This window comes from Zea mays, chromosome 8 (assembly GCF_902167145.1).
Source record: "Zea mays cultivar B73 chromosome 8, Zm-B73-REFERENCE-NAM-5.0, whole genome shotgun sequence".
NCBI classification, from domain to species: domain Eukaryota; kingdom Viridiplantae; phylum Streptophyta; class Magnoliopsida; order Poales; family Poaceae; genus Zea; species Zea mays.
Genome location: NC_050103.1, coordinates 145053834 through 145117740, shown reverse-complemented (window position 1 = coordinate 145117740; position 63907 = coordinate 145053834). Strand labels below are relative to the sequence as shown.

The window sequence follows — 63907 nt, the reverse complement described above, 5'->3', positions numbered from 1 at the left end:
TTGTCGGTAAATTCCCGAGAGCAGCCAGTTCGCCCGAGTCAGCCTGGCGCACCGGACACTGTCCGGTGCACCACCAGACAGTCCGGTGCCCCAGACCGAAACAGCCTCTTGGCTGTACACCACCAACTCTTCTATTTTCTTCTTCTTTCTGTTTCTGATACTTAGACAAGTATATTAGTACACAAAACCAATGTACTAAGACTTAGAAACATACCTTTGCTCTTGATTTGCACTTTGTCCATTCATGGGCATAAATTCACTTTTAAGCACTTGTGTTGGCACTCAATCACCAAAATACTTAGAAATGGCCCAAGGGCACATTTCCCTTTCAAGTAGCGTGGCCAGGCTTCGCCATGTTACTCGGTTTTCTCCGTTAGTTATTTCCGTTGCATTAAAATTTATGATTATTATTTCTGAAACTCCGATAATGTAATTACTAATGATACTTATTAAATTTGTGGTATTATGTTTTATTATATTTCTCTGTGCCTCACCTTCGTGTGAGCTAGTGGTATTCGATCCTGGTAAGTGGCTTTATCAGACTAGATCCAAGGGACTGACGGATTATTCCTGTTTAAGTGTGTTGCTGCCCTCAATGGTGCGACTTGGGCACTTAAGCTGGAATAATTCGGGCGGTTCCGCCACAAGTCATGCTCATTAATTTTAGCATTAAGTTGAGCTACGTGATCATTTTGTTTCTTAATTAAAGCTAGGTGATCATGAATAGCATCAACATTAATATCTCTACATCTAGTGCAAATGGAAACATGCTCAACGGTAGATGTAGAGGGTTTGCAAGATTTTAGTTCAACAATCTTAGCATGTAAAATGTCATTTTCACTTCTAAGATTAGAAATGTTAACGTTGCAATCATCTAAGTCTTTAGCCTCAGCAATTAATTTTTCATTCTCATTTCTAAGGCTAGCAAGAGAGACATTTAATTCTTCAATCTTAGCAAGCAAGCTAACATTATCATCTCTAAGATTGGGAATTGAAACATCACACACATTTGAATCAACCTTAGCAATTATTTTAGCATTTTCATTTCTAAGGTTGGCAATAATATCATGGCAAGTTCTTAGCTCACTAGATAGTTTTTCACATTTCTCTACTTCTAGAGCGTAAGCATTTTTAACCTTAACATGCTTCTTGTTTTCCTTAATTAGGAAGTCCTCTTGAGAGTCCAAGAGTTCATCCTTCTCATGAATAGCACTAATTAATTCATTTAATTTTTCTTTTTGTTGCATGTTTAGGTTGGCAAAAAAGGTGCGTAAATTATCCTTCTCATCACTAGAATTATCTTCATCACTAGAGGATGCATATTTAGTGGAGGATCTTGATTTTACCTTTTTCCTTTTGCCATCCTTTGCCATGAGGCACTTGTGGCCGACGTTTGGGAAGATGAGTCCTTTGGTGACGGCGATGTTGGTGGCGTCCTCGTCGGAGGAGGAATCGGTGGAGCTTTCGTCGGAGTTCCACTCGCGGCACACATGGGCATCATCGCCCTTCTTCTTGTAGTACCTCTTCTTTTCCCTCCTCTTTCCCTTCTTGTCGTCGCCCCTGTCACTGTCACTTGATAATGGACATTTTGCATTAAAATGACCGGGCTTACCACACTTGTAGCACACTTTCTTGGAGCGGGATTTGTAGTCCTTTCTCCTTCTTTGCTTGAGGATTTGGCGGAAGCTCTTGATGAGCGCCATCTCCTTATTGTCGAGCTTGGAGGCGTCGATGGGTAGTCTACTTGATGTACTCTTGCTTCTTCTCCTCCGTCGCTTTGAATGCGACCGGTTGTGCCTCGGGCGTGGAGGAGTCGCCTTGCTCGATGATTTTCTTTGAGCCTTTGATCATTAGCTCAAAGCTCACGAATTTACCTATAACTTCCTCGGGAGACATTAACTTATATCTAGGATCACCACGAATTAATTGTACTTGCGTAGGATTAAGAAATACTAGTGATCTTAGAATAACCTTGACCATTTCATGGTCATCCCATTTGGAGCTCCCGAGGTTGCGCACTTGATTGACCAAGGTCTTTAGCCGGTTGTACATGGCTTGAGGGTCCTCGCCTTGGTTGAGTCGGAACCGACCGAGCTCCCCCTCGATCGTCTCCCGCTTGGTGATTTTGGTCACCTCATCTCCTTCGTGCGCGGTCTTGAGTACGTCCCAAACCTCCTTGGCGCTCTTCAACCCTTGCACCTTATTATACTCCTCTCGACTTAGAGAGGTGAGGAGTATAGTGGTGGCTTGTGAGTTGAAGTGCTCGATTTGGGCCACCTCGTCCTCATCGTAATCTTCACCCCCTACGGATGGTACCTGTACACCAAACTCAATAACATCTCATATACTTTTGTGGAGTGAGGTTAGGTGATATCTCATCATATCACTCCACCTAGAATAATCTTCACCGTCAAACATCGGTGGTTTGCCTAATGGGACGGAGAGTAATGGAGTATGTTTAGGAATGCGAGGATAGCGTAGGGGAATCTTACTATACTTCTTGCGCTCTTGGCGCTTAGAAGTGACGGACGCGGCGTCGGATCCGGATGTAGAGGGCGAAGAAGAGTCGGTCTCGTACTAGACCACTTTCTTCATTTTCTTCTTCTTCTTCTTGCCACTCTTGTGCAATCGAATGCGTGAAGGGGATCCATCCTTCTTGATGTTGGCGGACTCCCTTGATGGAGCCTTCCTGTGGCTTGTAGCGGTCTTCTCACCGCCGATCACCATCTTCTTGGCGTGATCTCCCAACATCACTTCGAGCGGTTAAGCTCTAATGAAGCACCGGGCTCTGATACCAATTGAAAGTCGCCTAGAGGGGGGGGGGGTGAATAGGGCGAATCTGAAATTTATAAACTTAAGCACAACTTCAAGCCGGGTTAGCGTTAGAAATATGAACGAGTCCAAGAGAGAGGGTAAAAAACAAATCGCAAGCAAATAAAGAGTGAGACACAAGGATTTGTTTTACCGAGGTTCGGTTCTTGCAAACCTACTCCCCGTTGAGGTGGTCACAAAGACCGGGTCTCTTTCAACCCTTTCCCTCTCTCAAACGGTCACTTAGACCGAGTGAGCTTCTCTTCTCAATCAAACGAGACACAAAGTCCCCGCAAGGACCACCACACAATTGGTGTCTCTTGCCTCGGTTACAATTGAGTTGATCACAAGAAAGAATGAGAAAAAGAAGCGATCCAAGCGCAAGAGCTCAAATGAACACAAGTCACTCTCTCACTAGTCACTATTTGATTGGGAATGATCTATGGACTTGGGAGATGATTTGATCTCTTTGGTGTGTCTTGTATTGAATGCTATATCTCTTGTAAGGTGTGGGAAGTCAGAAAACTTGGATGCTATGAATGGTGGGTGGTTGGGGTATTTATAGCCCCAACCACCAAACTAGCCGTTTGGTGAAGGCTGCTGTCGCATGGCGCACCGGACAGTCCGGTGCGCCACCGGACACTATCCGGTGCGCCTGCCACGTCACCAAACCGTTGGATTCCGACCGTTGGAGCTTCTGTCTTCTGGGCCACCGGACAGTCCGGTGGTGCACCGGACAGGTCCTGTAGACTGTCCGGTGTGCCTTCTGGCGCGAGCCTGACTTCTGCGCGCACTGTAGCGCATTGAATGCAGTTGCAGGTGACCGTTGGCGCTGAAGTAGCCATTGCTCCGCTGGCACACCGGACAGTCCGGTGAATTATAGCGGAGTGCCTCCCAGAATTCCCGAAGGTGAGTAGTTCGGAGTTGGAGTCCCTGGTGCACCGGACACTGTCCGGTGGTGCACCGGACAGTCCGGTGCGCCAGACCAGGGCACACTTCGGCTGACCTTTGCTCTCTTTATTTGAATCCTTTCTCGGTCCTTTTATTGGTTTGTTGTGAACCTTTGACACCTGTAGAACTCATAATCTAGAGCAAACTAGTTAGTCCAATTATTTGTGTTAGGCATTTCAACCACCAAAATCAATTTGGGAAAAGGTGTAAGCCTATTTCCCTTTCAGTCGTCCCAGGGGCGGATCAATTGTGGGGCTCTTCTTCTCTCCTTCTCTTCTCGACTCTCTTGCTTTCTCACCTGGCGACGAGGTGGTGTGTGGTGGCCCAGTTTATATGGTCTAGGCCTCGGACCCGGCCAGGCTGGCAGCAGGGGCTTGGTTTGCTACGACATGTGCGGTATTGCGATTCTCACGGGTTGTTACGCGGAGACGAAGGCCCTGGGATGTGGGACCCACTGGCAGTGTTAGGGCTGAGGCTGGTAAGCCTGATGCGTGGGGCCCACAGAGCAGCGACGAACGCAAGCGCGACGGGGCTGGAGCAAACGCGCGCAAGAGTTCTCGCGGAGGGAAAACTGGCCGGGATTAGTGGAATTTGGCCCACGTAAGAGTTTTCCTTTTTCTTTTTTGGCTCATTTTTTATTTAAATTCCTGTTTTCTATTTTGTTTGCAAATTTTGAATCCAAATTTGTCTCTAGTTTTGAATTTGAATTATAAGTAAATGTGCAATCTAAAACTAGAATGATGTTAGATATTATTTTACCCATTTATTGATACCAACGCAAACCACCCACGTTATTTATTTTTTGGTAGACAATATTTTGAATGTGTAGTATATTCAAAAGTTCACCTCCATTTGCTTTGATAGAAAAAACGTTTTCTATTGACTAACCTTAATAAGATGTGACTTAACTAATTCCTTTAGGGAATATATATAATTTATCTAAGGGTAATTTCGTTCCAATAAATGTTTCAAGTATGCAATGCACATACAACAATTGTATTTGAAGGGAATATAGTGTATTCAAACATTCAATATTTTATCACTTATTTAAAGGGAAATAACTTTTATTAAAAACCTTTATCAATAGGTCTTTTAACTTAACTCCTTTAAAGAATATGTTCCAACCTATAATTCATCAAGTTATACAAGTATTGTTTTATTAAACCTTTTATTCCAAAATATTATTTATTTTAGAGGATATAACTTCAAGGGTAAGAAACTTCTTCTCTAGAGGATTTACTTAAAACCTCTGGAGAGTTTTACTAAATTCCCAAGACAAGATTTTGAGTTGTTACAAGAGGTGCACTAGAGAAGCAAGGAAAGCCTACGGGACTACATCTAGAGGTTTTCCCAAAAGAGGAACGAACTCCCCGATGCCACTGACGTAGATATAGTGAGTGCCTTCACCTACGACACCACTAATGAAGCGCTCGTCCATGATCTTGGCCGGGGAAGACCAAGAATAGCGGCGAACCTACTTGACATAGCGACCAAGTTCGCTGACGGATATGATGACGTGGGAGCCATTTTCCGCATAGGAAAGGGCCCACGGGACGCTGGCGAGCCTAGCGGAGAAATGAGGGAACGTCGTGAGCACCCTAACAAGTGTCGAAGGAACCACCATCCTCGGCGCGGTGAAGAAATCGTCACAGCAAATCGACCAACTAGGTCGTTGGCCAAGAACGGTGGCGACCATTTCCAGAAGCTGATGGACTCGTCGTGTCAAAATCATGGCTTCCCCATCCAACACAAGCTCTAGGAGTGCGAGCTCCTGAAGCGCTTTATCTCCATACCTCTCACAAAAAAGGCAAGGCCAGAGGAGCCGACAAAGCTAGCAAAGCAAGAAGTCCCCACCAAAGATTTCCCCGAGTCAATAGGGTGCCTCATGATCTTCGGCGGGGCCGAGCCTACGACGACAAGCATCGCATAAAGGCTGCTCATCGAGAAGTCCACGCAGCGGAGCCGACAATCCCATGATACCTTTGGTGGTTGGAATTTCCAATCGTCTTCGACCGTCGCGACCACCCCGACAACATCCCACATCTTGAGGTCTACCCTCTCGTCGTCGAGTCAGTCATAGGTTCTAAGCGCGTCACCAAGGTGCTCATGGACGGGGGAACTGACCTCAACATCATGTACATTGAGAACTTTGACGAACTAGGGATCGCACGCTCGACGCTATGACCTAGCATAGCGCCATTCCATGGCGTCATACTTAGCCACCAGGCCTACCCCTAGGGCGGATCACTCTCCCCATCACGTTCGGCGACCACACCAATTTCCACACCGAACACCTACAGTTCGAGGTGGTGGATTTCCTAGGATCCTACAATGCCATACTCGAGAGGCCTTGCCGCGCCAAGTTCATGGCCATGCCAAACTACACATATCTAAAGTTAAATATGTCCAGACCACGCGGGATCATCACGACCTCCGAGTCCATCAAAACGTGCGTACACTTACGAGCGAGCGAATTGCGAACTCGCCTCCATGATGGTCAATCTCTAGGAGCATGTCTCCAAGGACCATGCCGCACAAGGCGGACGCATCATCTAACGCCATGGTCATCACAAAATTCGTGGGATCGAAGCATAGCTACGTGAGAGAAAGGCGAGGGAAGGCCCGTGTGGGAATTCTTAGCAGATAGGCTTTGTAAGGAAAGGCGGTTCCAATCAATTGGATGTCGCAAACCCTATATCTATTGAGAAAAAATCAATGAAGATCAAGAGGTTCCCATCAATCACTTTGACCTCATAAGACCCTGCCAAACAGAAGACGATTTTTTCGACCTAAAGTACCAATGGCCAAGACCGCTTTCAATCAAAGTATCACGAATAAGTCACCCAGGCGGCTAGGCCTCCGCGCCCTGCGGGAAGCAAGTAAAGATCTCTACACCTACCGAAAATCACGCCAGTCAACACAAAAGGAACCACCGCCACAAAGATCTATGAACTCCACAAGCACCACTAAGGCTAGGATTCGAAGGGCAAAAGGTTCAAAGTGAAGACAACACGCCACACAAAGATCTTGTCCAAGAACGTTATTACAAAACGAAGTAAACGCAAGAAGCGGCCTAGGCGCTGGGGGCAGGTCACTAGCAGACGACGCTAGACTCCAGGGCCTACCAGCAGGGTCTTCACGTCCACCGTTTCGGCGAGCACTCTGGCATGGGTGAACTTGATCGTCAATTGCGTCCAGCTCCTCATCGCTTCGATCGACAAAGAAAGCTTCGACGATCACAACGGTGTCAATCTCATCAAAGTGAGAGACCATTTGCCCTAGAGCCAGGCCGCTACCATGGAACACACTCTCGGCAATGACACGCTCCTCATGCCTGGGAAGCGACCACATCCGGTCGACCAAAGGCACCTCGATTGAAGGCAGTGGAGAAAGGTGGGAGCACACCTGGCAGACGACTAGGCAGAACCCCTGAAGCTCGGCGCTTCGCTCGGAAAGCATGATGGCCGCCTCGGCCGATGCAACAATGGCACCATTGTGAGCAAGCGAAACCTCTCGCACCCGGGCCTCAGCCACTGCCTTCATCTCCTTAGCTGTCCTCTTTGCGTCATCTGCCTGAGAGAGCATCTTCCGGAGCTATGAGGAGGAAGAAAGGAAAAAACAATCAAAGACATAGGGTACAGAAGTGCGAAAGGGGACCTACCCTCAGTGGCGCCGTGCTCTCACAAAAGCTCCGCATTTGTCCTCTCCAGGTGGGTGTTGGCCTCACCAAGGGAAGACTCGACCTCACCGACCTGAAGACTCACCTCACGAAGGACCGCCAGAAGTTGTGTCTCATCTCCCCAGAGGTGATCGGCTTCTGTCCGAGCACCCTCGCCCTTAGAGCGAAGTTGGGCCTCCTCGCTCTCAAGACGCTCGGCCCTAGAGCGAAGCTCGACTAGCTTGCGCTGCTTCGCCACCAAATGGGTGGCCACCACATGGAGCTGCTCCACCTCCCACTGAACGGATAGAAACTCCTCCGCCCTGGCCCTTGATCGCGCAAAGAGACATTACGAAATGGTAACCCGGTGATCATCTTAGGTGACGATAAAATGGCAAGAAACAAGGAGTAACCGATAAGCGACAATTACCTGCCCAAAGGGGATGAAATTCTGTGTCATCGACGCCCGAGCAATCGAGACCATGTCCCGAAAGCTATCGAGCCTCTCCTCATAGTGCCAAGGCTGAGGTCGCCCTGGTACGATGTTGACTTGCCTCACTTCCATCCTCCACGTCCGCCCCGACATCTAGGGGGAGGAGAAGGGTGTCCCTCCGGTGGTGGAGGGACCACGACCCTTGTTGAAGAAAAAGAGGCCACAACCAACGACGTCGCCGCCTCAGGTTGAGTGATCACCACCGTGGCACCCAGGGACGGCAGCGATGGAAGCAGGACCAAAACACCCCTCCCCTCTGGTGAAGCTCCGATGAGGGGAAACACACCGGCGGTCGAAACCCCCCTCAAAGAGACTGCGCAGGAAGTCATCATAATAAGGCAGACACTAGGGGACGGCGTCGCCAGCATCCCTTGGACGGGCAGGGAGGTTGGAACGGGCAACCCGGTTAACTCATTGGTGGACGCTCCATCCACCACAGAAAGATCAGAGGTTGAAAGAGTCGGAGGCCCTCCCCTCATCGCGACCACGTCCTTATGGAGTTGCACGACACATACACACTAACCAAAGCAAGGAAGTTAGGAATGCCGAAACCTTGTCATTCTTGAACATGATGCTCTTAACATTCATCATTTCATTAGTGTGAAAAGTATGTTAAAATTTTGGAATCCACTGAATTACTTGCATTCAAGAAGTGTGTTGTATTGTGCACTAACATTTTTTCGAATAATTTATGTGCCGTTGTAACACATGCACATTTTATCCGGATCGTATGAAATGTGTCAATTGTGCAACAGTTACCATGATAGATGATACTACAGGAGTACTATCTATTTTACGTTTTTTGCTTTGTATCTTGTGATTTTTGGTACTTATTAGAAACGTGATCTTAGTACAATCAGATTGGTGCGTTTTGAATTTACAGTAGTTATGGACTTATGGAGGGGGTTCCTAATATTTTGTATTATTTATTTATTATTGATATATGTACACTACAATGTTCTTAATATGAAATTTCATACTTGAACTGGATGTTCGTCGAACTACAGTGGCTTACAAATCTTAGGATGTTCATACTTGAACTAGATGTTAATTGAACTACATTGGCTTACAAATCTTAGGATGCAAATCTAATAAACAATAACATAGGGCCCGTTTGTTTTCCTTCATTTTGAGGAATTAGAATCTAACTAATGTAGTAGGTTATTTATTTAGAATGTGACATTACATAACTTTCCAAAGTGTATATATAAGACTATCTCAAATTTATGGAGTAAGAGATAGAAATTGATTCTATATATTTACATGCTACTTTTCTAATATACAATTTATAATGTACTCTTCTACTTGCTTCTTTATAACACAAATGTAGTGTATAACTATCTCTCTCTCATATGATTTAGGATAATATACAAATATAATACATAGACAAATATATTAACTTAATTATTTTTGTCTAAATTATAATTATTAGAATGTATTTTAATTCCAACGAAACAAACATGACGTCTTAATGGACTTTCCCACAATTAGAAAGCTTTATAAATAATTTATAGTTTAAAACATGTTTAAATAACTATCTTATTGTGACTAAAGTTTAATCAATTTTAATCTCTAAATTACCAAACATGGTAACTAATGGAGATTTCTCATATATAAATTCTAGTGACTAAAGTTTATTGACTAAAATTTAGTAGTATGACTAAAGTAACCAAACACCTTCTTAAACACGATGACATACAAATCCATCTCCAAATCCATCTCTTGTGAGTTCTGAACCAAAACTACAAAATGAATTGACGATATTACCCTCGACCCTCGAGGTCTCGAGTCTTGACCAACCCATACGCACCCACCCTCCGCCGCCGTTTTTCTCTCCCCATCTCGCCCGCCGTTTTCGTCCTTATCGATCTCCTCGCACCTCGTGGCGGCACCTCTCCCCTTCGATCCACCAAGGTGAGCTTCCGATTCTCCACCATAAACTCTGACCTCTTCCCGCCAGATCCGTAGTCTCCCCACCCCGTGCGTCCAGATCTGGTTCCTTTCGATTTGACTCGGTTTTCCCTTCCTGTTCGGGGTGCCGTAGGGTTTAGGATCGGCGGCGATGGCGGCGAGGCTGGCACAGCTGCGCGCTCAGGCGGTGCAGGCGGCGGAGTTCGCCTCGAAGCACGGCGGCTCCTACTACAAGGAGCTCATGGAGAAGAACAAGCAGTACGTCGTGCAGCCCCCCACCATCGAGAAATGCCAGGAGCTCTCCAAGCAGCTCTTCTACACCCGCCTCGCAAGGTGAAACCAACTGTGGCTTTTGTTGTTGTGTCTCGTTGCGATTAGTCAATTGGGTTCTCTTGCCTGAAGTGCTGCACGATCTGTTCGTTCGTGCGTTTAACGGGGCTTTTTTCGGGCTTGTTCAGGTCGCTTGTTAGACGGGTATAGTGTTGTGCAGTTTTTTTTCCTAATTAACTGTATGTATGTATGATATGACTTGGTTATGGCCAGTATCAGCGATGAGGATAGCCAAGCTGACTGCCTGATTCTGTGAGCGGATTAAGATTGTTAGGAAGATAATGTGGTTATTTTCCCGTGGTGTAACTGAGCATTTGTAGGTAGCACAGCATATCTACGCTTTTCACTTTTGAGGGCAGTCTTCGTGGCTTTACTGTTTATGACTTAATATGTGTGTTTATCATGTGGTTTGTTGTGATAGCAAATGTGACAAATCTCCCATCTATTTTTAATGTTTTTGTTCATTATATCATGATGCTATACCTTTATGCAATGGAATGTTCTATCTCCTCTTTCAATGTTATACTTGCCAGTTCCTGAATTTAAGTTTGGTTTGGTGGATTAAACACAATTTTGAAGTTTCATAGCGAAATAAACTTATACTTCAATGCTTGCACTGAGATCCATCTTATGTGGAGACAGATAGGTGCATAGAACACAATGCATGGCTGTTAGGGAAAACCATGAAGGTTTGATCAATTAGCACCCTGGTGTAGAGTCCCTTGCGGTGTTGATGTGTCATGACACTACTGCAAGAAGAATTTGCTGTATGGTTCTAGAAATGAATCTTTGTAATATCACCGTGGCCAAAAACTATGCATGCATGGAAGAGTAGGTTTAGCTTTGCATATAAACACTGATAACTGCATTGGTTATTGGGAAATGTGATTGCTTCTTGTTTATTTTGGATGTCAGTTGATTGACAGCGGAAAATGCTGTGCACATGTATATATCTGGTTTATAAAAGTTTATGCATAACATCTTTAGCATCAAGTGTTGTCAATTTTTTCTTTGATCAGAGTGTGTAAGATTTGCTGGGTGCAGCATGCAGGTGTATCCGTATCTGGATTTTGTCTTCCTCTTTACTCCCTTATATCTAAGTAATTTGCATATGTGATAGGATGACTGAATGCACTTGACCCGGTATTGATCTTGTATTTCCTTTGTATTTGCTAGTTAGCTGCGCTTGGAATTTAACAATGCTAAAAAACATTTTAGTACAGTGTCAAGCACAGTGTTTGAGGGCCTGTAGTTTGTCTTCAAATGTTTCAAGTCAATGTGGTACTTCGAAGTAGCACAATGATGGAAATGTTTATTAACATAAGGCGAAAATATTTCCTCTCAGGGCCCTGGTGCTAACTAATACTCCCTATGTTTCCAAATTGTAAGTCATTTTGGCTTTTCTAGGTTCATAGTTTTTACTATGTATCTAGTCATTGTGTATATCTAGAAGCACAGCAAAAACTATGGACCTAAAGAAAAGACAAAATGACTTGGAACGGAGGGGAGTAGCTTGGATGTATATTGAAGTTGATGATAATAAATAGAAATGTCAACAAAATTTGAAATCTCAAGGAGCTGCAATTTGAACATCATTTGTCTAAATACAAATGACTTGTTGAAACTTGATAATGGCATTAGGAACAACAATTAGTCCGTCATTATTTGCCCCTGCTCTTGGTAGACGCAATATGTAACTTGTGCAATTAGGGAGTTACTTTTCATGGTTTTAACCATTGCTGTGTTTGTTCAGCCTACCAGGTCGGTATGAGTCATTCTGGAAGGAGCTTGATGGTGTCAAGCAGGTATGGAAGAACAGGAAGGACCTCAAGGTTGAGGACCTTGGGATTGCGACTTTATTTGGAGTTGAGCTTTATGCATGGTTCTGCGTAGGCGAGATTGTTGGCAGAGGTTTCACCTTAACCGGCTATAAGGTCTAGTTGATTTCCAGTGATTTAAGACCTGCTTTATAAATCGACACTTTAGCTGATGCTTGTCGAAACGACGATGATACCTGCCTTCCTTCACAATTTTGTTTCTTGTAAGAGTCTACCTAGTGCTGAATGCCAGCAAAGACGGGCACATGGTTGCAACATTGCCTCAATAATTTGCCCGCGCAATTCTTGATTTTGATGCATGTAATTCTTTGTCAGTTGCATGTGCTGCAGTCCCTGCGTGCAGACTCATTTCGTGTCTTTCGTTCTGCCCACAAAATAAATTCTTTCTGCGTTACATATGATCGTTTTGGATGAACTGAACAACCAATTGCTGAGTGTGTGAACGGATGAAACATTATGCTCCATTTTGATGTCGATATTGGAGGGGGCATGAAATTGAATTGGGTTCAATACCAAATCAGTCATGGTATTAAAATGAAATAATTTTAATTCTATTGTTTCGATATCGCTGAATTAGAGTTTGAAATTTGCGGTTTAATTCTATGCAATACAGCTCACCTCTCGGTATTGGAAGAGGGAGTTTCTAGTTATAATTTAAATTCAATAAATTGAGTCTTTGATTCTAAATCTTAATTCTATCTATAACTAAACAACAGAATTTAGGAAACCTAATTCTAATTATCAATTCTTTGCTTTAATATCGACATCCAAACGGTCTATTAGATTAATCGATTCTGTCAAATTAGGCAACTTGTCTTTGTAATTTTATCCTTTATCGATTACTGGCGGTGCAGTAAGATATCGTTGAAATTAGATTAATCGATTCTGTCGAATTAGGCAACTTGTCTTTGTAATTTTATCCTTTATCGATTACTGGCGGTGCAGTAAGATATCGTTGAAATAATTCTGTCTTTAGAGTCCGTTCGTTTTCTCTCCGATCCATATGGATTAGAGGGAATTGGATGAGTTTCAATCCATATCAAGTCAAAATCTTTACTTATTTTTTTTCTAATCTCATCTAATTCATATGATATAAGAATAACTAACAAAGTCTTAGGCAGCCTTCAGAGTATTAGTTTTGAACAAGTATATTGGATTATTCCAGGTTGTTTTACAATGAACAAGGAACCTGTGTTCATCTTTATTCTGAAATAGTGAGTACATACGTTACCCCATCTACTTGAGAGGGGAGTTAATGAGCTATGCGGGGACAAGAACATGGCTAAAAGAACGTTGCTCCGTGCTAGCAAGCGAAACTCTAGAAAGCTTCAGTTGTAGAGCAGGACGATGAGGGTGGTGAAGCTGCTGCTGGCGAGCACGAGCATCCACGCCCTACTGCTCCTTGTGTGCTCCTCCGCGTCGGGTTCCTCCCTGCCCTTGCCGGCGAAGAGGCAGAACACGCGGTCGCACGCCAGTTTGAAGAGCGCCAGGCACGCGAAGAAGAGGCTGATGGACAGCACCGCCAGCTCCTTGTTCTGCAGCGTCTCCTGCACGCCCCGCATCTCCTCGACGCTCCACCTGCGCGCCCAACAACGAGAATTCAATCAGTGCCAAACACTGGCGATCGGATGAGCCGCCGCGCCGCGCCGCGCCGCGGGGAAATGGCACTTGCCTCATCTCCTGGTTCTCCTTGATCAGATCGTCCAGCTTGCCGGAGACGGTCGACTTCCAGGCCTTGAGGTCGTCCAGGTCCTTGGCCTGAACAAATTTCGCAGTCAAATAGCAGACTCATTGCATCCAGAGCCCGTTCTGCGGTGCGGCATGCATGCATACCACGCTGTCCTTCCCGTCGACGAGGTCGTGCACGTCGGCCTTCATCTTCTCCAGCGCCACGGCCGTCTGCGAGAGCCCGTTCTGCAGGTCCGGCAGCTTGGCGCCGTACCGCTGGTTGAGCTCCCTCGTGTACTCCTCCAGCGTCGACAGGCTCAGCTCCAGCGACCGCATCTTCTGCATCAGGATCTTTAGCACGCCGTCGCTGTGGATCCGCCCCGTGGGCGATGCCAACGCCGCTACCTGCGGCGGCAGCTTCGCGTCGCCGCTCCTGGAGCTGTTGCTCTTGCCGTCGCCGGCGGTGCTGTCATTCCTCCCAGCGCCGCCGTTCCCATCCTGCTGAGCGGTGGTGTCGTTGCAGTCGGCGTCCCGGTTGGCGAAGTCGATGGGCGCGCGGTCCCTGGAGGCGTCGGCCTCGGCGCCGGCGCCGGCGCCAGCGCCAGCGATGAAGTCCTGTAGCATCCGCTCGACGGCGTCGACGCCGTAGACCTCGAGGTAACTGAGGATGCAGTAGAAGCCGGATCCGTAGTGGCTGACGAGGCGCAGGCGGAGGTACCGCGTCCACCTGGGCTCCGGCAGCACGAAGCGCTGCGCGTGCTTGGCGTTCTCGGCGGTGAAACGCCCCAGCAGCTCCCACGCCTCCGTCGGGTAGCTCGTGCTGCCGTACACCTCGAACTCCCTGAAGTTGGACGAGTAGTGCTCCAGGTTCGCCAGCGCGACGGTGTCGACGAGCGTCTCCTCCGAGAGCTCGACCACGACGAACTTGTCGGCGGCGGAGCACGGGTTGCGCAGGTACTTGTCCTTGTCGCCGCCGAGGATGTTGGCGGCGCCCTTGGCCTCCTTGTTGTGCGCGAGCACCTTGGCGCCCTTGGCCGCCGCGGCGTAGTTGTACTCGGCGCCGTTGGGCTCGAGGCGGTGCGCGACGCCGCCATCCGTGGGCGGGCCGGTGTCGTTCTCCGCCTTGCCCTGCATCATGCGGCTGCGGAACTCGTCGAGGCCCACGAACGCCGCCTCGGGCGACGACGCGTTGCCGCCGGTGGTGGCATTGTACTGCGGCGACGCGAGCGCGGACGACGAGGGCGCTTCTTGGGGCGGCTGTGAGTGCGAGTAGGAGGACTGACACGAGTCGTTATGGTAGGGGAGCACGTAGGCCTCCAACGGCCTCACCTTGCAGTAGCTGTCGCGCATGCCGTGCTCCTCGTAGAACTCTGCATGCATGCGGTCATCATCCACCACGATCGATCCATTCATGAGATGTAAATCAACATGGACATCCACGCTAGCGTCCGGAGATGAACGGAAATGAACCTGACGAAGGGTCGTCGTCGGCCTGGCTGTGGAGGAACTGGGATCGCAGGAGGAAGAGGAGGCACCAAACCGAGAAGACGACGGGGACAGACACCTCGCGGAGGCCGCCGTCCATGGACACGGCATCGGTGGCGGCAGCGCCGGCCTCCGACCCCTTGCCGCCGCCGTGATGGTCCACCGGCCCAGCGCCTCTTCCGCCGCCGCCTCCTTCTCTCCTCTTCCTGCTCATGCATGCACCGCCTGCCTATTTCCGGCGCGTTGGGAGGAGGACGCCGGCCGTGCGCCAGACGCACGCGCACACCGGCGTGCGGTGATCGGTCCCGCGTGAAATCCCAGCCAAAATGAGCAAACCCACACGAATGGAATGGCCCGGTTGGTGATCGAGATGCGACAGAGTCTATCTCGCGCGCGCAGCGGTGGGAGACGAGACGGATAACAGGGGCGAGCCGGGTCGAGACGAGGGAGGAGGAAGCAAGTGACAGAGCGCCAAGTTCGGCGGAGGACATGTCGAGATGCGCATGTGCGCCGAGCCGAGCGCGCGCCGCGCCACGCAACGCCCCCGCGCTAGAGATGGCAACGGTATATAGCAGTATCCATACGGGTAACCGTCAAAAAAAATTCTATATAACAGGTTATTTAAATAAGTTTGCGGGTATAGATACATGCGTGGATAATTTTATCCGTCGGGTTAACTGTACTAGCTAGAAATGTCTAAAATACTTAGATACCAATCACTCAAAATATTAAACAACACAAAAAAGTTTAACTTAAAATACAACAAACTATATGATTACATAACTTGATAACAAACCATAATTGAAGAAGTATTTTCTTTTAGCTAAGACGACTTTAATTATATGGTAAATAGTGATATGATGCGGTTATATTTCATCCATGGAGTACACGGGTATGGGCAATACCCCACCCACACGTTTCTGTCTACTTGTTGGGTAGAGATTCTCGCCTGTTAGCATACCCGTGGGTAAATAAAACAATCCATGGACATCTTTATATCAAATAAAACCCGTCAAATATTCAGGTTTCAGGTACCTATTGCCATCTCTACCCCACGCTGGTGGGGCGGAGTGGAGTGGGAGGTGGCGGGTCTAGCCGAGGCCGCGAGATGGCGGGAGTGGTGCGAGTGCGATGGCTCATGCTTCTTTTTTTCTCTCGAATGCGCAGGAGAACTATGCATCATTATATTAAGAAGAAAGATAATAGTAGAAAATAGACTAGAACAACATAGACACAAAGCCAACTTAATCAGACCAAAAACAAAAATACACGAATAAATCCATAACTCCTAAAGAAACACAACCCACAAAGACCTAGAGACGAATGGGATCCCTAGCCCCATCACGACTCCACATCTTCATTTCTTGATCAGCCTTACAAATTGCCTCTTCAATGTTGGAAGAATTTTTTTTATCAAACACAACTATTTCTGGTTTCTAGAGAGTCCAGGCTCCAAGAATAATTAGAGTGTTTAGACCTCGCCTAGCAACCCACTGTTCTGACGAGCCGCCAGACTCCACCAAACCACAAAGCTCTATGGCCTGTTTGGTTCACTGCCTAACTTGCCACACTTTGCCTAACTTTTCTGCCTAAGGTTAGTTCTTTAATTCGAACGCCTAACCTTAGGCAAAGTGTGGCGCAGTTAGCCACGAACCAAACAGGCCCCTAGTCTTCGGGGTGTGGAGCAAGAAACTGAAGACTCATTTGACTTAGTAGGCGGTACCAAGACTCTCTAGTCTCTAGCAAACACACAATTTGCCAAAAGATGATCAATAGATTCCTGATGTTGATCACACAAAGGACAATGCTTTGGATGGTCAAGCCATCTCCTACTTAACTTATCTGTAGTCCAACATTTGTGATGTGCAACTAGGGCTGGAAAAAAAGCTCGAGCTCGACGAGCTGGTTGGGGCTCGTAGCAGCTCGGCTCGGACCGGCTCGACGCTCAGAACGAGCACGAGCCGAGTCTGTTTTTGTGGCTCGTGAAAAGAGCGAGCCAGCTCGGCTCGCTGGCTCGACCCAACAACAATTTGTTACATAAAATTATAGTTAGCATATAATATTAGTACCGAGTTGACAATTAATTTAGGGTTTTTTAATTTGGTGCCTTAGTTTTGGTGGTGTGCTCATCTATACCCTTAGTCGTGTTTTTTGCTCAGCTATACCCTTCCAGTGCTATAGAACAGAAGGACATAGCTGGAAGGGTATAGCTGAGCAAAAAACACGACTAAGGGTATAGATGAGTACACCACCAAAACTAAGGGCACCAAATTAAAAAACTCATTAATTTATGTTATTTGAGATTACTATACAAAACTAATCTATTATCTATATTATATTAGTGATATACTATTTTACTATTTTAAAATATGTTATTTAATTTTTTTTAAAGATTTTATATTATAATTTAGAGAGAAGATCTACATTTATGGGTAGGCTCGTTGGCTCGGCGAGCCGACTCGCGAGCCAGGAGCGAGCCGAGCCGAGCCTCTCTTGCAAGCTCGCCAGATGGGCGAGCCGAGCTCGGCTCGGCTCGTTTCCACCCCTATAAATACAAGTTTTTCTTGTGCACTGTGCAACCAACCACAAGAAAAACCTGTATTTACCAGGAGCCCATAATTTCCATATTATGTCAGCTGGCTCAAACTAAATCAAACCAATAAAAAAGGACTCATACACCAGCTTGGTCGAGTACTTCCCATCCGCAGCAAGTCTGAACACTTGTCTGTCCTCAACGCCTACTTGTAGCTCATCTTCTTGCAGCAAATCCCACAATACAAGATAATCCATCAACACACCAACCGAGAGGCAACCAATGATATCAGAAATCCATAACCCTCCATTAAGCGCCTCCTGGACTGTTCGAGAGTAGATAGCCATCCTATTCACAATATCTAATAACCTAAGAGCTAACTGTTCAACACTTTTTTTCATGGAGCCAGTTATTTTTCCAAAATAAAGTGGACTCCCCATTCCCAACCTTCCTGTAAAAGAAGGTAGAGAAGTAGATCTTGACCTTTTTAGGTAACCTGCACAGGAATAATGGCCCATGGCCAGCCAAGTTCAGATTTTTCCATCTAGAGATAGCTCATGCTTCCGCTATGCGCGCCGAGCCGCTGGTCTGAGATACACCGGATGAACCGAATTTTTTGTTTTTTAGCCCCTTTGGAGACAAAAAATTACGTTTGGACCCCCAGAAATTTAATTTGCACGTTTGGACCCGAAGCTCGGCGCCATAGGTTGTGGCGCCGAGGTAACACAGCTCGGCGCCACAGCCTATGGCGCCGAGCTCGGTGACGTGGCAGTCGTCGTGGCACCTAGCTCGGCGCCACAGATCTTGGCGCCGAGCTAGGAAATACCCGCGAACTCCCATTCTCTCTGCGCGTTTCTTCTCAGTTCGCTTCACTTCTCCGACCGCAAAATACCACCGCCGCCGTTCACTTCTCCGACCGCACCGCCCGTTCCCGGCTCGCCGCCGTCCCGGCTCGCCGCCGGCCGCCCGCCCCGCTCCCTGCCTGCCCGGAGATCCCCGCCCCGCCAACGGATTTTGCCGCCGCCGCCCCGGCTCGCGAGCTCGGCCGCCCGGAGTTCGCCGCCGCCGCCGCCCGTAGTTCGCCCCCGCCGTCCGGAGCTCAAGCCGCCGCCCGGAGCTCCGCCAACGGTCGGACACCGCGCGCTACGGTTGGCCACCGCCAGGTATTTTTTTTTTAATTTCTTAGTAAATTTCTTAGATTAATTTCTTAGTTTAGTAAATTCTTAGTGATTATATAGTTTAGTGTATTCTTAGTAAATTTCTTAGATTAATTTCTTAGTTTATTAATTTCTTAGTTTAGTAAATTTCTTCGTTTAGTGTTTAGTAAATTCTTAGTGATTATATAGTTAGGATTTTGTTTAGCGCATTGATATTACATGTTTTCTGTGTTGGCAACCATCGTGTTGTCGTTTATTCGCAGGTTCTATAAACATCACTTTACAGGGGAGGTGCTGCCAAATTTTTTACTGACAATAGGTTTTTTTGTACGTAGGTGTTCGTCCGACTTGACCTTCTCCACCGTTAGCTGGACTCGTACGCGTTCTCATGTATACAATGTTTTCGTACATTATTTATAGATTATGTAATTTCGTTTGATGTGTTCATTTAATATTTACTATATTTGCAGAGTTCTCAGTGTAGAGAGCTTAGTCTACAAAAATATGTCCACAAAAATATCCAACACCAAGCTCCGAAGGAACTAATCCATACTTAGCTTCAATACCACATTTGCAGAGTACTGGATCAAATTTGACCTCTTCTGCCGCCCACCCCATGTATCTCTTTTCCTTTACCTCTGGCTCTGGCCAATGGGACAAAGGACCATACAACCACTCTCTGAAACGACACTTACGCCACCCGTATGGCTGCAGGAGAAAAAATTAGTAATTTATTGTAAATAAAAACTAGTTCATACATTTAGCGTATCAATGGGCTCACATAATCAATGTTCGGACAACAGAACTGCTTGTCATAGTCTTCGTCGATGACAGCACGGTCTCCACAATCGCATCGAGGCGGTGAGTCCATCCGTCTTTCTGTTGCTACCTCCTTCTCCGCATCCGTCATTGGTGGAGGATTCGGGGGAGGAGGTACCCAACGCTTAAAACGCTCATGACTGGTCTTTCCACTCAACCAATTAACGAAAAGAAGATATCGAGGGTCAAATTTATTAGGACCATCGATCCACTGGAAAAAGAAACACCTCTGATGTCCCTAAAATAATGGAAAGATGCACTATTACATATCTACAAAATAATGAATGCGAACAAAATTAAGTGACAAGTCATAAGCTACGTACGTCCAAAGTGCCACAAAGGTAGTAGCAGCGAGCAGCCGTGTCTGGATGTTGTGATTGATGTACCCAAGCCAGTCTGCCACAGTCACAGTTAGGCACGGGGAGTTCAGGAGGAACATGAGCATCCTTACTAGATACGCCCGGATATAACTCCCGAGGACGACCTCTCTTCTGCCACAACGCCTCTCGGTACATGTCTTTCATCTAATAAACGATTATAATTATCACTTGTACCTATTATGCTTTATAATAAGTTTACCCAAACTAATAATCGAAATGATAATATAATAGGTGTATACAAATTATTAAACTAACAACCCAATATACAAAACGAATCAGTTGGAAATCATACCTTGGTCTACGAAGTGAACCAACTCAAATCTTTGAATCCAGCAATTTTTGACGAAGTTTGGAAATGTGATGAAATGAGCTGCTCTCGGCCAGCCGCGCGGGCGTTTTTATATGCATTCGTAGCTCGGCGCCAAGATCTGTGGCGCCGAGCTACGAGGCCGCGCCGCCACCACGTCAGAGCCAGGTCAGCCCTAGATGCAACTAGCCGTTGCTGCCACGTCATAGCTCGACGCCATAGGCTGTGGCGCCGAGCTATGTTAGCTCGGCGCCACAGGCTATGGCGCCGAGCTAAGGGTCCAAAACTGAGTTTAAAATTTTTTTAGGTCTAAACGTGATTTTACTTCTATTTAAGGGCTAAAATATAAAAAATTCGGCCGGATGAACTAGACAAGAGCCGCCAAGGCCCACCCACGACACCTGGGGAATGCGGCTAGCACGTAGCGGGGTGATTCAGCGGAACACTCAGAGGTCCATTTCTTCGTCTAATGTTACAGTAATAACTAGGTGAGTGTCTGTGCGTTGCAACGGAAATATATAATATCACGATAATTTATATATAAAATATGTGCTATATTGTTATGAGAAGATGTTTCATAATCTATTTGTGATCCTGACCATACATAAAATTTGTTATTTTAATTTAGCTGTTTTACAACTACATTGCAACCATCAGTACTATACAGACTTCAATATATACCACGATTTATATGGCCTCATCGTGGGAGAGCACGTCCCACACCTGCTGGAAGAAGTTTCCTCGTATATCGTCAGTCATCAGGTACGCATCACCATACACGCTTGCTTAAACACAAAGACAAGTGTGTGTGTGTTTGCAAAGAGAATTAAAGGCAGATCGGCACAAAAGCTACCCCGACGGTGACGAGGATGACGAACTGGTCATTGCTGCCGGTACTCCTCTGTGTCACCTCCGGCACCGAGATGACATCATAATCCTTGATATAGTAGTAGTCAAACGCGCGCGACATGGCGAGTCTCGATGACTCTTGGCTGGGTTGCCAAATGAAGTGCACCCTTGGCTCATCAGCGAGATAGTACACATGTCAATTGCACCACTGGATGCGCTACCCCTCTGCATACATCATGTTCGAGGACACTCACATAACGTTAGCAACAATCGTCGTCCCACTGCACAAGAATTCATAGCCGGTCAGTAGCGACTTACGTGACAGGTTGGGCTTCAGGTGGACGATGAGCTGGACGACGTGATGACGACGTCGTCGGATGCGGTGCCCAGAAAACCAGGGAGTCGCCGACGTTGGCGACGACCATGAGGCCCCCCTGCTTAACGATGGGCAGCGGGGTGCAGTCGCTCTGAACCACGTCTAAGCGACGGCTGCGCCGGAGCTTGTCATCCACAGCGGCACATGTGGCTACGTAGGACTGCTTCAGAGGTTGAACTGGCAGTTGTCAAGCTTCTTCTCGTCGTTAATGAGCTACGCCAACGCGAGCGCCTCCTGGTAGTGGTGTTTGTTCGGGGTTTTCATGTAAGAAACATGGATTCATCTTTGGTGTTGGTTTATGAAAATGACTCACAAGTTAGGTGCATGAAAAAATATTACAGAGAATAATTGTCACACATGCAAAAAAATGAATTTAAGTTGAAAACATTATTCGAACAAAAGAAAGTGCATGCAAGGCTCTTCTTTAAATACTACTCCCTCCATCCAAAAATATAATTCAATAATCTCAGTGATACTTATATGCTACTGCACATTGTGCAAGGGTAGCAGATGAGCTTGGAGAGGGATGTAGTAGATATTTTTCTTGTCATAGATATAGACATAAACACACATGTGGTGTAGCAGTAGCTACTGCTCGCATTTACCTAGGGTCGTGGGTTCGAATCCACCCGCGGTCATGTGTGTTTTTTAATTTGAGCTAGACGTGGGTTGTGCGGGAAGAATGGGAGGGGGAATGAGAATGGCAGAACAGGGAATGACAGACTACCCTTACAGCCTTAATAAGTAGTAGAGATGTAAATATGGATCAAATATGATATAGAATTTTATATAGAAAACTTTTGTGAGAGAAAAATCACACGCACCATCGGCAATCTTCACTGTATAAAGAGACTTCACAAAATGTAAGGAATATAATAATTTGTTTGTTTATATACAACTTAAAAGATGTATATATACCAGACGAACAATAGCCCAATATAATAACAAATCTCTGCAAGACTCATGTTGGAATTTATATCACATTCCAACAAACATCAACTTGAGACGAATTTCATATTATAGCAAATGAGGTATCATCAATTAAATCATTTCAATAGTAAATAATCACTATTAGGACTTAAACTGCAATATCAACTAATTCTGAGCATAGCTCACACTTAGCTTTAGAAACATGCATTATCAATATACAAGTAGAATTGTCATGGTACTTGTCCTACATATCTTAACATCACCTTCAGTAGTCATACCTCAAATCAAGTGATATCTCACGTTAATGTGCTCCGTTCTTTCGTGCATTTGGTTTTTAGTCGGACAAATAACATTTTTGAAAGTCGTCTATAGAGGGTGCTGGTCACTCGTTTTTGGTTCCTGAGAGGGTACCAAAAAACAAGGCAACACAAGTAAGTATATTTCAAGTTTCTTCCATTTATTTGACTTTGTTTAGAAAGTCGGCAAAAGGAAGAAGCTCGAGGTAAAATCTTTCAACCATCAATATGTCAAACAATGAAACAATTGAAAGCATTTACTTATTTCTTTACTCTACATAGTCTGATACAAGTGAGAATTCGAAGGTATCTTTGGAGGCGGAGCTGACCAGCGCTTTTGAGCCCAAAAGGTCCCCCTATGCATGATACTGTTCCTCTATTTATAGTCATGGGGTATAACTTCGTATGAAATTATAAACATGCCCATGAATATTACATACATGATTTACAAGTCCCACAAGGGCAACATTGTCTTTTCTCTTTTCATGATGAACAAGCCTTCTGAGCCTCCTTCTCCCTTGCCTCGTATGTCGATGCCTTCGAAGCTGAAGCCACCTCCTTTAGCACGTGTCGTCACAGCGTCTACACGTAGACGAAGATTCGTAGCTTCTCCTTCTGATTTGTAAGCTACTTTTGACGAACGATAGCTTCAATTCGCTGGTCCTTCACATTGTACCTAAAACACACATTTTCAGTTTGATAATAAGGGGTTTTGAGAATCTTCGACAATAAAAGGTCCCCAACAAGGGTGAATAGGCAAAAACCTGAAACCTTAGTCAAATAACAAAACTTGATCCGAGAATTATCAATTTAAGTGCTACAATAAGAATAATAAGGCCGTGATAAAATCCAAGCTTGATACTTACTTATGTTGCTAATGAACTTAAGTGCCAAATTGATGTTAGCAGTAATATAGAATGTAAATGAAGAGCAAAGCAAGTATAAACTTAGAAGAGAAAATGCAAATCCAAATCTAGAAGTGAAAGCGCACGAGGCATAACGATTTGTTTACTGGAATTTGGTTTAACAAAGAAACCTGCGTCTTCATCGAGGAGTTTATAAAGATCCGAGTCTCTTTCAATGCTTTCCTTGCTCAAGTAATTATCAAGATCGAACTTGAGTTTTCTCTTTGCTCAAACAATAAGTAACAAAAATTATAATGGAATGACTGAAACTGTAATTGATGCCCGAATGAGTGAACGACTTAGACTATAGTGAAACGACTAAAATTGTAATATTAATGGACTGTATGGCTAGAACTATAATGAAATGACAAAAATCGTGTTAAATAACATAAATGGACCCACCTAATAAAATAAAGGGACATAAAAATGTCGTCCAAAAGAATCAACGGACGAACCCAATAACCGTGGCCACGGCTGGTTCCACAGGCTAGTTGGTTTGTTGTCTGGTTAGTTAATTAGTTCGGTTGGACCGTACATCCAGGTGACGATCTGATAGAGAATCTCTCTTTGTACACACACGTGTACTTGATGGTTGTCAGGGAACATGGTAGCACGACATTACAACTTTTGCGGACAGGGACAAAGGAGAGATGGTAGCCCTGACTTAGGCCCCGTTTAGTTAAGGGTGATTAAAGTTTAGTGACTAAATTTTAGTCACTTTTAGTCCCTAAAGAAACAAACATGGTGACTAAAATAGAGTGACTAAACTTTAGTTCTTTAGTCACCAAGGGGTGACTAAAAGGGACTAAAGTAGTATTTTTACCTTATTTACCCTCTCAACTTTCTTCTTATAGCAAACATCCATTAATTAATAGGGGTAAAACAGTTATTATTCACAGTAATTAATGCTCTTTAGTCCGGTTTAGTCACTAGAACCAAACATTGTATTTTAGCGACTAAAATTTAGTCACTAAAATTTAGTCTAGTGACTAGAGGAACCAAACAGGGCCTTAGATATGCAGTGTCATTTTTGTTCCCACCGTATAAAAACCTCTCATAAGTAGCGTATCACGTTCTTTGATCCCGTTCCTCGTCTCTATCCACTCGAGAACTTTGTGACTATAATATGACCTATAACCATATGTCACACATTCAAGAGTTTTTTTTAAAAGCTACGATTTTTATATTACACAAAAACTAGATATCATAATGCAAGTTTAGGGACTTGACGAGCATTTTATGAGTATATGGTCCTAGATATCACTAGAAACAAGTCAGGACTGTAGATACATTTTACTCGTGAACTAAGACCGAGCCGTGTTAGCTTCAATCCCATAGATTTGCGAAATGGTGCTTAGCTTTGCACCCAAAAAAAAACTCTTGTACTGAACGGATAACTACATTTGCTTCCAACTGGGAATAGGGGCGGAAACTAGGCGTCGGCTCGCAGTGGCTCGGTCAACTAACGAGCCAAATTTGGCTCGACTCACGCGCTAGCTCGTCGAGCCAATAAGCTTGGTCATTAGTGTGAACTTATCCTCTAAATTATAATATAAAATCTCAACACTAATTTAATCAACATATATTTGATATAATGTAGAAAATATATTATTTTTTACTATAATCCTAAAATTATAAGCTAATCATATATTTGATACTAACATTATATACCAATTAGAATTTTATGTAATATACTATTATTGGACCAAGCCACGAGTCAGCTTGTGAGCCACAATGAACCGATTTGTCTTGCTCTTTTCTGGAGCCACAAAACAGGCTCGGCTCAACCTCGTTTTGAGTGTTGAGACGCTCCGAGTCAAACCGAGCCGCTACGAGCCGGTTTGTCGAGCTAGAACTTTTTTTCCAATCTATTTAGAACCTTGCTTACTTTCATGTTGACTCCCTTGTGATGCCCAATTGTCAATAGACTCATTATGTATGTTTGTGAGTCTGTGCTGTTGTGAAATTTTTACCATGAGCTCCGTCGAAGCAGAATGTGGTAGTGGAAAATTTAGCCAAAGGATGAAAGGATCCACCTAGCGTGTTTCGGTGATAGGGCTTCTCAGTTCATCATCCCTGTGACCATCTCAGCCTAAAATCCAAATGCCCGCGGTGTTCCGGGTCTTCAAAAAAAAATCGGCGACTTTCTGACTTCTCAGCGAGCACATACATATCTTTCTTCACTGTGCAGGTACAATCTTCAATACAAGCAATGGAAATTAACCGAGTAGAATCAAACGTCAGGCTCAAGAAATTACATAAACCAGAATCATATCAACGATACACAGAATCTGGGGTTACCAATACGATATTTTCCAGTTCCAACTATGCCCAGTATGCAGTACATCACAACTGAGAAACTAGCCAGTGACAGCATTTGGAGGTAGTCAACTCAAGAGCAGCTATGCAGAACCTATATTTTCAATAGCGAAATGTCAAGCAGCGCTTTCCATAAACTATATACCTCTCCTGATTCACTCAGAACTGTACTCACATTTACAGTCAACACAAGACGAGACAAGATTCTAGGGAATGCCTAGCAAGTATACCCTGAATGACAAAGAACAACTGATTGGCTCAGGAGAACAATAGAATTGGTCATGGAATATGTCATCGCCTTGAGCTTCACAAATCGAAGGGGTCAGTAACAGAAAGATCGGATGCTCTCTCAAAGTACCAGGCGCTGTCACCCTCACGGGCAACTGCCAACAGAGTAGGGAAATCGCTGGCTCGTTTCACCGTGGTCAGAGACTTCAACTTAGCAAGCATCTCATCCACTGAGGCTTGATCTCCATTGGCCAATACAACCACAAGCTTCAGCAGCGATTCTGCCCTCTCTAGGACGAACTTGAGGAACGCGAGCTCACAACGCTCTCCTCTGAATTTGTCAAACACCACCTTGGTGATGCGTGTCTCTAGGCAGCTGATGGAGCCAACCTCCTCCCAGAACTTCAAATTGAACTTGCCATTTTGCTCATCAGTTTCATGTGACTGCAAAATCACCGTGGGTATATATGTCACTCCACTAATAACAGACTAACAGTCATGCTAGAAGGTTTTCAGAGAGAGATTGAAATTAGTACAGGCTACAAGGACATGGGGTGAATGGGATCTCACCAGAACATGCAATGTCTCCACATTGGGAAAGCATCTCAGGAAGGTGGGCAGCATCTTGACTTCCTTGCGGATTCTGAACTGCATCTTCAAGGCCAAGATCTTGACACTTGGAACCATGTTAGATGGGGTCATCTTTGTTCCACTCTACACCACAATTGACAACCATTACTGCCATGGATTAAAATTGAAGGAAACATTTGGACCGATAACACATATAGATATAGATAGAGCTATGCTACGCAATGGAGGATGAAATAAAGGAGAAAGAGATACATCAATTATGGTGCCGCCAATCTCGAGCTGGTGGATGCTTGGCTCCAGGTAGCCGAGCACCTTGAGTTCGGTGGCGGAGCCAATCCTGATCCTGCTGCGGAAATGGACGGAGCCGATCATCCATTGGCGCGACTGCCACAGGATTAGGCGCTGGAGGCGCGGGGCGACGACCAAGTCGAGCTCATTGGCCAGGGACTCCCAGAAGACAAGGCACCGGAGGCTGCAGCTGCGGATCCGGACAGGGTCTGTGAAGTAGATGCTGGTGATGCTGGCGAACTTCTCGAGCACGGGGCTGCAGGCGAGCAGGTGGTCGATGTCCCTGGCGTGGATGACGGTAGCGCAGAGTCCAATCTCCTGGAGGCAGGGGAACACGGTGGCGCGGCCTCGCGGGAGGGTGGCGGTGTCCGGGAAGCACCAGAAACCGAGGTAGAGGGTGCGGAGGGAGGCGAGGTGGAGGACGTCGATGGGGAGGCCCACGGAGGTGGGTAATGGGCGGTTGACGAGGACGAGATCCTCGACTCCCCCCGCAGCGAGGACCCGGAGCCAGTACTGGAGCGCGCCGTTGTGCGAGGCCAGCGCCATGTAGCAGCAGGTGAGGCGCACAAAGCGGATGGGCCCCCTGTGGGAGGAGAGGACGTGGGACACGGTGTCTGTGACGGCTAACCAGTTGGGCGTAGAGCAGCCGCCGTCGTCGTGGAAGACGAGGAGGTCGGAGTCGTCGAGGACGAGTGGAGTGGAGGCCCAGACGCGGCGCCAGCGCCTGGAGAGCGCGGTAGTGCGCGCTGCGTCCTTGGCGGGGAGACGCGCCACGATGTTAGAGAGCACCGCGTCTGAGAGGCGGCTGATGCGGTCCCCGCCGCCGCCGCCGCCGCTGGGACTCTGGTAGGGACGGGAGGAACCGGTGGTGCGGAAGGGCGGATCAGGGAGGCAGGTGAGGACGACGCGTATCGTGTCCTCCACGACAGCCGCCGTACCCATAACCGCGACGCGGCGGCGACGCTCCTAGCCCGCGCCAGTGGAAGAAGACGGTTTCCTGGTGAGCTCAGCGCTGGCGTGGGCGGCGGACCGGTGTGTTCGGCTGGCGTTTTCTACTTTTCTGAGCGAAATCAAATGAGGAACTCCGGCCGCCGGGGTTCAGTTCCTCAATTTCACGTGGCAATGGACCCTATTGAGAGCACATACTCCTGCAAAAATACAACTTAAAATATAAATTTGGTTTAAAGTTATTAGTTAGCGCAAAACCAAACCAAATTCGAGAGGAGAAAAGTTCTCTTCAATTGTTTGTTCTTACAAATATAAATTAGACTAAGAGCGATATTACAAGTGAATTTAGAGAACTTAGAAATTAATAAAATCGCAAGACAGTAAATGCACAAGAGATACATACAATTTTATCTCGTGGTTCGGCCAGACCTGAAATACTTGTCTACATCTATATTGTGGTGTCCTCTTGAACAATGGTTACTATCAACCACTCTCAAGTGATCCAGGGATCGAACTTGAGTGGCACGGTCTTCCTTAATCTCCACAAATTAGAGTCTCTTGCAGCCGTACACAAAATTAAAGTTACAACTTTAGCATAAGAGATGAGAGAGATAGTTCACACACAAGAGCCAAACCAGCCACACAACACAAGAACAGAATCACAAAATCGCAAACATAAGTGTTACAAGAAACGACTCAAAAACAGCGTTCGGATCTTACTTAAACAACTGAAATGTGTTGTGGCAGAATGCCAGAGTGTAGTATAGCTCTTGGAGTGCTTGGGGTTGAAGAGGTTTGCCATGGGGATACTTTTATAGCCCCCAAAGGCCATATAGTCGTTGCCCCTTCCTTCAAACATGCCGAAATCCAGGCTTATGTGGGAGCATCGGACAGGTCCGGTGTGCCACCGAACAGGGTACACATGCCCCGAGTTCTGGATTTGATTAGCCGGTTTACGTAGCTAGTGGGCACTAGTCCAGTGCACCTCTAGACTGGGTGTCATGTTAGCTAGCCGTTGGCCAACACGCGCGCCCGCAAAGTAGCTATTGGAGGACGATCCGGCCACCACCAGATCGACACTGTAAACGGTCCGATGAATTTTATAATAAAATTATCGAGACCTTGAAGTTCGACTGTACTACGGTCGGTGCACTAGGCCGCCCAACAGCTAAGTCCAGGGCTCTGCGGACCTGGTCCGGTGAGGCCCAAAACAACCCAAGTAAGGCTCTTTTGAGTCTATTTTCTACAAATGCTTTTGGTTGTTAATGAGAGCTTTTCTACGACTTAGAAAAACACGATTACTACATAATCCAATTGACTAAGTGTGGGAAACTCACATTTTTCATTGATCTTCAATAGAGTTCCTGAATTGGCTCAAATCATCATTATCATTTCTAAGATTGGGAATTGAAACATTACAAACAATAGAATCAACCTTAGCTAATAAATTAGAATTCTCGTTTCTAAGGTTATCTATAGTCTCATGGCAAGTGCTTAGCTCACTAGACAATTTTTCACATTTTTCTACTTCTAGAGCATAATCATTTTTAACCTTAACATGTTTCTTATTTTCTTTAATAAGGAAGTCCTCTTGAGAATCCAAAAGGTCATCCTTTTCATGAATAGCACTAATCAATTCATTTAATTTTTCTTTTTGTTCCATGTTAAGGTTGGCAAAAAGGGTACGCAAATTATCTTCCTCATCACTAGCATTATCATCACTAGAGGACTCATATCTAGTGGAGGATTTAGATTTAACCTTCTTCCTTTTGCCGTCCTTTGCCATGAGGCACTTGTGGCCGACGTTTGGGAAGAGGAGTCCCTTGGTGACGGCGATGTTGGCGGCGTCCTCGTCATCGGAGGAGTCGGTGGAGCTCTCGTCGGAGTCCCACTCGCGGCACACGTGGGCATCGCCGCCCCTCTTCTTGTGGTACCTCTTCTTTTCTCTTCTCTTGCCCTTCTTGTCGTTATCCCTGTCACTGTCACTTGATAATGGACATTTAGCAATAAAGTGACCGGGCTTACCACACTTGTAGCAAACCTTCTTGGAGCGGGGCTTGTAGTCTTTCCCCCTCCTTTGTTTGAGGATTTGGCAGAAGCTCTTGATGACGAGCGTCATTTCCTCATTGTCGAGTTTGGAGGCGTCGATTGGTTGTCTACTTGGTGTAGACTCCTCCTTCTTTTCCTCCGTTGCCTTGAATGCGACGGGTTGAGCTTCGGATGTGGAGGGATCATCAAACTCGTTGATCTTCCTCGAGCCTTCGATCATGCACTCAAAACTTACAAAATTCCCGATTACTTCCTCGGGGGTCATTAGTGTATATCTTGGGTTGCCACGAATTAATTGAACTTGAGTAGGGTTAAGGAAAATAAGAGATCTTAGAATAACCTTAACCACCTCGTGGTCATCCCACTTTTTGCTCCCGAGGTTGCGCACTTGATTCACCAAGGTCTTGAGCCGGTTGTACATGTTTTGTGGCTCCTCCCCTTTGCGAAGCCGGAACCGACCGAGCTCCCCCTCGATCGTCTTCCGCTTGGTGATCTTTGTGAGCTCATCTCCTTCATGTGCGGTTTTGAGTACATCCCAAACCTCCTTGGCGCTCTTCAACCCTTGCACTTTGTTATACTCCTCTCTACTTAGAGAGGCGAGGAGTATTGTTGTTGCTTGAGAGTTGAAGTGCTCGATTTGGGCCACCTCATCCTCATCATAGTCTTCATCCCCTACGGATGGTACCTGTGCACCAAACTCAACAACATCCCATATGCTTTTGTGGAGTGAGGTTAGATGAAATCGCATTAAATCACTCCACCTAGCGTAATCTTCACCATCAAATGTTGGTGGTTTGCCTAATGGGACGGAAAGTAAAGGTGTATGTTTAGAAATGCGAGGGTAGCGTAGGGGAATCTTACTATACTTCTTGCGCTCTTGGCGCTTAGAAGTGACGGATGCCGCGTCGGAGCCGGAGGTGGATGTTGATGAAGAGTCGGTCTCGTAGTAGACCACTTTCCTCATCTTCTTTTTCTTGTCCCCACTCCGACGAGGCTTGTGAGAAGAGGATTTCTCTTTGTGTGAAGAAGATTTCTTCTCCTTTCCTTTGGAGGAGTCCTTCTTCTTCTCCTTCCTTTTGGAGGAGTCTTTCTTCTCCTTTCTCTTGGTGCGGGACTCTTCCGATGAAGCGCTCTCGTGGCTTGTAGTGGGTGTTGGGGCGAAGGCAAAGACGCCACCCTTCGCTCGAGCCCTTCGCCGCAGTCGCTGGTCTGACAGAGACAAAACGGGCAGGGACACCCTTCGCTCCATTCGGCACTTTGACGAAGGCCCGCGGCGACGTCTTCCCGCGGCGCGGCCTCGTTCAGTCCTGAGGCCCACGTGTAATCTGGCCCATTGTAACGGGCCCCGCGTGGCCGCCTCTGTATTACGGGCCTGACTTGTAAAAGCGTACTTGTAATTACAGCTTGTAACCCCGCTTTATGGGAATATTCTGGGGATAAACTAGGTGTCTGAGGGCACATGCGTCCTTAACACAAGGCGTTGGGCACTCAGATACCTATAAATACCCCCGCACAGTGCCCGTGAGAGGCTAGATTAACAGAGCTATTGCCCCCGAGCACGTAACCCTGTTGTCACCACTATTCACCCTTGTTGGCCTTCTTGCTGCTGAGAGCAAGTTCCAACATTTGGCGCCCACCGTTCGTGCTACGACCAAACCACCCGCGATGGCACCCAAGAGAGCTAACCCGAAAGCTGACGAGGCTGCGAAGGCAGCACTGCTTGCCGCAAGGAAGGGCAAGGCCCTCGCCCTCACCCAATCCACCCACCAAGAGCTCACCGAAGACAATATTCCCCGCACCTGCGAAGACGACACCCTCCGCACCTGCGGGCCCGAAGGACAGTCGCAGCCGCCCCCAGGCTTCGCCCCACTGGAGGGCGCGGATCTCACCGAGGACGGCGAGGTCCTCGGCGTCTCAACAGAAGAACAGCTACAGCTGCGCGCCCTGCGCCTCAAGAACCGCAACCTTCAGAGGCAGAAAGAGATACTGGAGGCCAAGCGCCAGCGTGTGTCCGCACTAGCCAAGGTGCGGCAAATGATACGCGACGAAGAGCAGAAGGCCCAAGACCTCGAGCGCGAGATCGCGCTGATGCAGCGCGAAGGCCACCTTGGTCCACAGCAAGAGCCACCCCTCCAGCAGCGCGCACAACCGGAGGACACGCGCGAAGGCCACCTCGGCCTGCAGCATGGCCCACCCCCGCAACACCGGGCGCAGCCGGAGAACCCGCGTTTCCCCCAGCATGACTACGCCTTCCAGCACAGCGCGCCATTCCAAGGGGTCAACTACCTCGACGAGCGAAGTCCCCTGGCGCCACACCTGCAAGTGACACCTTGGCCAGCTAACTTCCGGGCAGGGGCATATCCCAAGTACAACGGCAGCACCGACCCCGCACAGTACATAATGAGTTATCAAGTCGCCGTCGCATCCGCCGGAGGGGACGACGCCACAATGGCGAAGTCTTTCATCATCGCTCTAGAGGGCCCAGCACTCACCTGGTTCACCAGATTGCCTCCGCTATCCATTGATTCGTGGAGAAGTCTCAGGGACAAGTTCCTTCTCAACTTCCAAGGGTACCGTCCAGACACCGACGCTTTGGCCGAGCTCTCGCTTTGCAAACAGCTGGAAAAGGAGACTCTGCGGGAGTATTACCGCAAATTTCTAACGCTCAAATCACAACTGCCCTCCGTCGATGATCAGATTGCTATCCACTACGCCATCAGTGGCCTTCGGGCTGGCGTCCTCTACAGCCACTGTATCAGAGATCCACCCAGGAACCTCCAGGAGCTATATCAGCTCTTTGAAAAATATGCCAAATCCGAAGAGCTCCACCAGCGCAAGGTTGAGTCACAGCGGAAGCCCAAAGATGCCCCGCAGTCCAGCCGCACGTGGACGAGGACTCCGCAGCCAGACTCCGGTCGAGATGGCCGCAGTCAACAGCAAGTGCACAACATCGCCAACCAGCAGCCTGCTGCTGACCCCCCTCGTCGCCAGGAATATCCCCCCAGGGCCGCGGAAATGGAGCTCGTGGCAGGGGCCGAGGGCGGGCGCAGCCGCCGCGCCGGTTCTACTGCCTTTTCCACGGCGAAGACTGCGCCCACCAAACCAAAGACTGCCCCGAGACGAAGGCCACCAGAGACAGAATGGCGCGGGCGCAGCTAGCCGACAATCCCAGGATTGTCGCGCATAATTACCAGCCACCCCCTCCACCATATATCCACGCTCCCGCTCCGCATCCACCGCACCACGCTTACCAACACCATCAGGAAGTACAAATCGTACCTCCTCCACCCCCACCACCACACCAGCAACACCAAAACATCCCCCATGCCCCAAAGCAGGAAGACTTCACCGATCAGCCGTATCGCGGAGTCATTCACATGATAACAGGGGGGTCCAGCACTGACTTCGACACCAAGCGGCAGAAGCGGGACCACTACCGCAGCATCAACCATGTCGCGGTCACTGGCCCAGTCGTGCAGACGAAGTGGTCCCACATACCGCTAACCTTCGATGCTCGAGACGTCGATCTGCGCAGCGCCCCCACATTGACGCTATGGTCATCAATTGCAGCGTGGCAGGCTGGGACTTACACAAAGTCCTAGTCGACAACGGCAGTCAGGCGGACATCATCTTCCTGCACGCCTTCGACCGCATGGGTATAAGCCACAGCTTGCTGAAGCCTTCGGACAACCCTTTGTATGGTTTCGGCGGCAAGGGCACCTTTCCAGTTGGCAAGATAGAGTTGCCCCTCTCCTTCGGTGTAGCACCCAATGCCCGAAGTGAGCAAGTAACCTTCGACATTGTCGACATGGTATATCCATACAACGCCATCATGGGCCGGGGCTCCATCAATAAATTCGAAGCTGCCATCCACGGGTTGTACCTATGTATGAAGATACCAGGCCCGCTAGGCGCCATCACAATCTACGACAACCAGCAGACGGCGCGCAACATAGAGCGGGACTTCGTGCCCGGTCAGAGGAACGTACACTGTCTCACGACCCAGCGCGAGGTCCCTGCGCCGGCCAGCCCAACCGACAAGCAGCACGACAAGGCACAGTTGCAGTGCCAAGACGGGACCAAGACTGTCCCCCTCGATCAGGCCACGCCCAAGCAGACAGTCACTATCAGCGAAGACCTCACCTCACTTGAAGAAGAGAGACTTCTCTGCTGCCTGGCCAAGAATAAAGATGTTTTCGCCTGGTCCGCCCTCGATCTGGTCGGAGTCAGCCGAACCATAATTGAGCACAGCCTGGGAATTGACCCTTCGGTGCGACCCAAAAAGCAGAGGCTTCGCAAAATGTCAGACGAAAAGACAGAGGCCGCCAAGGCGGAGGTGCACCGCCTCCTGGAGGCTAAATTCATCGAGCCAGTGGCTTACCCCACGTGGCTCTCCAATGTTGTGATGGTGCAGAAAAAAACGGGAAATGGCGCATGTGCATAGACTTCACCAGTCTCAATAAGGCCTGCCCAAAGGACAATTTCCCGTTGCCGCGGATCGACAAAATAGTCGATAGCGCGACCGGATGCGAGGTCATGTCCCTCCTCGACTGCTTCTCCGGCTATCACCAGATATACATGAAGGAGGAAGACAAGGCTAGCACCAGCTTCATAACACCCTTCGGCACTTATTGCTTTGTCAGAATGCCGGAGGGTCTCAAGAATGCCGGGTCCACCTTCTCCAGACTCACCAAAACAGTACTCGAAGGGCAGGTCGGCAGAAATATATTTACATATGTGGACGACATCGTCGTCGCCAGCAAGAATAAGGAGGACCATCTCGCCGACCTGGCAGAGACATTCGCGAACATGCGAGATGCACGACTCCGCCTAAACCCGGAAAAGTGCGTCTTCGGTGTTCGCCAGGGCAAGATATTGGGCTACCTGGTGTCCCGCCGCGGCATCGAGGCCAACCCAACCAAGATCCAGGCCATTGTCGATATGTCGCCTCCGCAGTCCGCCAGGGACGTCCAGCGCCTGACAGGCAGGTTGGCCGCTCTCAACAGATTCATCTCCAGGTCCGCCGAGCGAAGTCTCCCCTTCCTCAAAACACTCCGCGGCGCGAAGGACTTCGCCTGGGGACCGGAGCAGGCAGCGGCCTTCGCCTCACTAAAACAGTACCTGTCGGAGCTGGCCATCCTCACAAGCCCCGACTCCTCGCTCCCCTTATTGCTCTATGTCGCGGCTTCGCCGCACGCGGTCAGCGCGGCACTGGTACAGGAGCAGACAGTCGAGGGCGCAGTCAGACAGTGCCCTATTTACTATGTCTCCGAAGTCCTGACACCGTCAAAATGCAACATGACAGAGCTGGAGAAGATCGCCTACGCAGTTGTTATGTCCTCGCGCAAGCTGCGCCATTACTTTGAAGCATTCAAGGTCCGAGTCACCTCAGACAGGGGGCTCGGCGAACTATTCAGAAACCCGGAGGCATCAGTGAGGATTGCCAAGTGGGCAGCCGAACTCTCCGGCTACCACATCAGCTTCGAGCCCAGGACAGCTATCAAGTCGCAAGTCCTGGCAGACTTCGTCGTCGACTGGACTGGGTGAAAGGGAAATGTGCCCTTGGGCCATTTCTAAGTATTTTGGTGATTGAGTGCAAACACAAGTGCTTAAATGTGAAAATATGCCCATGGATGAACAAAGTGCAAATCACAAGTAAAGGTATGTTTCTAAGCCTTAGTACATTGGTTTTGTGTACTGACATGTTGTCTAAGTGTTAGAAACAGGAGAAAGAAGAAAAGAAAAGAAGTGGAGAGTGGCTGTGTACAGCCAAAGGCTGTTTCGGGCTGGGGCACCGGACTGTCCGGTGTGCACCGGACAGTGTCCGGTGCGCCAGACCAGCGCGGAGCAAACCAGCCGCTCTCGGGTTTTTCTCCGGCGACTTCGGCTAAAATTCACCGGACTGTCCGGTGTGCACCGGACTGTCCGGTGTGCACCGGACTGTCCGGTGAGCCAACGGTCGGCCGGGCCAACGGTCGGCCGCGCGATCGGCGCGCGACACGTGGCCGAGCCAACGGTCGGAAAGGTACACCGGACTGTCCGGTGTGCACCGGACATGTCCGGTGCACCAACTGTGCGCAGATCTGCATCAGAAAGCAACGGTCGGATGAGCTTTTTATGGAAACAAATCGGGCACCGGACAGTGTCCGGTGTGCACCGGACAGTCCGGTGCGCCACGAGACAGAAGGCAAAGATGGCCTTCCAGATTTGTTCCCAACGGCTCCTAGCTGCCTTGGGGCTATAAAAGGGACCCCTTGGCGCATGGAGGAGGACACCAAGCAACCTTAGAGCAATCTTGATCATCCACACTCAGTCTTTGCGCATTCGTTTGTCATTCTAAGTGATTCGAGCTCCGTTCTAGTGAGAATTTTGAGATAGTCTTTTGAGCTCGATTCTTGGCCGTGTGTGTGCGCATTTTGCTGTGGATTTGTGTGTGTTGTTTCCCTCCCTTACTCCGTGCGTCTCTGTGAAACTCAATTGTAAGGGCGAGAGACTCCAAGTTGTGGAGATTCCTCGCAAACGGGAAAAGATCAAAAGAAAGAAGAACACCGTGGTATTCAAGTTGATCATTGGATCACTTGAGAGGAGTTGAGTGCAACTCTCGTCCGTTGGGACGCCACAACGTGGAGTAGGCAAGTTTTGTACTTGGCCGAACCACGGGATAACCACCGTGTCATCTCTGTGATTGCTTTCCTGTGGTTACTGTGTTTTGGCTCCTCTCTAGCCACTTGGCAATTATTGTGCTAACGCTTAACCAAAGTTTTTGTGGCTATAAGTTTAAGTTTTATAGGATCACCTATTCACCCCCCCCTCTAGGTGCTCTCAATTGGTATCAGAGCCGTTCTCTTCAAGAAAGGGACTAACCGCCCGAAGAGATGGATCCTAAGGGGAAGGGAATTGTGATCAACGACAAGGAGAAGGAGTCCTTCGTCAACGAGCCAAGGGATGACAAGTCAAACGACTCGGGCTCGGGCCACAGACGCAAAGATGGGAAGAAGAAGAAGACAAGGCGCATCAAGGAGATCGTCTACTACGACAGCGACGAATCCTCTTCTTCCCAAAAGGACGACGACCACGACAAACAAAAGACGGTTAACTCAAACTTTTCTTTTGATTATTCGCGCATTCCACATAGCTCAAATACTCATTTGCTCCCCATTCCACTTGGCAAGCCTCCTCACTTTGATGGAGAGGACTACGGATTTTGGAGTCACAAAATGCGTACTCACCTATTTTCTCTCCATCCAAGCATTTGGGAGATTGTTGAAAGTGGAATGAAATTTGATAGCTCGGATAGCCCTTCTTTCATTAATGAGCAAATCCATAAGAATGCACAAGCTACCACTGTTCTTCTAGCTTCATTGTGCAGGGATGAATATAACAAAGTGAGCGGCTTGGATAACGCCAAGCAGATCTGGGACACCCTCAAGATCTCTCACGAGGGGAACGACATCACCATGCTCACCAAGATGGAGCTGGTGGAGGGTGAGCTTGGACGATTCGCCATGATAAGGGGAGAAGAGCCAACTCAAACCTACAACCGGCTCAAGACCCTTATCAACAAGATAAGGAGCTACGGAAGCACGCGTTGGACGGATCACGACGTCGTCCGCCTAATGCTCAGGTCATTTACCGTTCTTGATCCTCATCTCGTGAACAATATTCGTGAGAATCCCAGGTATACGATGATGACACCCGAAGAAGTACTTGGAAAATTCGTGAGCGGGCGGATGATGATCAAGGAGGCAAGATACGTCGACGACGCGTTGAACGGTCCACTCCACGAATCTCAACCGATTGCTCTAAAGGCAACGAGGAGCAAGGAGTCGCTACCTAGTAAGGTGGCACAAATTGAGGCGGCCGGACTTAACGATGAAGAGATGGCTCTCATCATTAAACGCTTCAAGACGGTATTAAAGGGTCACAAGGGGCAGCCAAGCAAGACCAAGACAAAGGGGAAGCACTCATGCTTCAAGTGCGGTAAGATTGGTCATTTTATCGCTAACTGCCCCGATAATGATAGTGACCAGGAACAGGGAAACAAGAGGGAAAAGAAGAAGAATTACAAGAAGGCCAAGGGCGAGGCGCATCTAGGCAAGGAGTGGGATTCGGATTGCTCCTCCTCCGACTCCGACAATGAGGGACTCGCCGCCACTGCCTTCAACAAATCGGCCCTTTTCCCCAACGAGCGTCACACTTGCCTCATGGCAAGGGAAAAGAAGGTAATCACTCGAAATGCTAATACTTATGATACTTCTAGTGATGATGAATCTAGTGAAGATGAAATTGATTACTCTAGTTTATTCAAGGGATTGGATAGAACTAAGATAGCTAAGATTAATGAGTTGATTGATGCCTTAAATGAAAAGGATAGAATCTTAGAGAAACAGGAAGACCTTCTATATGAAGAACATGATAAATTTGTTAGTGCACAAAATTCACTTGCTCTAGAAGTTAAAAGAAATGGAATACTTTCTTGTGAACTTTCTACTTGTAATGAAACCATTTCTTCTTTAAAAGGTGAAATTAATGTTTTAACTGCTAAACTAGAAGTAGCAAGTAACTCTTGTGTTGAAAATATTACAATTTGCACTAGGTGTAAGGATTTTGATGTTAATACTTGTAGTGAACAATTAGTTTCAATTTCAAAACTAAATGATGAAGTGGCTAGTCTTAATGCTCAACTTAAGACTAGCAAAAGTGATTTTGAAAAACTAAAATTTGCTAGGGATGCCTACACGGCTGGTAGACACCCCTCAATTAAGGATGGGCTTGGCTTCAAGAGGGAAGCCAAGAACTTAACAAGCCATAAGGCTCCCATTCCCGCCAAGGAGAAAGGGAAGGCCCCTATGGCTAGTAGTGTGCAAAAGAACCATGCTTTCATATACTATGATAGGAGACAAACTAGAAATGCTTATAGGAGTTACAATGCATGTGATGCTTTTGATTCTCATGCCATGTTTGCTTCTAGTTCTTCCTATGTGCATAATGAAAAAGTTACTAGGAAAAATGTTGTTCATCATATGCCTAGAAAGAATGTTATTCATGCTCCTAGGAAAGTAGTGAATGAACCTTCTACAATTTATTTTGCTTTAAATGCTTCCTTTGCTATTTGTAGAAAGGATAAGAAAATTGTTGCTAGGAAGTTAGGGGCAAAATGCAAAGGAGACAAAACTTGCATTTGGGTCCCTAAGAATATTTGTGCTAACCTTGCAGGACCCAACATGAGTTGGGTACCTAAGACCCAAGCCTAAATTTGCCTTGCAGGTTTATGCATCCGGGGGTTCAAGCTGGATTATAGACAGCGGATGCACAAACCATATGACGGGGGAGAAGAAGATGTTCACCTCCTACGTCAAGAATAAGGATTCCCAAGATTCAATCATATTCGGTGATGGGAATCAAGGCAAGGTAAAAGGTTTAGGTAAAATTGCAATTTCAAATGAGCACTCTATTTCTAATGTGTTTTTAGTAGAGTCTCTTGGATATAACTTGCTATCTGTTAGTCAATTATGTAATATGGGGTATAACTGTCTATTTACAAATGTAGATGTGTCTGTCTTTAGAAGGTGTGACGGTTCACTAGCATTTAAGGGTGTATTAGACGGCAAACTTTACTTAGTTGATTTTGCAAAAGAAGAGGCCGGTCTAGATGCATGTTTAATTGCTAAGACTAGCATGGGCTGGCTGTGGCATCGCCGCTTAGCACATGTAGGGATGAAGAACCTTCACAAGCTTCTAAAGGGAGAACACGTTATAGGTCTGACTAACGTTCAATTCGAAAAAGATAGACCTTGTGCAGCTTGTCAAGCAGGTAAACAAGTGGGAGGAGCACATCACAGCAAGAATGTGATGACCACTTCAAGACCCCTGGAGCTGCTGCATATGGACCTCTTCGGACCCGTCGCCTATCTGAGCATAGGAGGGAGTAAGTATGGTCTAGTTATTGTAGACGATTTTTCCCGCTTCACTTGGGTGTTCTTTTTGCAGGATAAGTCTGAAACCCAAGGGACCCTCAAGCGCTTCCTCAGGAGAGCTCAAAATGAGTTTGAGCTCAAGGTGAAGAAGATAAGGAGCGACAACGGGTCCGAGTTCAAGAACCTTCAAGTGGAGGAGTTCCTTGAAGAGGGAGGGATCAAGCACGAGTTCTCCGCTCCCTACACACCCCAGCAAAATGGTGTGGTAGAGAGGAAGAACAGGACGCTCATCGACATGGCGAGGACGATGCTAGGAGAGTTCAAGACCCCCGAGTGCTTTTGGACGGAAGCCGTGAACACGGCCTGCCACGCCATCAACAGGGTCTACCTTCATCGTCTCCTCAAGAAGACTTCGTATGAGCTGCTAACCGGTAACAAACCCAATGTATCTTACTTTCGTGTATTTGGGAGCAAATGCTACATTCTGGTGAAGAAAGGTAGAAATTCTAAGTTTGCTCCCAAAGCTGTAGAAGGGTTTCTGTTAGGTTATGACTCAAATACAAAGGCGTATAGAGTCTTCAACAAATCATCGGGTTTGGTTGAAGTCTCTAGCGACGTTGTATTTGATGAGACTAATGGCTCTCCAAGAGAGCAAGCTGTTGATCTTGATGATGTAGATGAAGAAGATGTTCCAACGGCCGCTATGCGCACCATGGCGATTGGTGATGTGCGACCACATGAACACTTGGAACGAGATCAAGCTTCTTCCTCAACTATGGTGAATCCCCCAACTCAAGATGATGAACAGGTTCATCAACAGGAGGCGTGTGATCAAGGGGGAGCACAAGATGATCGTGTGATGGAGGAAGAAGCGGAACCGGCACCTCCAACCCAAGTTCGAGCGATGATTCAAAGGGATCATCCCGTCGACCAAATTCTGGGTGACATTAGCAAGGGAGTAACTACTCGATCCCGATTAGTTAATTTTTGTGAGCATTACTCCTTTGTCTCTTCTATTGAGCCTTTCAGGGTAGAGGAGGCCTTGCTAGATCCAGACTGGGTGTTGGCCATGCAGGAGGAGCTCAACAACTTCAAGAGGAATGAAGTTTGGACACTGGTGCCTCGTCCGAAGCAAAATGTTGTGGGAACCAAGTGGGTGTTCCGCAACAAACAGGACGAGCACGGGGTGGTGACAAGGAACAAGGCTCGACTTGTGGCAAAAGGTTATGCCCAAGTCGCAGGTTTGGACTTTGAGGAGACTTTTGCTCCTGTGGCTAGGCTAGAGTCTATTCGTATCTTGCTAGCATATGCCGCTCACCATTCTTTCAGGTTGTTCCAAATGGATGTGAAGAGCGCTTTCCTCAACGGGCCAATAAAGGAGGAGGTGTACGTGGAGCAACCCCCTGGCTTTGAGGATGAACGGTACCCCGACCATGTGTGTAAGCTCTCTAAGGCGCTCTATGGACTTAAGCAAGCCCCAAGAGCATGGTATGAATGCCTTAGAGACTTTTTAATTGTTAATGCTTTCAAGGTTGGGAAAGCCGATCCAACTCTGTTTACAAAGACATGTGATGGTGATTTGTTTGTGTGCCAAATTTATGTCGATGACATAATATTTGGTTCTACTAACCAAAAGTCTTGTGAAGAGTTTAGCAGGGTGATGACGCAGAAATTCGAGATGTCAATGATGGGCGAGTTGAACTACTTCCTTGGGTTCCAAGTGAAGCAACTCAAGGAAGGCACCTTCATCTCCCAAACGAAGTACACGCAAGATCTGCTAAAGCGGTTTGGGATGAAGGACGCCAAGCCCGCAAAGACGCCGATGGGGACCGACGGACACACCGACCTCAACAAAGGAGTCTCGAAGGAGAATTGAAAGGGAAAAGGTGGACTTGGACCATGAAAGACTTCCACTGCACTTCGATGAGAGGGTAACTTATTCCAAGTCCATCTCATGAACTCTTATTGCCATTTGATCTTAATTGAAGACTTTGGTGAGGCAATGGGGTGAAAGGGCCAAAGTTGATCCCGTTTTGGTGCTTGATGCCAAAGGGGGAGAAAATAAAGGCCAAAGCAATAAATGGATCAGCTACCACTTGAGAGATTTGAAAATAGTAGAGTAGAGCTTTTGTTTTGTCAAAACTCTCTTATTGTTTGGCAAAACTCTCTTATTGTCTCCTTTGTCAAAAGTTGGCTTCTTGTGGGGAGAAGTAGTAATTATGGGAAAAAGGGGGAGTTTTTGGAATCTTTGATCAATCTCTTTTGAAATGACTCTCTTTATGCTTCAACATGTGTGTTTGACTTAGAGATAGAGATTTGAGTTTGATTTGCAAAAACAAACCAAGTGGTGGCAAAGGATGATCCATATATGCCAAATATGAATCAAAATAGATTTGAATTCTATTTGAAGTGATTTTGCACTTGTTCTAGTTGCTTTATGTTGTGTTGGCATAAATCACCAAAAAGGGGGAGATTGAAAGGGAAATGTGCCCTTGGGCCATTTCTAAGTATTTTGGTGATTGAGTGCAAACACAAGTGCTTAAATGTGAAAATATGCCCATGGATGAACAAAGTGCAAATCACAAGTAAAGGTATGTTTCTAAGCCTTAGTACATTGGTTTTGTGTACTGACATGTTGTCTAAGTGTTAGAAACAGGAGAAAGAAGAAAAGAAAAGAAGTGGAGAGTGGCTGTGTACAGCCAAAGGCTGTTTCGGGCTGGGGCACCGGACTGTCCGGTGTGCACCGGACAGTGTCCGGTGCGCCAGACCAGCGCGGAGCAAACCAGCCGCTCTCGGGTTTTTCTCCGGCGACTTCGGCTAAAATTCACCGGACTGTCCGGTGTGCACCGGACTGTCCGGTGAGCCAACGGTCGGCCGGGCCAACGGTCGGCCGCGCGATCGGCGCGCGACACGTGGCCGAGCCAACGGTCGGAAAGGTACACCGGACTGTCCGGTGTGCACCGGACATGTCCGGTGCACCAACTGTGCGCAGATCTGCATCAGAAAGCAACGGTCGGATGAGCTTTTTATGGAAACAAATCGGGCACCGGACAGTGTCCGGTGTGCACCGGACAGTCCGGTGCGCCACGAGACAGAAGGCAAAGATGGCCTTCCAGATTTGTTCCCAACGGCTCCTAGCTGCCTTGGGGCTATAAAAGGGACCCCTTGGCGCATGGAGGAGGACACCAAGCAACCTTAGAGCAATCTTGATCATCCACACTCAGTCTTTGCGCATTCGTTTGTCATTCTAAGTGATTCGAGCTCCGTTCTAGTGAGAATTTTGAGATAGTCTTTTGAGCTCGATTCTTGGCCGTGTGTGTGCGCATTTTGCTGTGGATTTGTGTGTGTTGTTTCCCTCCCTTACTCCGTGCGTCTCTGTGAAACTCAATTGTAAGGGCGAGAGACTCCAAGTTGTGGAGATTCCTCGCAAACGGGAAAAGATCAAAAGAAAGAAGAACACCGTGGTATTCAAGTTGATCATTGGATCACTTGAGAGGAGTTGAGTGCAACTCTCGTCCGTTGGGACGCCACAACGTGGAGTAGGCAAGTTTTGTACTTGGCCGAACCACGGGATAACCACCGTGTCATCTCTGTGATTGCTTTCCTGTGGTTACTGTGTTTTGGCTCCTCTCTAGCCACTTGGCAATTATTGTGCTAACGCTTAACCAAAGTTTTTGTGGCTATAAGTTTAAGTTTTATAGGATCACCTATTCACCCCCCCCCCTCTAGGTGCTCTCACTGGGCCAGTAACACAGCTGGACCTATCCACAGAAAAGGTCTGGACTATCCATTGCGACGGTGCATGGTGTCATGCGGGGGCAGGCGTCGCTGCAGTCGTCACCTCACCAGCCGGAGTCAAACACAGATATGCAGCACGCCTCAGCTTCGCTCTGGAATCCGACAAATGTACAAACAACATAGCAGAGTATGAAGCGGTTATCCTCGGCCTCCGCAAGCTAAGGGCCCTCGGAGTCACCACATGTATCATCAAAACAGACTCCAAGATAGTTGCCGGCCAGGTCGAGAAAGACTATGCAGCAAAAGACCCCGCGCTCATGCAATACCTCGCGGCTATCCGAAGTCTCGAGAGACAGTTCAAGGGATTCACCCTACAGCATGTGGACAGGGCCAGGAACGAGGAGGCCGATGCATTAGCCAAGGCCGCCGCCAGGGGCGAGCCCCTGCCCTCCGACGTATTCTTTCACACCATCGACACGCCGGCCGTCCGGAGCCCCGAAGGGCTCCAAATAACCAATGATAGCGAGGGCCACCGTATAGTCAACCTAATCATGACCGAAGACTGGCGGGCACCAATAACCCTGTTCCTACAGGGGTACTATCATCCAACCGACGTCAGTGAGGCAAAGCGCCTCAGACATCGAAGCCGGGACTTCGCACTGATCGAGGGCCAATTATACAAGAAAGGGGTCAGTCAGCCAATGCTTAAATGTGTCACCGAAACCGAAGGCATGCAAATCCTGCGCGAGGTCCACAGTGGAACATGCGGCTCGCACGCGGGGCCAAGGGCCCTGGCTGCAAAGGTGATCCGACAAGGGTTTTACTGGCCTGCAATGATCTGCGCCGCAAATCGAGTCACAAGGTCCTGCGAAGCCTGCCAGAAGTTCTCTCCTCGGTCAGGCAACCCCTCGCAATATACAAAGCTGATTGCCCATACATGGCCTCTCCAGCGCTGGGGCCTGGACATCGTCGGGCCCCTGCCCACCGCTCAGGGGAACCTTAAGTTCGCCTTCGTAGCCGTCGAATACTTCACCAAATGGATTGAAGCGAGGGCCGTTTCCACAATCACATCAAAGACTGCCCAAAAATTCTTTTGGCAGAACATTGTTTGCCGTTTCGGAGTACCGTCCGAGCTAACAGTTGACAACGGCAAGCAGTTTGACAGCCAAGATTTCAAGGATTTTTGTTTTTCCATCGGCACCAAGCTTGCCTTCGCTTCAGTCTATCATCCGCAGTCCAACGGGGTCGTGGAGCGTGCCAATGGGAAAATCTTCACAGCTGTCAAGAAGATGCTCCTCGATGAAAAAAAAGGCAGATGGACCGACTTGTTACCGGAGGCAGTCTGGGCGCTAAACACAACTGAGTGCAGGGCGACCGGGTTCACTCCTTTCCGCCTTCTATACGGATCGGAGGCAATGACCCCGCAAGAAATAAAGCATGGGTCTCCGCGTACAGCTCCGTCAGCCGTCCCTGACGTGGATGAGCCAACCTCAAAAGATCTCATTGACGGAGACCGGGTCTTCGCCCTGCAGGCCCTAAACAAATACCAAGCCCAGACCAAAGCATGGCGCGACCGCGCAGTCATCCCAAGGGAGTTCAGCGCAGGGGACCTCGTACTCATCCGAACAGCTCGGACGGAGTCCAAGGGCAAGTTGGAGCCCAAGTGGGAAGGCCCCTTCATAGTCAAAACAAAAGCCTCCCCCAGCGCTTACAGGCTCACAACGCCAAATGGCGAGGACCTGGAGCACTCCTGGAACATCGACAACCTTCGCAAATTTTTTGTTTAATCCATTTAGGGTTGACTTCGCCCTTGTAATTCACCGCAAACAATCTTGTACCGGCCCGCACTCTTTTCCTCCCGGGGGGTGAGGTTTTTAACGAGGCGGAGCCATGTAATATATGTGAGAAAAATCCCCCGCAAAAACATGTGTCGAAAAAAGACCGTGACAACGGTCTTCGACATTTCGACCAATTCGAAGTCACCGCGAGGCTAAGCGCTAGCCACCCTCGCGTGCGACTAATCCGCGCAGAAGTCGCCTAAGGGTGCAGCCGAATTTAGCACAACAAGTGCGAAAAATTCCGATGTCTATCGCGAAGACTATCCGCGCAGAAGTCGCCTAAGGGTGCAGCCGGACTTAGCACAACAAGTGCGAAAAATTCCGATGTCCATCGCGAAGACTATCCGCGCAGAAGTCGCCTAAGGGTGCAGCCGGACTTAGCACAACAAGTGCGAAAAATTCCGATGTCTATCGCGAAGACTATCCGCGCAGAAGTCGCCTAAGGGTGCAGCCGGACTTAGCACAACAAGTGCGAAAAATCCCGATGTCTATCGCGAAGACTATCCGCGCAGAAGTCGCCTAAGGGTGCAGCCGGACTTAGCACAACAAGTGCGAAAAATTCCGATGTCTATCGCGAAGACTATCCGCGCAGAAGTCGCCTAAGGGTGCAGCCGGAATTAGTACAACAAGCGCGAAAAATTCCGATGACTCCGCGCAAGAGCCGCCCAAGGGCGCAGCAGACCCAGTACAACGAAAGCAGAAACGACAGCAAGACCAACCGTAATCAAACCGGCACAGCATAATCAACCATACCAGACAAAGTACACAGCGCCCTCGCAGGCGCAGGCACGCGAGGGCACACAACTCCACTTTACAAGCCCACACACATACACAAGCGAGGGCACCACGCTCTACATCGGCTCAACCTTAGGAATAATTCCCATCTCCCTATAATTAAATAATATTATCCTAAGCTCCTCACCCGCGAAAAGACTTCGCAGCTCCCCTTCCCCTGAACCTGCAGCGGCCGGCAAAGACAGCAGCTCCTGCCGACCAACCCTACTCACGCGAAGCCGAGCCCCTTCCTCCACACTAACCCTACGCTTTGCAACCGCCCTTCGTCGTCGGCGCCCGGTGCTAGGACCTGGCACGTCTGGCGCGTCCGCAACATGTGGCACAGCCTCCGCCGCAGCCACGTCCAAGGCCGCAAAATAATCCAAGTCCTCCTCCGACGACTCCTCAGTCCACTCAACCGAGCTCCCAGAGTTAGTAAAATCAAAAAACTCAGATACAGACCCACCATATTCATTTCCATCTTCCGCGGTCGAAGCCACCAAAAACTCAGTAGTAGCGGTTGCGTGCGCAGGCCCAAAATCTTGAACCTGCGCAGCAACCAAAATTCAGTACAACATCCAAAAATTCCCCAACCCTAATCACCCACTACGCCACCTGCGAAGGCCCTGCCGCTGCGGGAGCCTCCGCCGCAGCCTCCGCCGCAGCCTCCGCCGCCGCCTCCGCCCCCACCGCCGCGGGATCTTCAGCGCTCGGCACAGCAGCTGCGGGGGCATCGGGTGCGCCTTCGGCCGCCTTTGGGGGCAGGTCTTCGCCGGCCGCAGCAGTTGCGGGGGCGCCTGGTGCGTCTTCCGCAGTCTCCGGGGTCGATCCCGGGGCGACTCCAGTCGCGGCCTCCGCAGGGGTCGTCTCCGGGTCAGGCAACGCGCTGTTCAGCGCCCCGAAGTCGTCCACCCGCTCGCCGCGCTCCGCCTAAGACAAAACGCACAAAAATTCAGCAAACACACGCACAGACCGCATCCAGCAAACGCCGAACAAACGACAACGTTACCTGAGCCCTCGCAGCCTCGGCCCGCGCCCTGACCACCTCACGACCGTACGAACCCCACATCCGGTCATAGAGGGCCCCGGCGGATTCCTTCACCACGGGGTCTTCGACCTCAAAGATGTCTCGCCCAAAATCCTCATCTGCCTGGTCGAGGGCCTCAAAGTGCCGGCAGCCTTCGCGAGAGAGTGCGTTCATCGCTGCCTCGCAGGTGACCAGGGAGGTGAACGACATCAACCCCGCCAAGACAGTGGGGAGCTCCTGCAGTTCCTCCTGCACCCATTCCAGACAGCGAAGCCCGGCCTCTCGCTCCGGCACCTCGAAGTCACCCGTCCGCACACCCAGCTCGCGATATGCAGTCATGAGCTGCGTGCGCGTCCGTTCGGCCTCCGCTCGCATCGCGGCCTCGGCCCCCTCCGCGCGGCTCTCCAGGGCAGTAAGCCGCCGCTGCAGCTCTCCGGCGAGCTCCTTGGCGATATTGCCTTCCGCCCGCGCCAGCCTGGCCTCCGCCTGCGCAGCCTACTCTTTGGCGATGGCTTCGTTGGCCTCCCTCCTCTCCCCCGCCAGCTGGCGCCGGAGGTCAGCCTTCTCCTTCTCCAGGGCGGCCACCTTGTCCGCCAGTTTGCGGCACTTGCTGTCGGAGGCCGACTTCTCACGGACAGCGTCAGCATGCTGCGTCCGAAGTCTCTCGACCTCGGCAGACAAAGCTGCCGTAAGGGCCCCCGACGCAGTGCGGCTGGTGAAGTCAGCCACCTGCAGAGCACACGTAAGGCCGTTGTGTAAAAAAAAAGGGGGGGGGGGCGGAGAGGGCATAGCTCGGCGGACCTGACTCAGCGCCTCCGTCGCCCGACTCAACGCCTCCGTCGCTCCCTTCAGCCGGCGGGTCGCCACGCCCGCCTCGTCCCTGACCAGCGCAAGGGCAGACACCTCGCCTCCGGCGCCAAGGGTCTCTCCCCCTGCCTTCGGCGCTGGCGCAGCCGTCGCGATCGCCGCGCCAGGCACAACTAGAGCAAGCGGGCCCTCGTCCGACCCTGCAACGCGTCAACACATTAAATATATATATATATATACATATATATATATATATTTATATATAGACTTACCCCCAAGATAATCCTCCACATTAATCTCGGTGCCGAAGTCGGCAACGCGTTTGCCAGGCGGCGGCAACGTTCGGGCCGCCTTCGCAGCCTCCGCCACTCCGCTGACCGGCGGCACCACCTTCGTCAGCTTGGAACCTCCGGCGCCCACCGTCGCCTCCGGCGCCTTGCTAGGCGCAGAGGCGCCCACCTTCACCGGCAGCGGCGGCTTGCCTCCGCCGGAGGCCTCAGCCTTCGCCGTTCCCCGCTGCCTTTTCGGCCGAGCTTCGTGAACCCTCACAGTCGCCTGGTGTTTTCGCGCCGCCCCTTGGCGATCCTTGTCCATCACTGCCCACACAACATGACCGATATTTCGCCCATAAGGAAAAACTCTCCACCGATGAACCATACGAGATGTAAAACAGTCCTCCTCAGCCGCGCAGGGGATAGGAACATTTCTAGGCCAACAACCCCCGGTAACCCTCAGCATCCGAGCCGAAGACTCCCGGAGCTCGGGCGAAGACATCCTTTCCCCCGGGGCCGCGCACGTCCTCATTAACTCTCTAGCAAAACTATCAGACACCCCAAGTCCTCCCATCACAGTACCTAATTTTCTCTTTTTTGAGGAGGGGGCGGCCGCCAGCGCAGGGTCGCCTCCAGTCTCCACCGCCGGCTTCTTCCCACGGCGGTCCGCCTCGTCTTGCCCAGGGTAGCCGTCGTACGGCAATTGATTTAATTCGAAGACCCTGTTCAAACGTTCATTTGACCCACGGATGTCAAAGCTGCGCTGGCCCTCCGTCCTCGGCACGTAACGCCCCACGAGCCGCACCGCCAAGTCCTCTGCATCACGCACAAAGGCGGCTGGGTCACGGTTTCGCAAATTCAGTGCGAAGGCAGGACTTCGCACCACCCTGCCTCCGTGAAAAGGCATCTGGCGAGGGCATACTTCGCCCAGCGCCCAGCCGTGCGCCAAGGGCCAGACCCCGTACGCCACGAACTCTTCAACTAAATCACGACCACTGCTCTGACCGGCGGCGCATCGAAGGGCCCCTTCGTCTGCATCCTCTTCTGCCACTTCAAAAGGCGGATACGCAGAGTAATAGTGAGAGCACATCTCAGAAACGGGGAGTCCTTCGTGGCCTTCGACAGTAGCCTCAGCAACGTAAAACCAAAACTCATTCCAATTGCCCCACTTGTTGCGGGCGCACGGAACCAACTCCACTACTGGCATTATGGTCTTGCCGGTCTTCGGCGTGAACGTGCATGACCCGAACTGGGCAACTCCGTCCTCAACAATCCTTTTCTGCCAATGCAAGCAATAATTCTTCGCAAAAACTTCAACCGACGGCTGTCCGCCGTACGAAGTCGTCGCCCAGACATACTTCGCCAGCGCCACCATGGCGTTCGGTGTCAGTTGATGTATTTGCACATTGAATCTACGCAGGACTTCGCCAACGAACCGGTGCGCAGGCAAGCGGAGACCGGCGACGAAGAACGCCTCGAAAACAACCAACTCGCCCTCCGGCTCGGGGACTTCCTCCGTCCCCGGAGCACGAGCGACTCCACCGCCAAAGTAGCCCAACCGCTGCATATCTTCAACGCGGGCTGACGTCATCCGTGACACACCAAAACCAACAGAGTCGCCGGCGCGCAACTCCTCCACCATCGCGCTACTCAACGTCTCCTCCGACGAGGCGGCGGCCGGCGGCGTGGCGTCGGCGGAAGAAGAAGAGGATGACATTGCTACGTACCGGCGGCGGCGGCGGGCGGTCTGCTTCACACGAGCCAGAACTCCGGCGAGCAAAAGGAGCAGCGGAGGAAGAGGAGCAACAAGACGGCGGGCGGCTAGGGTTTCAACGGAGCGCGGAAGGCAAAGTTCAAACAGCGCCGACCCCCGCCCCCTTTTATAGGCAGGGCGCGGCTCTTCGGGAAACCCGCAATCCGACAGGGCGCGACGCTTCGGGAAACCCGCAATCCAACAGTACGCCGTCAATCAACGGTCACATCAAAAACCCCCGCGGAACCACTTCGAGCGAGGGCAGCGTCTCCGCCATCTAGCGACGTCTTCGGCACCAGGTGACTTTGTCGAACTGGTCCCTCGGAGGGCAAATGTTGGGGCGAAGGCAAAGACGCCACCCTTCGCTCGAGCCCTTCGCCGCAGTCGCTGGTCTGACAGAGACAAAACGGGCAGGGACACCCTTCGCTCCATTCGGCACTTTGACGAAGGCCCGCGGCGACGTCTTCCCGCGGCGCGGCCTCGTTCAGTCCTGAGGCCCACGTGTAATCTGGCCCATTGTAACGGGCCCCGCGTGGCCGCCTCTGTATTACGGGCCTGACTTGTAAAAGCATACTTGTAATTACAGCTTGTAACCCCGCTTTATGGGAATATTCTGGGGATAAACTAGGTGTCTGAGGGCACATGCGTCCTTAACACAAGGCGTTGGGCACTCAGATACCTATAAATACCCCCGCACAGTGCCCGTGAGAGGCTAGATTAACAGAGCTATTGCCCCCGAGCACGTAACCCTGTTGTCACCACTATTCACCCTTGTTGGCCTTCTTGCTGCTGAGAGCAAGTTCCAACAGTGGGCTTTTTGCCGGTCTCCATCTCCTTCTTGGCGTGATCTCCCGACATCACTTCGAGCGGTTAGGCTCTAATGAAGCACCGGGCTCTGATACCAATTGATAGTCGCCTAGAGGGGGGGTGAATAGGGCGAAACTGAAATTTACAAATATAAACACAACTACAAGCAGGGTTAGCGTTAGAAATAAAAACAAGTCCGCGAGAGAGGGTGCAAAGCAAATCTCAAGAAAATAAGGAGTGTGACACAAGGATTTGTTTTACCGAGGTTCGGTTCTCGCAAACCTACTCCCCGTTGAGGTGGTCACAAAGACCGGGTCTCTTTCAACCCTTTCCCTCTCCCAAACGGTCCCTCGGACCGAGTGAGCTTCTCTTCTCAAATCACTTGGGAATCAAACTTCCCACAAGGACCACCACACAATTGGTGTCTCTTGCCTCAATTACAAGTGAGTATGATCTCAAGAAAGAATGCGAAAGAAAAGAGGCGATCCAAGCACAAGAGCTCAAATGAACACTACAAATCACTCTCTCTAGTCACTAAAGCTTTGTGTGGAGTTGGGAGAGGATTTGATCTCTTTGGTGTGCTTTGCAATGAATGCTAGCTCTTGTATAGTGGTTGGAAGCTGGAAAACTTGGATGCAATGAATGGTGGGGTGGTTGGGGTATTTATAGCCCCAACCACCAAACATGACCGTTGGTGGAGGCTGTCGGTCGTATGGTGCACCGGACAGTCCGGTGTACACCGGACATGTCCGGTGTGCCAGCCACGTCACCAATGCCGTTGAAATTTGACCGTTGGAGTTCTGACTTCTGAGCCCGCCTGGATGTCCGGTGCACACCGGACATGTACTGTTCAATGTCCGGTGCGCCAGTATGGGCGTGCCTGACTTCTGCGCGCTTCTGGCGCGCATTAAATGCGCCTGCAGGTTACCGTTGGCGCGAAGTAGCCGTTGCTCTGCTGGTTCACCGGACAGTCCGGTGTACACCGGACATGTCCGGTGAATTATAGCGGAGCAGCCGCTGCATTTTCCCGAGGCTGGCGAGTTTCGGAGGCGCGTCCTCTTGGAGCACCGGACACTGTCCGGTGTACACCGGACAGTCCGGTGAATTATAGCGCGCCGGCTCTGAGAATTTCCCGAAGCTGAGGAGTTCTTCGCGAAGTCCCCTGGTGCACCGGACACTGTCCGGTGCGCCACCGGACAGTCCGGTGCGCCAGACCAGGGAGCCTTTCGGGATGCCTTTAGCTCTCTATTTTGAACCCAACTTGGTCTCTTTAATTGGCTTGTTGTGAACTTTTGGCACCTGTATAACTTATACACTAGAGCAAACTAGTTAGTTCAATTATTTGTGTTGGGCAATTCAACCACCAAAATTATTTAGGAACTAGATGTAAGCCTAATTCCCTTTCAGTAGGCTAGATAGCCAAAATATCAAGAGGGGCCAATGTTGTTTACTTGACAAAATACTTAGTGCCTCATAGAGAATATAGTTGATGATTGTGAAAGAACATCTTTTCAAAGGTGGATTTTGAAAATGGGCTAAAATAATGTATTCGGAGCGTTCGGACCATGTGGGTGGACCGTCCGTGAGGCTAACTTATGTGTAGAGAAGACCCGGAACTATCTACGAAGTTATCAAACCGGAAGCTTGGCCCTCGCGTGTACTACCCTTGCGTGGGGCTCCAATGAAGATTAGTAAGAAGCTTGCACACTTCTTGATACCACGGTAAAAAATCGGCGTGTCAATGAGATTTTGTATCTCTATCGTATTTAAGCTGTATTTATATTATTGTCTTTAGTTGTGAGATTTATCTTATTAACTTAGTTATAAGAAGTGGATAGGTCTAGAACCTAGGCTATAAAACTTTTTTTTGCAATAGAGATAGAAATATTTAGACAAAAACTTAGTTGCCCATATCAACACCGGGTTATCCATATAGATTTTGTTTAAGAGAAAACAAAGACTTAATTTAGTATGAAAAATGAATGTCCTAATTGATCCTTCTTAGAGCATCTCCAACAACGTGACATATAAAAATGCCCTATAATTTAAAAATAAGTATATTTTATAGAATTTAGGGCACCAACAAAACACCTCGCTCCAACAGTAAAGCCCCAAATCTAGATTATAGGGCAGCCCACTACGGTGTAGTATATTTGAGTCACTTGAGAGGGTGCCCTATAGTTTTTTGACAAAAATTTATGAAATAGGGCACTGTTGGAGTAGTTTATCCTGTGTAGAGCCTCATATTTCAATTTGAGGCACTAGTTTGAGTCATTGTTGGAGATGCTCTTAAAGCTATCTCCAATAGCCTCTCTTATCCTATCTCTTATTTTAAACTCTACTGTGTAAACAGTACTGTCTACAGTGCAAATCAATATTCAGATTCAGTTATTCCGAAACCCGAAATTACACGAATTTTACAATACCAAAAATTCGGATACCCAAAATTTCGAGTTCAGATTCAGTTATTCCAAACTACCTGAATTATTGTGTCATCTTCATAAAAACATATACTCCATATTAAATTAGTATAAAAACATAGTTTGAATAATGATATACATAGACAAAAAATACAGAATCACAAGTCATGCACACTCAAACATAATTAATAATTAACAATGACATGAGTACATAACTATAAAAGTTTGGGTACTTCGGGTACCCGATTATGGTACCCGAAATAAGTCAGGTTTTATAAGTTGCTCTTCGAAATTCCCAAACAAAAAAATTTGGGTTAGGGGGTGTTTGGTTTCTAGGGACTAATGTTTAGTCCCTTCATTTTATTCCTTTTTAGTGTATAAATTGCTAAATATAGAAACTAAAATAAAGTTTTAGTTTCTATATTTGACAATTTTGGAACTAAAATAGAATAAAATCTAGGGACTAAACATTAGTCCCTAGAAACCAAACACCCCCTTAGTATTTCGGTTTCAGGTTTGTTTTGCCCAGTCCGTAGGCCTGATATAGACATGTGTACTTGACAACTCAGAGACTGCTGATGGGCGAATATCACACAAAGTTCATGATAACAAAAAAAAAGTCTTCTATTCACAAAGGCATTTGTATTTAGCGCATAGGGGCCTTTCGGCCTTGCACCTCACTTTTCTTCTTTATGCAAGTAGTCTTATAAGTACAGCTATTGTCAATAAGTAAGATATACAAGCACAACTTTTCAAAATAAGACGTAGGGCATTTCTAACGAAATGCACGAACCACTACCGTGATACCGGGTTTTTGGTCTGTGAAGGCGCTTTTATCGATCCAGTCTGTTCTATGCATCTATTGTAAACTTATACAATTACAATAAAGACAGATGAAATTAAAAACATTGATGTGCTTGGCTTCCAACTGCCCCTTTAGAATGTCACATGTCATGGAACATGCGACAGGATACCTGAAAAAAATGAGCACGATCACCAGATTAACCATTGTAAGGGGGTGTTAGGTTTCTAGAGACTAATTTTTAGTCCCACCATTTTATTCCATTTTAGTCCCTAAAATACCGAATACAGAAAACCAAAACTCCATTTTAGTTTCCGTATTTGGCAATTTAGAAACTAAAATGGAATAAAATGGAGGGACTAAAAATTAGTCACTAGAAACCAAACACCCCTTAAGAAAAGGTATTTAAAAAATCATGCCCGGCATTGTTCTTGCATCAAGTGGTTAATAGTTGTGTTAGCTATTAGAGGCCGTAACAATTGATTGATAGTTTGGTTAACTTGAAATCTGGATGACAGACTGATTTTTAGTCTAGATGTACACATCTCAAGCACCAAAATCCGTCCCAGCACTACTGTTAAGCAACCGTTTGTTTTTGGCAGTCCATGAGTAGCCCTGCTAATGGGTTGGGTAATAACTGGAGTTTTTTCGGGTTGGGTTGTGCTGCGCCCTGCCCGCTCTCCATCGTGCCCTTCACCGGCAACGGGCACTCACCAGATTAGCCTGCCCCTTGCCCCCCCCCCCCCCCCCCCCCCCCTTCCTTCCATGGAAAACCGATCTCACAGTCCCTAGCTTAGGCTTCCCATTTGTATTCGGATCTGATCTAGTTACAGGTGTAGCATACTTGCAATTGGAGCTGATCTAGTTACTAGTGTAGTATATTTGTATATGGATCTGGCATAAAAGATCTTACCGGACTCTTTTACACATTTGGTCCGAGCTAACTTGATGCTTCAGCCTGACTGCCTGACTGACACTTCCATCAGTTGTAATTTCAACCATTCCAAGAATGAAGTGCCAGTGCATATATATTTGCTTTTGGACAGCTGTACCACATGATCTTTATTATTCCACAATTCCACTGTGCAATTCGTCATTGACATAGGATCTAGCATAGGTACAAGGTACTTAAGTAGCATTTGCATTTGATAGTTCATTTCTTTTAGTTGAGCAGTAACTTATTGCCTAACAGATAACTCAAGTTATTCATGGATTGTATCATGAATGGTTGGGGAAGTTGTATGTTATATGTCCTGTCCTACTGCCTCAGATACTATAACAATAGGCATCTTTAAATGCGAAATAAAACTGAAATTTGTTATCTCCAGTAGCAAATTTTCTCAGAAGCGATCAGGTCTGGCAAATTTAGTATTCCAAAAGGAGCGAGATACTGTATGATGATTGGGCATTAAGCAGTTTTTTGCACTAGGAACATAAGCTGCCACCTTGCTTGTCAACAACTAAATGCAGGATAACAAAGATCGACACCTAAGAGAGCAAGCTACTTAACTTCTATTAAAAACTGAGAAAGCAAGCAATTGCTCTTTGAAACACAAAACATCTGCAACCATCACAAGTGCAGTATGGATCTAACAAAAATAGCAGCAGTACAGTGCTGAAACAAAAAAAAAGTGATGAAATGTTGAGCTACAACTAAACAGGTAAGTAATCCAACAATCCTTGCAAGTTATATTGCGAAGCTAGTATAACTGATAGATGCTAATTGGTATTATGAATGAGTATCCTATTTACTAAACGATTGTTAGCTAGCTTAGGTATCATGTTTACTAAACGATTAGCCTTGCGAATTTTCCCTAGTAAACCGTGAAAACAACAACACTGTGCACAAAAGTTCCGATGGTTCTGAGGTTCCGTGGATGAAACCAAGCAGACAGTGGCAATAAAAAACTAAGCCTAGAAACCCAAAGTACTGAGCTGAGGCGCTGAGCACCCGTACGTAGTATTTAATACCTCCTTGACTTAGGACGCCGCCTGGGCGGGGCAGTCGAGGCTGGCGTTGAAGTCCCGCGCGGGGAACTTGGCGGAGACGGAGCCGACCTCGAAGACGAGCTGGTCCCCATCGGCGCGGATCCCCGTGATGGACCACCAGCGGAAGAAGGCCCTGACGCGGATGCCGTCGAGGCCCGAGATGCGGCGGTCGTCGAGGCGGCCCGTGAGTCGGTCGCTGAAGGCGGCGAGGTAGCTCCCCGCGGGCAGCACGATCCGGCAGCTGGAGCGGAGGTCGACGGCGAAGTCCCCGGAGCCGGAGTCGAGCGTGTAGGCCCGCACGTTGGCCGGGAGCAGGCCGCGCGGGAAGCCCCGGAGGCGGAGCTCGTCGTACGCGGTGGCGGCGGGCGGGGACGAGGAGGAGTCCGGGCGGGCGAGCGGGAGCAGGAGCGACGCGGCGAGGAGGGCGACGAGGAGGCGGCGCGCCATCGCGGGTTCAGTTGTGCGGGTCAGAGACCGTGGAGAGCTGGAGGCAGGAGAGCAACGGAAGAGGAGAGACGTGTGCGGGCGGCGGAACAATCCGGGATGCGAGAGTCGGGAAGTTGAAATGATCTGATCCTAGCTATTACGATTTCCAAATCCACGTGAGCGGCGAAGGGTCAAACAGAGCTTGAGTTTGGATCTTCGGCCAACTTTGCTCTGTGGTCTGGTCTGTGGCTGTGGGCTGTGGGTGGCGGTGCTCCCTGCGGATGCCGTGGCAAAAACGTAAAAGATCGTACTGCTAATCTGCTATGGACACAGTTGATCTGTTGGAGGTGTAGAGGACTCCGACACTTCTCTTCTACCTACAGTTTAGCCCAAATATTTATTGCTTGCTAATTAGTATTCGTTTTAGCTTCTGATTTTTATATTTATATTTAAATAATTATTAATAATCTAGATATATACAAAAATACATATATTAATTAGTGTATGATCTATTAAAATCTAAAACGAATTTTAATTTATGACAATCAATTACATTTATTAAATATTGCTCCCTCTGTTTCATAAATATATGACACTGTTGATTTTTTAAAAAACTTTGACCACTTGTCTTATTAAAAAAACAATAAATTATCATTTTTGTGATTTGTTTTATCGTTTAAGAGAGTTAGTGTTTCACCTAAAATTTTATATTTTTGAATAAATATTTTGAATAAGACGAGTAGTCAAAGTTTTTTAAAAAGTCAACAGTATCATATATTTGTGAACGGAGGTCGCAGCTAATAAACATGTGTGTCCGTGTTGGCGCGTTATCAATTATGTCAGTCCCCGATTCAGATGCTGGTACAAATCAGTTTTAGTTTCTTTATAAAAACATTTGAGGTTCTGAAGCGGAATCTTTTTTTATGAAATCGATTAACTATCAAAATAGATTTTGTATCATCAACAAAATACTTTTTATAAAAAATATAATAAAAATGTAGTTTATTTTTTTGATTATTTTTCTCGGTACATTTTCGTAAATGTAAACTATTTTAACTTGTTGCAACAAAGATTCAGTACAAAAAAGTAATCACTATTGCACACTCAAAACTACCCTGCTGATAATTGTAATTTTCTAGTACAACCTTTTTAGATAGAGCTAGTATTATCTTTGACCGTTTGAAAATGTTTCTACGAAAACTATTCTCACATCCAAACGAACCCTAGAATTTGATCTAGGAGAGTACCACCCGTTTCTACGCGCACATCTACATCACTAATCAGCTTTATCTATTTTTAAATCCGTGATTTATAGAGTTGGCATTTTAATATAGGGTTATTAAGTTTTGGACCTAAAAGTACAAAGTTTAAAATGTTTTAGTACAAAGTTTGGGCTGTACAAAGTTTATAAAAAGCTAGCAGAACTTTTACAATATGCCAGTACGATGTTCCTAACTTTGGAGTGTAAAATTTTGAACACATGGATATAAATTTTATAATGTGATAGTTAAACGTTTTTTTAAAAATTCCGAATGCAAATTTTGAATCATAATTTTTTTGGGTCTATGAATTTTTAAATGGGACTTGAAAGATATAAATGTTGAAAGTTACAAGCTAAAGTATGATTCCAAAAGTTTGCATCTTTGAAACAAAAAAAGATTTAATATGCAAATTGAAAAGTTAGATATAGAAATCTTTATTTATTTATTTTTAAAAGTCGGCCGCAAGAAAATAGGTAGACTGTTGTGCATATATCCTCCTTGTGCTGCTAATAGCTGGTCGATAGCACGTGGCGTCGTGCCGAACAAGATAGTCGGTTGGAGGATCAGCTTGTAGCAGTAATGCAGTACTATATAGCTTAGCTTATGCCAAATTTTTTTTGTCCGTTCTACTCCAGTTTATATATGCAGTAGATTAAAACGAAATGGCTCGAAAATTAAAGAAGGGACACATCGGTGCAGTTATGGATCGTTGTCATGAGTAAAGCCTGCACGCTCTCAACGGTTGGGCGAGTGTCCGCAATCCTCAAGTCGTTGTCTGTCCAGCATGCAGCAATCAGCTGAGACCAAATCGCCGTTTTTTTGTTAAAAAGGGATACACCGCGGCATACTTTCCAGGGAGCCCCCTTAAAATGTACCCCTCTTTAAATTATACATAAACAAAAAGTATAATATATATAGTTTATATATTAAGAGTTCTGTGTTTTCAATAACTAGAGGAAGCTCAGATCGGACGGTACAATCCGGTTGAGCCAGACCAGATCCGGATGTCTCTAAAACAGGACCCAGAGTGTTAGGGTTCAGTTTTTTACGCTCCACCCCGATTCATTAGCGACGCCGCGTGCGACGACGGCGGTTGCCCTAGAGCGTGCGCGGCGGTGGAACCCAGCCGGTGGCCGCAGCTCCATGACCTCGACGCGCAGTGGCGGAGGTTCCTCGATCCGGAGTAGTGGCGACGGTTCCCAGGTCGGTGGCGGCGGCTCCCAGATTCAGAGGGCGAGCGACAGCGGGGCCCTTGTGCGGGCAAGCGGCGACGTCACCGAGGCCCCAAGGAGGCGGCACTTCCAAGGTCGGCGAGCAAGCGGCGCCCGTCGACGTGCGAGTAGCGACGTCAACACATGAGGCGCGAGGTTCGAGCGAGCGGCGTCACCGAAGGTGCGAGATGCGCGCAGCTGATCGCGCGTGACATCCTCCGATCCGGCGCAGTTTCGGCGGCCCGAGTGACGACCTACATTTGTACTTGTGTCATCGACGACGTCCTCCGGCCACTACCTTCTTCGATTCGTGTTTTCTTTTCGATTATTGGGTTTTATGCCTACCACATGTATTATTTACGCTAAAAATTGTATGATTTTATGTTTAAACATGGAGTTCGTATATCAGTTTACCGCATGCACATTGGAAAGACAATTCCTTGATTTATGTTGTTCGTAATTTGCGCGCATGCAATGGAAACTTCCACGATTTTGCCATAATTTTTGGATCTATATAAAAATAGAAACCACATGCATGCGGCTGCCATATTTTTCGGATCTGTCATAAAAATAGGATCGTAATAATAACCTACTAGAGCTATAAACCTCTTACATTGACTCGGTATTTACGCTTATAATTGAGAGATTTTATGCTCAAAACTTAAGGTTTTTACGCTCCACCCAGAGATGCGTCCACCAGTGAACATCATGCCAGATTTTTTACGCAGTATAACGAATTGCATAAATACCTACACTGTGTAGTATAATTTGTATTAGTATATATCATAAACTAGTTCTAATGCGTTTAGCTACATGGCTGTTGGAGGGATCCTATATTTATGAAGGAAATAAAACATTAAATGTGATTTTTTGTTTCTATGCATGCAATTTATTTCCTTTCATTGCATATTCTTTCCATCATAAATTTGTGTGCATGCAGCTAGTAACAGATTTTTACGTAGTATAACGAAATGCATAATTATCTACACAGTCTAGCCGCATGGATGTTGCAGCGATCCTAAATTTATGGAGGAAATAAAGCATTTAAAATAGAAACCGCCATACATATCTTTTCTAAATTTACGCGCATGCAAGGGAACGTGTTTGACTCATGCATGCATTTTGCCATAATTTTTGGATCTGTATAAAAATAGAAACTGCATGTATGGCTACCATGTTTTTCGGATCTGCCATAAAAATAGGATCATAATAACAACCTACTAGACCTATCAACCTCTCACATTGACGCGGTATTTACGCTTATAATTGAGGGGTTTTATGCTCAAAACTGAAGGTTTTTACGCTCCAACCCGGAGATGCGTCCACCAGTGAACAACATGCCAGATTTTTTACGCAGTGTACTGAATTGCATAAATACCTACACCGTTGAAAGGGAAATGTACCCTTGGGGACATTTCTATAAGATTTTCGTGATTAAGTGCTCCACACAAATGCTTTGAGTAATATTTGTGCCAAAGACTTAAGAAGTGCAAATCAAGAGTAAAGGTATGTTTCTAAGACTTAGTACATTGTTTTGGAGACTAATGTATTGTGTCTAAGTGCTAGAAATAGGAAAAGACCAATTTGGAAAAGACTTGGCTGAGCAGCCAAGACTCTGCGCAGTCTGGGTGCACCGGACTGTCCGGTGGTGCACCGGGCAGTGTCCGGTGCGCCAGGCTGGCTCTGGCGAACTGGCTGCTCTCGGGTTTCGTCGGCGGCATACGGCTATAAATCACCGGACTGTCCGGTGGTGCACCGGACTGTACGGTGAGCCAACGGTCGGCCGTGTAATCCGCGCGCGACGCGTGGCAGAGCCAACGGTCAGAAGGGGGCATCGGACTGTCCGGTGTGCACCGGACAGTGTCCGGTGCGCCAACGGCTCTGAATCTCCAACGGTCGGCTGCGCCAAAATAGGAAAGAAATCCGCACCGGACAGTGTCCGGTGGTGCACCGAACTGTCTGGTGCGCCAGGCGATAGAAGGCAAGAATTGCCTTCCTGGAATGCTCTCAACGGCTCCTAGCTGCCTTGGGGCTATAAAAGGGACCCCTAGGCGCATGGAGGAGTATACTAAGCATTCTCTAAGCATTCCTAAGCACCAAGACTCCAATTCCGCACATTTGATTTTTTGTGATAGCAACTAGAGCTCCATTTGAGTAGAGAACTCCTCGGGTTGTGTTGTGAGCTCGAGTTGTGACTTGTGTGCGTGTTTGTGCTCTGATTTTGTGTCTTGTGTGCATTGCTCATCCCAGCCTTACTTCCGTGCTTCTTTGTGAACATCAAATTGTAAGGGCGAGAGGCTCCAAGTTGTGGAGATTCCTCGCAAGCGGGATATAGTAAAACAAAGCAAAACACCGTGGTATTCAAGTGGGTCTTTGGACCACTTGAGAGGGGTTGATTGCAACCCTCGTCCATTGGGACGCCACAACGTGGAGTAGGCAAGTGTTGGGCTTGGCCGAACCACGGGATAAACCACTGTGCCTATATGTGTTGATCTTCTTGTGGTTATCGTGTCTTGCAAGAACTCCTCTCCAGCCACTTGGCTTTATTGTGCTAACTTCTAATTAAGTTTTGTGGCATTAAGTTTCAAGTTTTTACAGGATCACCTATTCACCCCCCCTCTAGGTGCTCTCAATTGGTATCAGAGCCGTTCTCTTCACGAAGGGACTAATCGCCCGAAGAGATGGATCCTAAGGGAAAGGGGATGGTGGTCAACGATAAGGAGAAGGAGACCATTTTCAACGAGCCGAGGGACGACAAAGCTACTGACTCCGGCTCGAGTCAAAAGAAGAAGGAAGGGAAGAAGAAGAGGCGCATCAAGAAGATCGTCTACTACGACGACAGCGACGAGTCCTCTTCTTCCCAAAAGGACAACGACGACAACGACCACGAGAAAAAGAAGACGGTTAACTCTAATTTTTCTTTCGATTATTCTCGTATTCCTCAAAGTACCAATGCTCATTTACTCTCCATTCCACTTGGTAAACCTCCTCACTTTGATGGAGAGGACTACGGATTTTGGAGTCACAAAATGCGTAGTCACTTGTTCTCTCTTCATCCAAGCATATGGGAGATAGTAGAGAGTGGAATGCAATTTGATAGTACTGATAGTCCCATATTTATCAATGAGCAAATTCACAAAAATGCACAAGCTACTACTGTTCTTCTAGCATCGTTGTGCAGGGATGAATACCATAAGGTGAGTGGCTTGGATAACACCAAGCAGATCTGGGACACCCTCAAGATCTCGCATGAGGGGAACGACGTCACCATGCTCACCAAGATGGAGTTGGTGGAAGGCGAACTAGGAAGGTTCGCAATGATCAGGGGAGAGGAGCCAACCCAAACTTATAACAGGCTCAAGACCCTCGTCAACAAAATAAGGAGCTATGGAAGCACGCGATGGACGGACCACGATGTCGTCCGCCTAATGCTAAGGTCTTTCACTGTCCTTGATCCACATCTTGTAAACAATATTCGTGAGAATCCTAGGTACACCAAGATGACGCCCGAGGAAATACTTGGGAAGTTTGTAAGCGGGCGGATGATGATCAAGGAGGCAAGATACGTTGATGATGCGTTGAATGGCCCAATCCACGAGCCTCAAACCGTTGCTCTCAAAGCAACGAGGAGCAAGGAAGTGCTACCTAGAAAGGTGGCACAAGTTGAGGCGGCAGGGCTCAATGAGGAAGAGATGGCCCTCATCATCAAGCGGTTCAAGACGGCGCTAAGGGGTCGCAAGGAGCATCCCAACAAGAACAAGACGAAGGGGAAGCGCTCATGCTTCAAATGTGGTAAGATTGGTCATTTTATCGCTTATTGTCCCGATAATGATAGTGACCAGGAACAAGAGAAGAAGAGGGAAAAGAAGAAGGCCTACAAGAAGGCTAAGGGTGAGGCACACCTTGGCAAGGAGTGGGACTCGGATTGTTCGTCATCCGACTCCGACAACAAAGGACTCGCCGCCTCGGCCTTCAACAAATCGTCCCTCTTCCCCAACGAGCATCACACCTGCCTCATGGCAAAGGAGAAGAAGGTAAACACTCGAAAGACTACTTATGCTTCTTCTAGTGATGATGAATCTAGCGATGATGAAATAGATTATGCTAGTTTGTTCAAGGGCTTAGAAAGAACTAAGATTGATAAGATTAATGAATTAATCGATGCCTTGAATGATAAGAATAGATTGTTAGAAAAGCAAGATGATCTTTTGTATGAAGACCATGATAAATTTGTAGAGGCACAAAAATCTCTTGTTTCAGAAGTTAAAAGGAATGAAATGCTTTCTTGTGAACTATCTACTTGTCATGAGACCATTTCTAGTTTAAAAAGTGTTAATGATGATTTAAATGCTAAACTAGAAGTAGCAAATAGATCTAACTCTTGTGTAGATCATGTTGTAATTTGCAATAGGTGTAAAGATTTTAATGTTGATGCTTGTAGTGAACACCTAGTTTCTATTACAAAGTTAAATGATGAAGTGGCTAGTCTTAATGCCCAACTTAAGACTAGCAAAAATGAATTTGATAAATTAAAATTTGCAAGGGATGCCTACACGATTGGTAGACACCCCTCAATTAAGGATGGGCTTGGCTTCAAGAGGGAAGCCAAGAACTTAACAAGTCATAAGGCTCCCATCTCCGCCAAGGAGAAAGGGAAGGCTCCTATGACTAATAGTAGTCAAAAGAATCATGCTTTCATTTATGGTGATAAGAGATATTCTAGAAATGTTCATTATGATAGGAG

The 63907-nt window shown here is 47.7% G+C and overlaps 4 protein-coding genes across 5 annotated transcripts; 1 reads left to right on the top strand and 3 right to left on the bottom strand.

Moving 5' to 3' along the window:
- The first annotated feature begins 9678 nt into the window (after nt 1–9678).
- Nucleotides 9679–12384, top strand: LOC100285174 (hydrogen-transporting ATP synthase, rotational mechanism). The gene is given in 3 exon segments (NM_001291793.1): nt 9679–9827; nt 9958–10157; nt 11908–12384. Coding segments are annotated over 2 exon segments (369 nt in total). The 5' UTR covers nt 9679–9827; nt 9958–9975; the 3' UTR covers nt 12095–12384.
- A 774-nt stretch (nt 12385–13158) lies between these two features.
- On the bottom strand, nt 13159–15604 carry LOC100280680 (membrane protein-like). The gene is given in 4 exon segments (NM_001153599.1): nt 13159–13570; nt 13665–13750; nt 13826–15030; nt 15131–15604. Coding segments are annotated over 4 exon segments (1770 nt in total). The 5' UTR covers nt 15360–15604; the 3' UTR covers nt 13159–13320.
- A 10322-nt stretch (nt 15605–25926) lies between these two features.
- On the bottom strand, nt 25927–28239 carry LOC100279285 (uncharacterized). Its single transcript, NM_001152306.2, has 3 exons — nt 27088–28239; nt 26815–26958; nt 25927–26688 (listed from the first exon to the last, which is right to left on the bottom strand). The coding sequence occupies exons 1-3, from the start codon at nt 28063–28065 to the stop codon at nt 26323–26325; spliced, it is 1488 nt and encodes a 495-aa protein (NP_001145778.2). The 5' UTR covers nt 28066–28239; the 3' UTR covers nt 25927–26322.
- A 25837-nt stretch (nt 28240–54076) lies between these two features.
- LOC100278289 (uncharacterized) lies at nt 54077–56853 on the bottom strand. 2 transcript variants are annotated; one of them, XR_556735.4, is made up of 3 exons: nt 56247–56853; nt 55189–55321; nt 54077–54447 (listed from the first exon to the last, which is right to left on the bottom strand). XR_556735.4 is itself a non-coding variant. In NM_001151610.1 (2 exon segments), a coding segment is annotated over 1 exon segment (456 nt). In that variant the 5' UTR covers nt 56712–56846; the 3' UTR covers nt 54113–54447; nt 56247–56255.
- Between the last annotated feature and the right edge of the window lie 7054 nt (nt 56854–63907).

Bases quoted from the DNA above. Each gene is read 5' to 3' on its own strand.
- LOC100279285 (NM_001152306.2), bottom strand. From the start codon at position 28,065: ATGGGTACGGCGGCTGTCGTGGAGGACACGATACGCGTCGTCCTCACC. The intron at 26,959-27,087 runs GTATCTCTTTCT...ATTGTGGTGTAG, and splicing joins TTGGCGGCACCATAATTGAT to AGTGGAACAAAGATGACCCC. The intron at 26,689-26,814 runs GTGAGATCCCAT...GTGATTTTGCAG, and splicing joins TGGAGACATTGCATGTTCTG to TCACATGAAACTGATGAGCA.